Consider the following 68,126-nt stretch of genomic DNA (forward strand, 5'->3'; position numbering starts at 1 on the left):
TCACTGGCTGCTGCCTGTCTGTCAGGAAGCTGGTGTTCCACTGACAGATGGAGGTGGGCACAGAGAGCTATGTCAGTTTGTCTGATGCCATGATGGTATTGAAGGCTGAACTAAAGTCCACAAATAAGATCCTTGCATAATTCCCAGGTCTGTCCAGGTGTTGCAGGATGTAATGCTGTAAATTCCCACGTTGACTGCATCATCCACAGACCTGTTTCCTCTGTAGGCAAACTGAAGTGGATGTCCTTCAGAGGTCTAGCAAATGACTTCATGACCACAGTCCAGTGATTTTGGTGTTTTTTTGGGGGGGGGGACTGGAATGATAGTGAAAGTAACATTTGACCAAGTATGGTGACCCATACTCAGAATTAGTTCTCTGCATTTATCCCATCCAAAGTGCACACACACACACACCGTAGCAGTTGGGGGTTCAGTGCCTTGCTCAAGGGCACCTCAGTCGTGGTACTGAAGGTGGGAGAGAGCGCTGTACATTCACTCCTCCGACCTACAATCCCTGCCGGTACAAGACTAGAACCCGCAAACTTTAAGTTATAAGTCCAACTCTCTAACCATTAGGCCACAACTTCCCACATTTGAAAGAGCAGTTAAAGAAGTAGGGAACTTCAGACAGCTCCAGTGATCTGTTGAAGATCTGTGTGAAGATGGGGGCCAGTTGGTCAGCACAGACATTTAGACAAGCAGGTGAATCACCGTCTGGGCCTGAAGCTTTCTTAGACTTCTGTCTTTAGAAGACCCAGTTCACATCCTCTACACATACCTTAAGCGCAGGTTGAATGGTGGAAGAGGGAGGGAGGAGGGTTGCAGGGCGGTTGGGTAGTTAAATGTGTGAAGTGCAGATCAGAATGGTTGGGGGGTGATAGACTGGGCTTTTCAAACCAGCAGTAAAACACATTCAGATCATCAGCCAGTTGCTGCTTCTTCACAGACTGTGGGGGTGGTGTTTTGTACTTGGTGATGTTCCTCAGTCCAGACCACATTGATGCCGGATTGTTGGCTGAAAACTGGCTTTTCAGAGTAGCTTTTTTTAGCCACTCTGATCTCCTCTGTTAGTCTGTTCCTGGCCTGGTTATACAAGATTTTATCCACACTTCTGTAAGCATCCTCTTTAGCATGACGAAGCTGTTTGAGCTTCCCAGTAAGCCAAGGTTTATATTTACTGAATGATAAAAATGACCTTGTGGGGATGCACATATCTACGTTGTGTCACGGTGTGTGTGTGTGTGTGTGTGCACTTGGATGGGTGAAATGCAAAGCACAATTTCTGAGTATGGGACACCATACTTGGCCACATGTCCTGTCCTTTCCTTCAATAACACTCCAATCGGTGCAGTCGAAGCAGGTCTGATACAGGTTTAGCTGATTTCAGTTTCTGCCAGCTGTTGCAGGAACGTAAACATTAACAAGCATGAACGAGGAAAACCCAGCGGCAGGTAGAAAGGTTTACAGTTTATGAAGAGCGCCTCTGTGGGGAAGTCATGGCCTAATGGTTAGAGAGTTTGACTCCTAACCTTAAGGTTGTGGGTTCGAGTCTCGGGCCAGCAATACCTACAATACCTACAATCCCTGCCGGCAATACCTTGAGCAAGGCACCAAACCCTCAGCTGCTCCCCGGGCGCCGCAGCATAAATATGGCTGCCCACTGCTCCGGGTGTGTGTTCATGGTGTGTGTGTGTTCACTGATGTCTGTGTGCACTATGGATGGGTTAAATGCAGAGCATAAATTCTGAGTATGGGTCACCATACTTGGCTGTATGTCATGTCACTTTTTCACTAAATTAGGATAGCACATCTTCTTCAGAGATGTTATATCTGAACACAAATCTTAATTTATAAAGAAACAAAGTCCACCACCCTTTGATTTCCCTGTTAACTCAGCAGATGCAGCACATTGTCCAAAATGGCTTCAGTCTGTTACTACTGTTATTAAATAACATCTTATTAAAACCTGCAAAAACTTTTGTCAACAGAGGTAAATAAAGTTTACTTTAGTTTATTGTGTATTCAGATTATAATTTGTTATTTTTGCGAAATCATGAGGTTTACAAGACATTATTATTTCTTTAAACTTTAGACATGTGGAACATTGCCGCGTTTGTGCATCAATGTCTGTTATGTGTGCTGTAGGTAAGGGCGGTTTCCTTATTAGGGCGATTGGGCGACGCACCACCAAAGTGCAAAAGGAAGGGATTTTTTTTATGTCACAGCTGTCACTGTTTTAGACTGCTTGTTCTGCCTTTGTATATATAGTCCAATCAGCATCAAGTCACGTTCTGTGGAGTACCGCCCCTTTTTGGGCGATTTCACTCAGGCAGAGAATCGCCAGACTGTGCTCATAGACTTCCATACATAGATTTTTTTTTATTTTCGAACTGCAGGCACTGCAATGCAATCTCTATGAGTTCCGGGAGGGCTAGCACTAACGTGCTTTCGTCAACATACACAACCTTAACTTGTGCAGCGATAGAGTTTGTGGGAACAAACTCTAAAATTAAGAAATGTGAAGTCTGGACTAGTCTGTATGGGCTGAATAAAGAAAACCAGTGAAGTTTAGATGGATGATGATTAATGGAGGTAAAGACAATTACAGTGACATACAGAAGTCGCACATTATTAGACGTGCGTTATTATTAATTGGCAAAAAAAACAGTGCATGTATGTGCACTTTCCGATAGCTTTTTGCACGAGCACATTTCAGTATGGCCGCATGTCTGGCAAGAGTTATAAAATGGACACTCACTGAAGAAGCATGTTATTATAGGAGTTTGTGATGGTCAATGGTATTTATATACATATGGGCATGAAAACTCACTCTGACAGAGGAATGTTCACTGATCTAGCTGCCTTCAGATCACCATATTCGACAAATTCATAATGTTTTTATTTACTTTTTAAATTTTGTGTTTTGCTCTGTTTAATATTTCTGAATAGATCCGTATATATCTATGTAGTCATGGCCAAAAGTTTTGGCAGTGACATAAATTTTGTGTTCTGTAAAATTTGCTGCTTAAGCTGTTGTGGTGTTCATTCACATTGTTTCTAGATTATTTTTTAGAGTGATCAGATGCATTTTAAATAATTGCTAAAAGCTTCATTGGCCAAAATATGAAATTTTCACACATACACACACACACTCACACACAAATTATTATTATTTATTTATTTTTTTTCCTGACACAAAATGACCAGCTAACATAAATTGACTAATCATATCAGCAGCAAATGTGAAGTGTGATTGAGTGCTAGTTAGGTGAAATCACTATCCTACTAATTAGATTGTAAGAGCAGACTGATTGCTATAAAAGGAGGGAAGAAGCGCTTCCAATCATTGTGTTCTTGTTAGCAATGGTTACCTCCAAAGAAACATGTGCAGTCATCATTGCTTTGCATCAAAATGGCCTCACATGCAAGGAAATTGCTACAAAGAATATTGCACCTGAAAGAACCATTTACTGGATCATCAAGAACTTCAAGGACAGAGGTTCAGCTGCAGTGAAAAAGTCTTCAGGACGTCCCAGAGTGTCCAGCAAGCACCAGGACAGTCTCCTCCCGAGGAGTCAGCTACGGAATCGTGTCTCCAGCAGTGTAGAGCTTGCTCGGGAATGGCAGCAGGTTAGTCTGAGAGCATCCGCATGCACAGTGAGGCCAAGACTTCTGGACAACGGCCTGGTGTCAAGAAGGGCAGCAAAGAAGCCACTTCTCTACAAGAAAAAAACATCAAGGACAGACTGAAATTCTACAGGAAGTACAAGTTCCTTGTTTGGGACATCTTCAAAATCGATTGTTTGGAGAAGAAAAGGTGAACGCTATGTTGTGTTGTGTTGTGCCAACAGTGAAGCACCCTGAGACTATCCTTGAGTGGGGTTGCTTTTTAAGCAAGGGAGTGGGTTCTCTCATAATTTTGCCCAAAACACTGCCATGAATAAAGAATGTTATCAAAACATCCTGCAAGAGTGACTTTTTCCAAAGATCCATTGTCAGTTTGGTGACGATCCATACATTTTCCAGCATAATGGAGCACCATGTCACAAATCAAGAGTGATAAAGAAGTGGCTCGAAGATCATTACATTGAAATTTTGGATCCGTGGTCAGTTCACAAAAGGCGAGTGGACAAGCAGAAGCCCACAAATTGTGATGAACTAATAATGAAGGAATGGATCGCCATCAGTCAGGATTTGGCACAGAAGCTACTATCCGGCATGCCTGAGGGAACTGCAGAAATTATGAAGAACAAGGATCAACACTATAAATATTGACTAAAAAAAAAAATTGCCAGTAAAAGCTTTTAAAACTTAAATGCTTATCATTGTTTTTTAGTATACCATAAAAACGTGGTATAATAATCTACAAATACGGAAGCAGCAAACTTGCAAAACACAATTTATGTCTACTGCCAAAACATTTGGCCACGACTGTATACAGTACAGTAGGCGACTAGTATAGTGGTCTATTGGCGTCTCTGTGTGGTCATGTTCGGTATTGCAGCTTGACTTATTGTTATTTATATACTGTATGTATAGAAAATGATCTCTAAACAAATGTAACTTTTTTTCTAATTGTATACACAAATTGTGAATTATGAAAATTAAAAAATGTTTTAATTTATCTTGGAAAAAAGCTTGCAGAAAATATAGTTTTGTGGGAATCATCCTCAATCTTTACCTTGGTAAAACAATTATCTTTATTTAAAATGTCTCAAGTCTTCCTACTTCTCATTTTGTTATAATGAAATAAATCATACCAGGATGAATGCTTAAAGTTTTGGATGTGTTGCCCTACATAGAAAAGAGATGCGTAATGACCACAGAGGTAGTGACATCATTGCTTGATGATGTCTGGAACCGATGCATCGGCTTTTTGAACAGGTGTTCTGATGATTTCTGCTACCCTGTCAAATTTTGCTACCTCCCACTGAAACAGTAGGCAGAGGACCAGGACTGAGGAGCAGTGGTGGGCCTGGATCGTGGGGCAGTGCCAGATCTGGGCAGTGGAGCAGGGGCTGGGCTGGACTGTAGAGCAGAGGTGGGCCTTGGAGCAGTGGAGGACCTGGACTATAGAGCAGTGGCAGACTGTGGATCAGTGGAGTTTCTGGACCATGGAGCAAAGCTGGCGGAGCCGGTAGCCAAGGTGGAGCACAAGACCATCAGGTCAGAGCCGGGGAAGCAGGAAGCCAAGGTGGAGCAGAAAACCATTTCATTGGAGACGATGGCACATGGAACCACCACGGCGGATCAGGCGGGAATGGAACAGAGAGCAGAGACAGGTTATCAACGGCCTCTGTGGCTGTAACAGGACAAGAAGAAAGTTCATGAATGGCTTACTTGGCCATGATAGGGCGGACTGTGAGTTCACAGATGGTTTCCATGGCCATGACAGGGCAGACTGTGAGTTCATGGACAGCCTCCTTGGCCATAACTAGGCAGACAGAGAGTTAATAGACGGTGTCCTTGGCCATGACAGAACAGAAAGAGAGTTCATGGATGGCCTCCTTGGCCGTGACAGGACAGAAAGAAAGTTCATGGACAGCCTCCTTGGCTGTAACAGGGCAGACAGAGAGTTCATGGATGGCCGCCTTGGCCGTGACAGGACAGGCAGAGAGTTCATGGACGGCCTCCTTGGTCCGTGATAGGAAAGACAGTTCATGGACGGCCTCCTTCAGAAGTGCACACGGCCACCTCTGGAGGTTCTGCGGCGGAAGCCATCAACTCTGGGGTAAACTTGTGGACAGGAAATGCCTCTTGGGCAGACCCATGGACAGGAGGGGCCTCTGGGGCAGACTCATGGAAAGGAGAGCAGTGTGCATCCCAGACACACAAAATGGTGATCGCCATCATGGGCAGCACAGTAGACAGAGGGAGGTCTGCCGGGCCCGAGAGTGTCAAGGCTGTGAGGCTTGGGAGTGTAGAGACCACCAGCCACTCACACTGACATCAGAGGTGGGTCCATCACACTGGTAATCAATCTCGTCTGCCCTGGCCAAGCTCTGTATCCCCCCCGCCCCCCAAAAGAAATCCTTCGGCGAAACTTGTATGGCAGCCATGGCATGACGAGTCTCTGGCGTGGTGGTCATGACAGGTCAAGAATCAGGCATGGTGGCCATCTTGGCCGGGGACTTGGGCACTATAGGATTGCAGGACTCCTCATCTGCTATTCCTACAGTAAATGAGGAACCACTCAACTGAAGTGCAAAATCAATATATTGAGCCAGAGTTCAGTGAGGGGTATGAGGAGGCATTAAATTAGATTTTTTTTTTGTTTATACCAAAACAAAAAATGTCCTTGAATGGTACATCATTAAAGTCCACCAAATGGCACAAACCACAAAAATCCTCCACAGAATCCTCAATGGAGTGACTGCCTTGACAGAGATGCAAGAGGCGAACCACTGGATTCATTCTTGGTCTGATGTTCTGTAAAGTCTAGTCGAAAGAGAAGAGGATCAAAATGCAGTAGAAAAGATTTATTTAAACAAACACAAACTAAATCCAGGCATGGCAAGAAACAGGGCAAAGACTTTGCAAGAACAAGGCAATTACATGGGCACACGTAACAGCCATTAAGGACAATATCAGACAACGAAAACAAAACAAAAAAACAGTTAAACACAGGGTTATAACTTAACAAACTAACAAGGGGGAGGAGTTAAATAATCACTATGACAACTAACAACCTAGGCAAAGGAACAAGAACAAAACACAGGGAGAGGACACAGAAACAATGGGAACAGAAAATCCACTTAAACATAAAAGTCCTTGAACACATAACAGGGTAAAACAAGACATGGATCTTAAACTAGAAACAAAAACCAAGAACATGTTACATGCCACGATAAACAACACTCATTTTAGCAGTTTGTTGCATTAAATTCCTATTTCTATTATTTTCTACCTCCTTAATTAATTAATTCTTGTGCTGATGTTTTCCAAATGTTATGTATTTTTATGACATAAACCATGCTAATCAGAAAATCCTTCACAATCAATAGAAAACTTTCAATCATAATTAAACTTATAAACAATTCAAAATATGTTCCAGTGACCTTCATGAAAGAAAATAATTCCTTTTAATGCAGCACGAGCAACACTTGCAGAGCTCTTTTACGCACACAGACTATAAACAGGAGTTTCGTTGGTTCTGTGGTTTGACATTACCGCTGTCTGAAAACACACACATAAAGAATCACCACATGAAATGCATGAGAGATAACATTTAATTAAGAATGAAAGTGGGGCCATGGAATGGCATTCTGTCACTGACTGATCCACATTTTTAGATTTGTGAACAAGCAATTAAATTTGAATGCCTTAGTCCAGAAATATTCCAGTCCATGCTTTCCAGCTGACCCACATAACGTGTCAAACCAATTTCTTGGTCAATTTCAGGTGCGTGAATTGTCCTTGCTGTTTTTAAAGCATGAGTCTCTGTTCTCCAAACATTTCTTTTGAGTTTCTTCATGTTTTTATTTTCCCAAGTGAATCGCTCCACTTTAATGATGATGAGAAAAGCGTGAGGTCCAGGAGAACGTTATGCACATTTCTAATTCACTCACAATCTCCTCTTGACAGAATTCATTATGAGACCAGCTGCTCTTTCATCATCTTCAGCTTCTCTTTATTAGGATCTGGACCTGGACAATCAGTCACATCAATCCACTTCTGAGTGACTTCATCACAAACTTCAGCCTCATTTTTTTATTCTTCTGTTTTATGTAATCTTTAAACCTGTTTTCTCCCAGTATTGTGTTTCCAGATCAGCCTTTCCCAGACCTCGTTCTGCCCATCAGAAGAATCCGGATCACTCGATCATCTGGACTGGAGCTGCTGATTGCTGACTGAAAGAGGCAGAACATATGGAATATGAATGTAAAATAAGGCAAAGTCAAGGTTAAAGTTATTCCTTCGAGTTTAAGAGCAGAATAAAAGGTGGTTTCTCACCAGGAAGTGTTTCAGTTCTAGTCGCCATTTTCACTGAATCTGTTCACAGCGTAACAGAGCCCATGGAGATCTTATATTTGTTATGTATCATCATAACTAAAAAGCAACATATGTGCATAAAACACATAGTTGCGGGAAATATAATCTCTCCAGGAGTCGAGCTGCTGTTCAGAGTTGTTCAGTTTCACTTTCGGTTCCACGTGATGTTACTCTCTCCAATCACCACCTGATCCTTGTGTGATCATCCACACATCCACAGTTAGTTGATAACACAACTGCAATAAAGTAACAGCCTAGTTAACAATTATTTGTTTACCAGGCTGGACTGGGGTTAAAATTTGGCCCAGACAAATCCAGCCCATCCAGCCCACAAGCCCCCGTGATTGATATTGAAGTAAATAAATGAATAAATAAAACAGGAAAGAAACAAATAATGATAGATATTACTGAATTCACAGCAAATGCAACAAACTTAATAATGCATTTTTTGTCACACAGAAATGCACTTGACAGTAAAGCACTGATTTTGATCTAGAATGCAGGAAATTTACTGCTATTAAATTCTGTCGTTCCAATAATAATAAACTATGGAATTTGTATATAAAAAAATAAAAATAACAAAACACCATTTGTAGTGTTAATAACAACAAGTTAAATTACTATTCGGTGTGTGAAGCGCTCTTTCTCCTTTAGAGATCAAGGGTTTTCAAAGTGTGATGCACGATTCTTTGAGTAGCTCCATTTATTTACCCTTCATCAGTGAAGTCACATTCAGCTGCTTCACATCAACCCATGTTTTCTCCTCACAAACCCCAGCTTCAGTATAGTGTTTCCAGACGAGCCCCGTCAGAAGAATCCAGATCTCTGGATCACCTGGACTCGAGCTGACCACTGACAGCTCTGAAAGAATCAGAAAATATGGAGTATGAATGTAGAGTAAATCAAAGTCAAGTGTCATTGCTGAATAAAACATTCATCTGCTTCAACACAATTAAAATGTATATTAAAATTGTCAGTAAAAATATCCTTAGTGTGAATGTGTTCAGGATGGATCTGACATCTGAGCTTATATAATGAGTTTATATTTTTCAGAGGGACCAAATGACATTATCTCAAACTAAATAAACTCTTAACACTATGACAATCAAAAGCAATTAAACTGTTTCTTATAAATGTGTAAATGGACAGTTTCTTACCAGGAAGTGATTCAGATCTCGTCGCCATTTTCACTGAATCTAATCATGAAGATGGTTTCTAGGAAAACAAATACACCCAAAACATAATCTCAATAAAGCATATATTTGTAATGATTTATAATTAATAAAAAATACATATATCTGAATAAAACACAGAAGAGCAGGGAATTTAATCTCACCAGGAGTCGAGCTGCTGTTCAGCTTTACTTTCGGTTTCAAGGGCTTAAATCCTCTGCACTGCAGCGACGTCCTCATCATCATCATCATCATCATCGTCATCATCATCATCATCATCATCATCATCACATGGTTTGTAGAAGAGGCTACTTCTTTCCTGACAAACGCCATTGGTATTACTATGTTCTTGTTTTTTTTTTTTTAGCTGAGAACAAGAATGAGCAACAGTTCATTAATCAAACATTAAACGAATATAACAGAACTGAGAATAGGCTAAACTTATTTCAGTGTTTACAGCTACAGCTCACTGAACACGGCAAACACATATTATAACGCACAAAAACAGCAGACACGAGCAGAGAAACAATGCTAGATGGTTCAAAAACTTTTCATTCTCACTAAAAATAATCCAATAATGGATATTTGGCACCACCTGCCGGACACTCAGTGAACACTAGCTCTGTTCACTCCCTACATAGACAGCTTCTTTCTGTAATGTTGACTATTCAGGCATATCACTGGGTTTTGGAGCAAAATATCTGAGAAACAATATCCGAGTTCCTGCTAAAACACATTAAACATCCATCTTAACATAACATTTCATGGTATTTAAGAATAATTTTAATTTAAAATCATATAATTTGGCACAGATTTGCTTTTTATTATACCATAAGCTGCATTATATTTACACAAAATACAGAAACATTATCAATAAACCAAGTGAATGAGCTGAAATAATGAGAGTTAAGAGATGTTGAGATGTTTCACTGATCTGAACACAAGAACAGGGCTCTTCTGATTCTCCCAGACCAACCTGAAGACTGAAAATGAGTGTCGAGAAGCTCAGAAAATCCTTTCATCGTCGTGTCAAACATCACAGTGACTTTCAGCCCTAAGTTTGAGTAAAAAATCAAAAGAGATCTACAATGATCTACCATAACTACATCTTATTGCATGTGTAATATTGCATGTGCCCAAGATGTGGCCACATAAACAGGAAGAATCTGCCAGACTGAGAGTGATTGTGCTGTATGTCTGTCATTTGGATGGATTTTTAGCACTTGTAGTTTAGGTGTCTTGTGGCTTTGTGTAACGGGTAAATTAGGGCCCGCTTAGTAGGGGAAATTAATTTTACCTCGGAAGACTTAAGGAGGAAAGGATCTTGGTCCCCCACCTCAGTGCTTTGAGTCTCAAGGTACAGGTTATGTATACGTGTTACCTTACTCTGTTATATAGTATACTAAAGGGACCAGAGAGTGTGGCTTCATTTAAAGAGCAGGTCATATGGGATTTTGAAAAATCTCTCTTTTGCAGTTTATAATGTAGCTATCCTTAAATGAAAACAATCTGCAAAGTTGTTAATCAAAAAAGTGCATGATAAATAAAGATATTGTCTCTCAAAAGAGAGAGTCGGTTCTGAATCGCCGTAACGAGTCGTTATATTTTCGACTCTTTTGCCTGTTACCGGTGTACGTCACTGAGTAACACATTTGCATAATCCCCGCCTGCCCGCTAAATATGAACAGAGTCTGACCTGCCCACAAACACTTCTGCTATTAGTGTGTTTACATCCTGTTGAGAAGACGCGGTGTTCAAGGATACCACAGAAATACATAACGAGCCTTTTTGTTGTGTGCTTGTCATTTTATCAAGAAATGCTTCTCTAATCTGGGCTTTTATCTTCGTTGGCTTCTAATCTTCTTAATTTCGACTAACAAGCTCTCTGAACCACGACCTGTAAGTAGTACGATTGATACGTTAGGTGTACATTTTCAATTGAGTGCTCAAAATATAATTTTTTTTGTGCCAATATGTGATGTATACCTAGTGCAGCTTTAGGTTTCCAGGTAAAGCACGATATTACTGTCTTACTGAAGTAGTTCTAAAAATTTGCAGTGAACCTAAGAATATGTCGATTATTGTAGACTGACGTTGTTCTAATTACTTTGTTTAATAATAAAGAATATTGGGACACTTTAAAATACCATATGACCTGCTCTTTAAGTCTACAAATACTTGTATTAATTTGGTGGCCGCCTGAAGTGTAAATATGTGAGGCAATTTAACAATACCAATTCACATTCCCACCACCCCAGTACCTAACAGAGCAAGTGAGACGCCCCTACTCCAAGGTAAGTTCAACAATGATAGTACTCTTGAGATTTACTTTAACATTTAATCAGATTTAATTATCTCCTTTTAAAATGTCTTTTTTTCTTTTGCAGAGCAGGAAAAGAGGATCAGAACAATACATGAAAAATGTAAAAAACAAATAAAACAATGTTACTCAAATAAAGTTGTCACTATAATCTTTACCCGTGGTGCACCACCAACTGTTTAACCATAAAACTTGTGTTCACCTCTGGAATAACAATCAGTTCACAAATGATTCACTTCAAATAAACTCAGAAATAACTTGACTTAGTTCAAATGAACTCTGAAATGACTCTTGCGATTCGACAGGTGATTCAATTTTCACATCAAACCCAGTTCAGTTACCTAGTTCAAGTTCTCAGTTCAGTCTGTGTGCAATGAACGTTGTACCAGTCTTTAGCGATGATGAAATTGAAGAAATTACTTGCGATGACTTGAGATGACCTGAAATAAAGAAATGAACAGCTGGGACAGGAAAGTAAGGAGATGGCAGGGTAATAATTATAAAAACTAGCAAATGGCCAAAAAAAACCTGGAATTTCCTGGAACAAAATTGCGCAGCTCTGCCACAGCACGCACTGACTCAGTCTCAATAAGGAAAAAAAATAATAATAATAAAAAAAAGTTTCCCAAAAGCAAAACCGATCTTAGGCAATGGACAGTCTCTACAAAAATGCAAAAATACTCTGTGGAAAAAAAAACTAAATCCTACATCAATAAAATCACCTCTCCAACTCAGGGTATATCCTGACAAACAATCAACAAAAAACTATACTCAATCAGCAAAAAGCACAGCTCATTAATGACTCGGGCACACAGAAAAACTCTCAAAAATACATACAGTTCGAAAGATGCAAAACAACAGCGTTCAGGAAGAAACTCACGGCTCCAGCAACTAACTCTCACTCTGTTCGATGACGCAATCAGCCGAACTTCTGCACCAGCTCCGTTTCCAGTCTCAGACGACGATAGCGATAATGTTCGTTTAACTCACAAAAACTCAAATGAACTGTGTATTACTATCTTCTTTCACGTTTTCCATTGAAAAACTGCTCTCTTTTCCTCTTTCTTTCCAGACATCTTTGCACCTCCCGCTAACATACCGAAAACGGGGCAACCCATCAAAATAAAAGTCCCTTTAAAAATACCTGTTACATTTGCTTTGTCAAACTGCCCTCCTTTGACTAAATTAATCTCTGAATCAGCTATTTTTATTACTAAGAGCACCGAACACCAGGACAGCCAGCAGAGGTTGAAAGAGTACTAAAATATTTTACTCCAGTGAAAGTACTATTAAGTTAATGAAACTTTACTTAAGTACAAGTAATATCACGAGTCTAAAATCTACTCAAGTAAAAGTTAAAAGTAGCTTATTTAAAATGTACTCAGAGTAAAGGTTACTTACTTAAATTTTAACAGCAGGAGGTGGCAAAAAGGGGATATTAATCTCAAACTAGTTGTTTTAAATTAAAGGACACTGAAGCGGTCCATGACTTCAGTCTAATGTGAGCTAGAAATTCCCATAATCACTGAAGCAAATCAATTGCTTACATTTATTTTGCACTTTGTTGTTTATCATTTTGACAGAATTTGCGAATGCAGATAAAGAATTCAGTCAGTGAGTGCACACACTCCATAGTGACGAGTTAAAATGCCTCTGATTGGACATTGCATTCACAAGCTCATCAGAATGGTGTGTGATTGGTTATAATGCTCAACGCTGAGTAAAAGGAAATCTGATGCAACATGAGCAGAACTACTCTAAAATGTCACACTTTTCATTCTTTTCACATTACACTTAAATCGTGACCGCCGTAATAGCTACCCAGCAAACACAGTCAATGTGAGGACGTCGCCAGTTGGTCGTCATTCGGTCAGCCAGACTTAACTTAATTTAAACCAACATCATAACAACTTTTTAACAACACACCATTCAATCAATTTTAATTAATTTCTAATTAATAAAAAAAAAATCAAGACTTCACACTGGTTATTTCAGTAGCATGAAAATCAAAACAATAATTATTAAAAATTACACAAAGAAAGCGAGCAAAGGACACTGAAGTTTTTTTTTTAATTAAATCAAAATAAAAAGCACTCTCGTGCCTAATAGACATTCTTCATTTCCTTGAGTACTTTAAAAAAAATTGTACACCTAATGCTTTTTGGGACTTAAAATAGAATTAAATTGTCTTTGCCATAACAAGGCAGACAAAGAGTTCATGGACAGGGCCTCCTCTATCGTGAAAGGACAGACAGTTCATGGACGGCCTCCTTGGCCATGACAGGACAGACAGAGAGTTCATGGACGGGGAACTCTGGAGGTTCTCCAGATGAAGCCACCAGGCCTCTTGGGCAGACCCATGGACAGCAGTGTGTATCCCAGACACACAAAATGGTGATCGCCATCATGGGCAGCACAGTAGACAGAGGGAGGTCTGCCGGGCCCGAGAGTGTCAAGGCTGTGAGGCTTGGGAGTGTAGAGACCACCAGCCACTCACACTGACATCAGAGGTGGGTCCATCACACTGGCAATCAATCTCGTCTGCCCTGGCCAAGCTCCGTATGCACAGGAGCTTGGGTACTACGCTTGGGTACTATAACCACCCCCTCCCCTCCCCCAAAAAAATCCTTAGGGTAAACAAATACCAAATCCAAAGCACATACCTCATCAAAAACATCTGCTTCTGCGCCATCATCTCGGACATGTTTCCGCTGTGGCTCTGACAGACATCTTGCAAATGCACGAAACTGCCTCGTTGCATCTGCTAAATATAAGAGCTGAAATAAGACAGGACATTTTGCATAAGTCTGACGTTCTGCTCCTACGCATTCAGTACATTCTGTTGAATTACCAGAAGTCTGAATCCTTCATCTGACTGGTGCAACTGACCATTTGGTGTATGATGTGACCACAAATACTACACCTGCTGCTAAACCAGTGACTCGTCAGCTTACAGTGCACTCTGGTTCATCAGTATACATTCTGCCAAAACAGTGGTATGATCAGTATTTTTGCACTGTGCCATTACAAGCTCCTACTGCTCACTTGGTTACATATTCAAAGAAACCTATTTCAGAACTGGGATGTTTACCTTCAACACTATCTAAGTATGACCTCACTTGCCCTGCACACTTTTTCATTGTCGATAATGGCACTGCTTTGCTACGTATGGACTTGATTAAAGGACGATTTGATGGACAAAATGTTCTTCCACCACTAAAATTAACTTTGCTTTTTTGTTATAGTTTGTATTTTTGATTGCACTTACTTGTTATTAGAGCCTGTGTTTTTTTTATTAATCCCTTCCTGCACTTAAGTGCGATTTGTAGTTTCGATTTGAGCAATTTCTCTGCTATTGGCTGTTGGGTGTGCTTATTAGAAGGCAGCCACAGTGACTGTAGATTATTTAAACTGCTTGGTCACTGTCATAACTTGAGAGAAGGGATTAGTCAGCAGAGGAGACAGCAGTGAGTGAGTGTTTTGCTTAATTCTTTGTTACGGGATCTGTTGTTTAAATTATTACTTGCTGCTAAAAAGGAATATTTTGTTTTCTACCTCTTTCTACTCAGTTTTTTGTTGTAGTTTGTATTTTTGATTGAACTTACTTGTTATTATAATAGTAGCCGTCGGATTAGGAGGAGCCTGTGTTTTTTGTATTGCTCCCTTCCTGCACTTAAGTGCGAATTGTAGTTTCGATTTGAGCAATTGCTCTGCTATTGGCTGTTGGGTGTGCTAATTAGAAGGCGGCCACAGCTGTCTTTACTCTTGGTATCGCTAGACTGTGCTTATCTGTTTTCTGTGCGCTGACGTGGAAGCCCTCATGTTCAGCCTCCTCATATAAAGACCGACAAGGGTAATGACCGACGAGTGTGAAGACCTGCAACTTTTTCCTGTGCGACTTTAACCGAGCAACGAAACCGACAACTCACTTAAGTGCTTCTTTTTATCTTCCCTTTCAGACTCTCCTTTACTGTCCTCTCTTTTCAACCATTATCATGCTTTAACAACAACCACACACAAACAGCAATGCAATCTTGTTAACCTGCATCCTATTTGCACATCTTCTACTGCACTTCTTGCTTTTTCTGTTGGTCTCTGGAACTCCCAGTTTGCTGCCAACAAAGCAGACTTCATTTCTGCTTTTTCCATACAATCTACACTCTGCATGATGGAGACCTACATTCGTACAAAAGACTAAGCATCCCCTGCTGCTCTCTCTAATATTTTATTTTTCTCTCACACCCCACGTCAGGTTGGGCGAGGTGGGGGCACTGGTCTGCTCATTTCAAACAATTGTAAATACTCAACCCACTCTCCCCTATGCAATTATAACTCGTTTGAATCTCATGCGTTTACAATCATATCTCCTATAAAACTCCAGGTTGTGGTAATTTATCGCCATCCTGGGCAAATTCTAAGCATCTTTCTAAAAGAGCTGGATGGGCTGCTGTGCTCATTCCCAGAGGATGGCAGTCCACTTTTACTCTTTGGTGACTACAACAATCATCTGGACAAGCCTTATGCTACAGACTTCCATTCACTCCTTGCTTCATTTGATCTCAAACAACTTACCACTATAAGCACTCACAAAATCAGGCAACCAACTTTAATTTGCACACACAATTGTATTGCAGACAACATTTTGGTTAACCCTCTGAGGTCTAGGGGGTTTTGGGGGCCTTTTGTGCTTTTTCAGTTGCTTCTAAACATATACATGGCTAAAGTCTGAAAACACTGTAATCAGTACAAACTGGGCTACAATAATATGTAAATAGCATGTATGTACACAGTTGTGTTTTTGAGAAAACAGCATTTATGCTGTTTAGTGAAAAACTAAAATTTTAAAGTCACTGAAATAAGGTCATAAAACACATACACAACATTTGTTCACAAGACTGTCAAACCTGGAGCTTGTAGTCTAGAATTTCTGCTTCAAAATGATGTGAAAATCATCTTGTTTACTCACTTACAGAAAACAATATATTGATTTAAATTTTCTAAGACACTTTTTGTTGGTAAAAGTCATATGCGAGTAGGCGTCCACTATCATGAATTCACACCTGAGAAGACAAAGACCTGCATAATGAGCTGCATAATGAGCCATTCAGTCAGCTGTGTCACTGAGAGGGATGAGTTACAAGAAAGAATGTGAGGACAAAATAAATGTATATATTTTTATGTTTGTAGTTTAATTAGAATATATTTAATTATCCCACAAAATAATTTGAGATTCACTTGTGAGTACAGATTAACAGTTTATTAGGAACAATCAAAGCTGACTTTCAAATCTGAATTGTTAGCATCATTACTCCAGTCACACAATCCTTCAGAAATCCTTCTTATATTTTGATTTTCTACTCAAAAAAAAAAAATATATATTTGTTATTATTGTTGTTATTATTATTATTATTATTAATGTTGAAAAGAGCTGAGAATATTTTTTTTTTTCAGGCTATTTTGATAAATTGAAAGAACAGCATTGTTTGTAACATTTATCATATTAATCGTTTTTATTTATCATCATGTGTGTGCTAAATAAAAGTTTTAATTTCTATATATACTGACTCCAAGCTTTTGAATGGTATAGTGTATATTGTTAAACTTGGAGTAAGACTGGATGCTGAAAATTTAGCTTTGATCACAGGAATAAATTAAATTGTAAAATATATTAAAATAGAAAGCAGTTATTTTAAATAGTAAAAATATTGAACAATATTACTGCTTTAGCAAACCTGTACTGACTGGAGTTGTGTAATGTTGAAATATATAAATGAACATCACATAACTAACATTTCCATAGTCTATATTGTTTATGTGCTCTCAAATAAACTAAATGATAAACTGCATTATTAACATTATTGTGATGGTCACTGATACTAGTATTAAAGTAGAACATTTAGATGATGTAAATGAAACTTCATAATGTTTCACTTGATTATACATTTAGTCAGGAATTATAGTTTGGAAAAAGTCTAACTAGTAAAATGTGTACACGTTATGTGAAACCTAACACAAGTTATAAATAAAAAAATAAATAAAGACTTACTCATGTTTATGATCTCTGCTGGATAAAGTGCATCATTCTTTTTTCTGAGGAAATCCAAAACTCAAATCCTGAGGTAATCCTCAGCGCATCTTCTTGGGGTGAATTATGTCTTACTCCTCTCAGCACGAAGCAAACAGTAAAATAAAATAAAAAAACTTGAACAGTCTCGCTGCTTTGTTTTCTGTGTAGGAATTTACAAGCCGCGAGCTTCACGTGGAACATTAAAATATCAATACCGACTCCAGAGGGTTAAACCCCTACATATCTCTGACCATTTCTTCATTACATTTACCCTACATCTTTCTACCTGTGTGCCACCCACCTCTCTACCGGTTACTTTTAGAAGAAACCTATGCTCCCTTTCACCCTCACTTCTTTCCTCTGTAGTATCCTCTTTCTTCCCTCACCTATCCTTTTCTTGTCTCTGGATGTGAACACAGCCACTGACACTTTATGCTCTACTTTAATTTCTTGTCTAGATGACATCTGTCCTCTCTCCTCCAGGCCAGTACGGCCTGCCCCTACTAACCCCTGGTTATCCGATGTTCTCAGTGAGCATCGGACCAAATTTAGGCCAGCAGAGAGAAAATAGCGCAAATCAAAAGACCCATCAGATCTGATTATCTATCAGTCTTTTCTTTCATCTTTCTCTGCTGAAGTACACACTGCCAAATCTTCATATCTCCACAAGATCAACAGTGCTCCAGACACATGTAATCTCTTCAAAACATTAAATTCTCTCCTCTGTCCCCCTCCACCCTCCCACCACTTCTATAACAGCTGATGATTTCGCCACATTCTTCGCAGACAAAACTAGAAAAATCAGCAGTTAATTCTCAGCCCCACACACACAGGACCTCCAACCAATCACACCCACTGCTAAAACTCCCATCTTCTCCTTCTGTCCCCTCACTGAGGCAGAAGTATCGAAACTTCTCCTCTCCAGCCATCCAACAACATGCCCTCTAGACCTAATCCCCTCACACCTCCTCCAAGCAATCTCCCCTAGCCACAGCCATATCATCCTGCAGCCCAAGACTGGTTGCCCACTGAAGCTAAGCAGGGCTGAGCCTGGTCAGTACCTGGATGGGAGACCTCCCAGGCAAACTAGGTTGCTGTTGGAAGAGGTGTTAGTGATGCCAGCAGGGGGTGCTCACCCTGTGGTCTGTGTGGGTCCTAGCGCCCCAGTGTAGTGACGGGGACGCTATACTGTCAACAAGCACCGTCTTTCGGATGAGATGTTAAACCGAGGTCCTGACTCTCTGTGGTCATTCAAAATCCCATGGCACTTCTCGTAAAAGACAAAGGGTGTAACCCCGGTGTCCTGGCCAAATTGCCCCCTTGGCCTTTGTCAATCATGGCCTCCTAATAATCCCCATCCACTTGATTGGCTCTGTCTCTCTCTCCTCTCCATCTGTAGCTGGTGTGTGGTGAGCGCACTGGCGCCATTGTCCTATGGCTACCGTCGCATCATCCAAGTGGATGCTGCACACTGGTGGTGGTTGAGGAGAGACCCCCCCTCCACATGATTGTAAAGCGCTTTGGGTGTACAACAATACACAATAAAGCGCTATATAAACGCATCATTCATTCATTTATTCATTCATTCATCATTCATTCCCCTACACTTTTACCAGCACTCACACACGTGATCAACACATCTCTCCTTATAGGCACTTTCCCCACTGCATTCAAGCAGGCTCAGGCAACCCCACTGCTCAAAAAGCCTACATTAAACACTTCACTTATAGATATCTACAGACTTGTTTCTCTCCTTCCATTTATAGCAAAAAATCTTGAACAAGTTGTTTTCAACTAGGTATCATTGTTTCTTTCACAGAACAACAAACTGGACGCCAACCAGTCAGGTTTCAGGAGTGGCCATTCAACTGAGACTGCTATTGTCAGTCACTGAAGCCTTGCGGAATGCAAAAGCTGATTCTTTATCATCACTTCTTATTCTGCTGGATCTATCTGCTGCTTTTGACACTGTCAATCATCAGATCCTCCTGTCCTCCCTCTCATTGCTGGGCATCACAGGGATTCCACTTTGCTGGTTTGAATCCTATCTCACTGGTAGGTCGTTCAGGGTGGCCTGGGGAGGGGAGGTATCCAAAGCACATCAACTGCCACAGCCATATCACACTACAGCCAAAGACTGGTTGCCAAATTAAGCTAAGCAGGGTTGAGTCTGGTCAGTACCTAGATGGGAGACCTCCTGGGAAAACTAGGTTGCTATTGGAAGAAGTGTTAGTGAGGCCAGCAGGAGGTGCTCACCCTTTTGTCTGTGTGGGTCCTAACGTCCCAGTATAGTGATGGGGACACAATACTGTAAAAAGCACTGTCCTTCGGATGAGATGTTAAACCGAGGTCCTGACTCACTGTGGTCATTACAAATCCCATGGGACTTCTGGTGAAGTGTAGGGGTGTAACCCCGGCGTCCTGGCCATATTCCCTCCACTGGCCCATGTCTATCATGGCTTATCTTAATAATCCCCATCCATTTGATTGGTTCTATGACTCTCTCTCTCTCCTCTCCACCTGTAGCTGGTGTGTGGTGAGCACACTGGTGCCGTTGTTCTGCTGCAGTCACATCATCCAGGTGGATGCTGCATACTGGTGGTGGTTGAGGAGAGACACCCCAGCAATACACAATAAAGTGCTATATAAATGCATTATTCATCATTCATCATCATCATTCCACAGGTCACTGGAATTCCACAGGGATCAGTTCTTTGACCCCTCCTCTTCTCCATATGCACTACATCACTGGGTCCCATCATACAGGCACATGGCTTCTCCTGCCATTGCTATGTTGATGACACATAGCTCTATCTCTTATTTTAACCAGATGATGCAACTGTAGCTGCACAGATCGGCATGGATGAAAGAACATCACCTACAGCTCAACCTGGCTAAGACTAAGCTTCTTGTTTTCCCTGTCACTCCAACTCTCCAGTATGATTTCACCATCCAGCTAGGTTCTTCTACAGTTACCCTATCAAGTTCAGTCAGAAATCTTGGTGTAATCTTTGATGAACAGCTGACCTTCAAAGACCACACTGCAAAGACTGCTCGATCTTTCAGGTTTGCATTGCACAACATCAGAAAGATCAGGCCCTTTCTAACGGAGCATGCTGCACAACTTCTTGTCCAGGCCCTTGTAATTTCTTGACTGGACTACTGCAATGTTCTTCTGGCTGGACTTACATCAAGCACAATCAAACCTCTACAAATGATTCAGAATACAATGGCACGACTGATCTTCAACAAGCCCAAAAGTGCCCATGGTACACCTCTCTTTATCTTCTTGCACTGGCTACTGCTTGCAGCTCACATCAAGTTCAAGACATTTATGCTTGCATATAGAACAACCACAGGCTCTGCACTCGCCTACTTTCACTCACTAGTACAAATCTACATTCCCTCCAGAAGTCTGAGATCTGCTAGTGAGCTACACCTCATGGTACCATCACAGAGAGGCACAAAATCACTTTCCAGAACATTTTCCTTCACTGTTCCTGGCTGATTCCATGACAATCTTCAAGTGACAGCTGAAAACTCATCTCTTTTAACACTATTTATAAAAAAAAAAAAACGTTGTATTTCTCTGTATTTATTCCTTCCCTTTCTAGCTTGTACTTGTTTGAAACAATGCCTGAAACTTGGTATTACGAGCACTTCCTGTGTCTGTTTGCCTCTTTAAGATTAATCACTTTATGTATTCCCCCCATTGAAGTCACTTTGTATTAAAGCATCTGCAAAATGACTAAATGTAAATTTGCTTCTGTCTGTGCCCTGTCTAGTCCCCCATCACAGCATGCCACATTGGGCTGTATGAAAAATTCACACAAGGTTAACATTTCTGACTCTGTGCCTCCTGTCAGATGCAAATTACCTTGCTTACCTTTCTCTGTGAGAGATGCCATTTCCACAGAATTAGCGCTGCTCTTGGATGCCGGTGCTAATTTGAAAAAATGTGTCTCTAACTGTTGTGGTCCAAAAGAAAATGGGGAATTCTGCATGTGTGTGGATCTGCGACAGCCCAACTTGGCAGTTATAGTGGATATCTACCCCTTACCACACATGGAAGAGGTGATGATATTACTGCAGGCAGCAACATTCTTTTCAACCATTGACTTAGAATGTGCATACCACCAAGTAACTCTTCACGAAGACAGCCAGGATCTCACATTACACACAAGGGGCTCTTCAGGTTCAAAAGAGTGCCATATGGTTTGGCATCAGCTCCTTCTGCATTTCAGAAAATGATGGCCATTATTTTGGAAGGACTCCAGAATGTACCAAACTATCTAGATTACATTATTGTCTTGAGACGTACATTACAGGAGCATGATCAAGTGCTAAAGAATGTGCAGCAACGTCTCAAGGATGCTGGATTGCTGCTAAATGAATCTAAGTGCCAATTCAAAAAGCAGAGTTTAAAATTTCTGGGACTCATTGTGACTGCACAGGGTGACTGCACAGTTGGATCAGGAACATCTCTCCGCAATACTCGATGCACCTGCACCACAGGACACTGTTCAGTTGCATTCACTACTGGGACTCCTTTCATGGTATAATAAATTAATTCCCAACTTTTCTTCTGTAGTGGCACCTATGGTGCATGTCTGAAGGTTGGAAGTGGATTCTACTGGTCCAGTGAAGTGCAACACAGCTTAGCAGAGGTTAAAAAGCTACTTGTACACAGTCCTGCCCTTGTGCTATTTGACCGAGGCTGCCAGTAGTCATTTCCACTGATGCATCTGCTGAGGTGCTGTGTTCTCACAGTTATGCCCTGATGGGCAAGAATGAACTGTTGCTTTCGCATCCAGGACGCTCACACCAGCTGAACAGAAATACTCCATTGTTGAAAAGGAGGATCTAGTGCAGGGGTGTCAAACTCAGTTTCTGGAGGGCCGCAGCCCTGCATAGTTTAGTTACAACCCTGCTCCAACACACATACCATGTAGTTTTCAAATAAGCCATTTCATTTCTTCTATTGCTACTCATTCCGGTCTCAACCTCATGGCACTGACTGAGACTTGGATCAAACCTGAAGACACTGCCACTCCCGCAGCCCTCTCCACTAATTTCAATTGTTCCCACACCCCTCGTACGACTGGGAGGGGTGGAGGTACTGGTCTCCTTATATCAAAAGATTGGAAATTTGATCTTCAACCATCACCTACAGGTAATGGTTCATTTGAATCACATGCTATTACTGTAACCCACCCTGTTAAAATCCACTTTGTGGTCATTTATCGTCCCCCAGGTCAATTGGGAAACTTCTTGGAGGAGTTGGATTTGCTGCTATCAAACTATCCTGAAGATTCCGATGTTCTCCGTGAACATCGCTCTAAACTCAGGGCTGCAGAGAGGAAACCACACAACTGACTTCAACACTCTGCTCGCCTCATTTGACCTCAAGCGAGTGGCTACTACAGCAACTCACAAATCAGGCAACCAACTGGACCTCATCTACACGCGCTGTTGCTCAGTGGACAACACTTTAGTTACTCCACTGCACACCTCAGACCACTTCCTCATTACTGCTAATCTAGCACTTACTCCTGAAGCGGCACACGCTCCAACGCGGGTCACCTTTCGACGGAACCTATGCTCACTCTCTCCATCTCGCCTATCCTCTGTGGTTGCATCCTCACTTCCTTCACTCTCGCAGTTTTCAGCTCTAGACACGAACAGTGCTACGGACACTTTTTGCTCCACTCTAACCTCTTGCTTGGACAACTTTTGCCCCACTGTCGTCTAGACCAGCACGCACCACCCCATCTGCCCCCCTGGCTGTCCGATGTTCTCCGTGAACATCGCTCTAAACTCAGGGCTGCAGAGAGGAAATGGCATAAATCAAGAAACTCTACCGACCTCAGTGTGTATCAGTCTCTCCTCTCTTCCTTCTCTGCAAACGTCTTCACTGCTAAAACATTATACTACCACAACAAAATTAACAACTGTTGTGACGCTCGGACACTTTCTCTTCTCTTCTTAATCCGCCTCCACCTCCTCCTCCATCGACTCTTACAGCTGACGACTTTGCAGTTTTCTTCACAAATAAGACAAGAATCATCAGTGACCAATTCTCCACACCACACACTGAGGATAACTTCACAACGACTAATGCACACTCTCTCTCCTCCTTCTCTCCACTCTCAGAGACGGACGTTTCCAAACTTATCCTGTCCAGTCATCCTACTACTTGTCCACTTGATCCGATCCATCGCTTCATCACAACTTCTCTATACAGCTGGGTTCGTCAACCATAACTCCTTCCAGGACAGCCAGAAACCTAGGAGTTGTGATGGATCATCAGTTAAGCTTCACAGACCATATTGCTACAAAGACCCGGTCCTGCAGATTTGCCTTATACAACATTAGGAAGATTAGACCATTCCTGTCAGAGCAAGCCACCCAACTTCTTGTCCAAGCTCTTGTTCAACCCAAAATCAACCATCCTAATGCTCTCCTGGTGGGCCTTCCTGCATGTACTATCAAGCCTTTGCAACTGATCCAGGATGCAGCAGCGAGGGTTGTCTTCAATGAGTCAAAAACAGCTCACGTTACTCCTCTCCTCATCAGGTTACACTGGCTACCAGTAGCCGCTCGCATCAAATTCAAGGTACTAAAGCTTGCCTACAAGATGACCACTGGCACGGCACCAACATACCTAAACTCACTAGTTCAATCTTATGCGCCCTCCAGAAGTTTGCACTCTGCAAGTGAACGACGCCTTGTGGTTGCCATCCCAGAGAGGTTCAAAATTGCTCTCACAGACCTTTTCCTGGACTGCGCCCAGCTGGTGGAATGACCTCCCGATCTCAATTCGAACAGCTGAGTCTTTACTAATTTTCAAAAAACATCTAAAGACTCATCTTTTTCACCAGCACTTAACCAACTAATACTAGTACTTACCTTTTCTTTTCCTGTCTATCATATTCTTTAAAAAAAAAAAAAAACCCTGGCTACGTGTTCTGTACTAGACTAAGAGACTTGTCATAGCACTTGTATACCGTTGTTGTTCTCTTGTTGATCTGATTGCTTCTATTGTTCTCATTTGTTAGTCACTTTGCATAAAAGCATCTGCTAAATGATTAAATGTAAATGAAAATGTAAGCCTTAATGACTTGATTAGCTGGATCAGGTGTGTTTAATTAAGGTTGCATCTAAATTGTGCAGGGCAGTGGCCCTCTAGGACCTGAGTTTGACACCCCTGCTCTAGCGTGCGTGTGGGTGGTTGAAAAGTGGAGGACATACTTGTGGGGCCGCAGATTTACTTTACAGACTGACCATCAAGCCTTAACCATGCTGCTGACCACAAAAGGGTCTCTGTTTTGACTACACAGTTCATTACCGTGCTGGATCTGAGAACCACACAGCAGTTTGTTTGTCCCGCCTGCCCCTGCCTCTTACTTCAGATGCGACACCAGATGCTAAACCTTAATTTGTTGCTTTGGTGTCCACTGGTGTCACTGGCATATCTAAGGAGGAATTTGCTGCTACCTCTGCTCACTGCCCTGAGCTCTCTGCGCTGCGCACACAAATTGCTCGTGGCTGGCCTCCATCTTCTTCTGCACTGGATCCTGTTCTACATCCATTCTACTAACTAAGACATGAGCTCAGTGTGCAAGATGTTTTTGTGTTTAGAGGTACTCGACTGGTGGTACCTGGGAAACTGTGTGAGTCACTGTTCCACACTGCACATGTGAGTCATCAGGGAATGGTAAGGACAAAGCAATGCCTGCGGGAAATCTATTGGTAGCCCAAAATGGACACATATGTGGCAGACAAAATTTTTGCCTGTCAGCGGTGTCTTTCCTTGGTTAAGACCGCTAAAACTTTTGCTGTACCACTGCGGCCTGTTCCCTTCCCTTACAAAAAAGAAGTTTATTCAAGTGTGCTATTAGTATACTTCTTTTAAACTAAAAATAGGAAAGTATGCTTTTAGTTTACTTTTTATGTACTTCTCAGAAATATACTTAAAATGACATTTAAGTATACTTGACATATACTTACAAAAAGTCTAAATATACTTGAACTTTACTTAAGTATACTTAATAAAATAAACTTGAAGTATACTACTTTTTGGTAAGGGTTGCCTACTGCACCCTTGGAAAAACTGGCAATAAACATTGTCGGCCCTTTTGAGACTGCTGTCTGGGATTGTTGATATGCTCTTACACTCACTGACTATTACAGTATATGGCCCAAAGTAGCCTTTACTGCATCTGTTTTAACAAAACAGGTGACTCCTTTTCTTACCTCTGTCTTCAGTAGACATGGCAACCCAACAACTATTGTGAATGAAAATGGCCCTCAGTTCACTTTGTCAGAGTTTGCTGCTTTCCACAGAGTGCTTAAGAGTACAATTCAAACAGCAATTCTCCAGTCAGCACCATGGAGAACAACAGTTACTGATTTCCTGCAAATATTCCGAGCCACACCACATTCTATCATTAGTGTCCCCCCTGAATTACTTCATGTCTGGAAAATACGTACCCACCTTAATGTCCGGAGAACTTCACCATCTGCCCTTGATCCTACGCAAATACAGAAGCATGTTTTGGCAAAGCAAGATCTCAAGAAATCTTGATTTGATCGGATGCATCATGTACATCCTGCTTCTTTCAAAAAGGAGATAAAGTGTGGATAAAAAAAGGTGGTGCATGTACCAAAAGCTCATCCAAAATTCACTTCTACAGTGGAGATGAAAGATAAGGTTGGATCCTACACCTAGCTCCTGGATGATGGTAAGAAGTGGCATGCATCATGTCTCGCTTCCATGTCAGATAATGCACTGGATAATGGTCATGCCACCAAAGCTGAAAACTTGCATCCTTCTCATGGTTTCTTGTCTGGAAGCTCTGGGCCTTCTAAGGCTGGTCCGCTGGAGAAACACTAAAGTAGAAAACCAGTTTTGCTGAAAGACTATGTCTCTTAAACACAGACTTTTGCAACATATACATTTGCATGAATATTCAAGTACTGTTATACTGTTTTTACTGGTTATTTGAAATGTGAATATTCAAGCACTGTTATAATGTCATTATTGGTTATTTCAATATTACAATCATTTATTGTGCTCTTTAGTCTATGAGGTGGGAATAACACCTGTGATGTGGTTTATTTCTGTTTTATGAAAACTGTTATAGACTGAATTCAAGTAAGAGGGGAATATGCGATGAATTCCCCACTAGAGGGCACTCATGACACACAGTGAGTTGGTGTATAGAAGAGGAGAGTTTTTAGAGCGTGCATCATTGCTGTGCATGTTTGATCTGTTCCAGTGGGAAAGGAAAGGAAAGGATGTAACCAAGTATGGTGTCCCATTCTTAGAATTTGTGCTCTGCATTTAACCCATCCAAGTGCACACACAGCAGTGAGTAGTGAACACACACACACCCAGAGCAGTGGGCAGCCAATGCTGCGGCACCCAGGGAGCAGTATCCCTTCTGGAGCCTTGCTCAAAGGCCTCAACTCAGTCATGGAATTGAAGGTGGAGAGAGCGCTGGTTATTCACTCCCCCCACCTACAATCCCTGCTGGACCTGAGACTCAAACCCACAACCTTCGGGTTACAAGTCCGACTCGCTATCCAGTAGGCCACGACTACATAATTTCATCTACATGAGATATAACATACTACTTAAGGCGTAATTCTGAAGTGTGCATGATTTACACTTGACTATCCCATGAGGCCACGGGAGAGGATTTATGAATGGCAGTGATGCGATGCAACTGATGCTGGTAGGTGATGTGACAAAGACAACATGGCAAATGTAGTACATCCAGATTACATTCATACTATATAGAACATACTCTTCTTTTTCCTTTTTTTTTTCATAAGAGTATGCGATTTTGGATGCAGCCACAGTCTCCATGTCCCATGCCTCATTTCTAAATGAATCAGACGTTTTTGAACTAATTGTCTAAAGGAATGATTCAATAAATCACTTTTTAATTATAGTTATTTGTTTAATCTATGTTGTGAGGACCAAATGTCCCCACAGAGAAAAAACTTTTTGATATTGTGGGGCCATTTTTTTAGGCCCCAGAAGGAAAACAGCTTATAAATTAAAGTCCATTTAATTATTTATTATTAATTTTTTTAATAAATAAAATAAAAATGTGATTAAAAATTAGACAATTTTTTTAACATTATTATTGTAGTAAGGTAAGCCAGGACCCCCACCCCACTGAAGAAATACTTGGCCAGATCATCTCCCCCTCGAGAGAGAGAGAGAGAGAGAGAGAGAGAGAGAGAGAGAGAGAGAGAGAGAGAGAGGGAGAGCGATATAAAACAGTTGTTGAGTAAGTTCATCCTCTTCCAGTCCTCAGCCGCTCCTGTCTTCATTCTGCTCGCTCAGGATTCACTGACTCTCCAGAGGTAGCTAACAATACCTTTCCTTTTTATTTTGTTTGCTTTATTGATTTTATTTTTACTATGTACTGTAGTATGAGTCGAACTTGTTGCTCTTAGTCATACCATTGTTTAATTTGAAATTAAAACAAAATTGTTATTCTAATAAAATAAAGAAAGTTTTGTATGTATGCAACAAAAAGTGTTGTGACAGATTAAAGGAAAACAGTGCATAAATGAAAATGAATGATAATAATTAAGCTATGCATATTATTTAGCATATTTCCTTTTCCTATGTCAATATGTGAATGCATTATTCATAAATGATTACAGCAACAGAACGAATTGTTGCAGTGTTGCTGTGATTTGTGTGGGTCAGTGTAAGATGGCCATTCATGTGGAAGGACTGCTGGCCATCGTCATCTTCTACATGCTGATTTTAGTCGTGGGAATTTGGGCAGCGTGGAAGAACAAGAACTCTGGGATCTCGGAGGGAACAGACCGCAGTGAGTCCATCATGATCGGCGGCCGAGACATCGGTCTGTTTGTAGGTGGATTTACCATGACAGGTGAGTCTCTCATCTCACTCTGAGACACACTGCATTTGTGAGATGCAAATATGAATTCTGTTTTGTTGTGGAAGAATTAGTGTATTATAAACTTTTATTTAATTATCTATTTACTTATTATGCATGATGGTTGATAAGAAGGATATTAGTGTTAGTGACTTGTTTTGAAGCGAGTAATACTTCTACAAATGTAAAGCCTTTTGTCTTTTTATTGTAATCTTGTTTTTGGAAGAAAAGACTGTTGTTGTTTTTTTCTTCTGAGAAATTATTTTTCTACTTGTCTACTCAGTAGTCTAACTAGAAATAAATTTATTCCAGAAAGCCAGTCACTTGTTCTGTTTAGTTAATGGGAATATTTAAACTAAATGGATTAATCAAGGAATAAATATAGTGTGTGTCTGCTAAAGAACACACACTCACCTACAGCCATGAGTGACTTTCCTCCTCACAGTGAATTCACACACATGCATGCTTTAAATCAGGTCGAACACAGTGAGCTCTTGTGGTTCTCGTGTGTCTTCACGATTCTTTCTCTGATCGCAGCCACGTGGGTTGGAGGAGGTTACATCAACGGCACCGCAGAGTCCGTGTATCTGCCCGGATCCGGCCTGGCTTGGGCTCAGGCACCGTTTGGTTACGCGCTCAGTTTAGTAGTAGGTGAGGTGATATTACGCTAATGATCCATGGATTTGAAATCAGTGTATTACCACATTAAATAAAAATATCAAGTCATGGCTGTTACAAATACTAAAGACTGTTGTCTGTAAAATAAAAAGAGCCGATGCACAGGGTCTTTAAATACAATGTCTCATGTTCTGAGAGCTAATCTTTACTATACATACCTTCTTATCCCTTAGTATGTAGTACAGTATGTGGTCAGGCTGACAGTGTGCTCTGTTTGGTCCAGGTGGGTTGTTCTTTGCGAAGCCCATGCGCTCTCGAGGCTACGTGACGATGCTCGACCCGTTCCAGCAGCTCTATGGCGAGAGAATGGGAGGCCTGCTCTTCATACCTGCTTTACTGGGAGAGATGTTCTGGTCAGCCGCCATTTTGTCAGCCTTGGGTATGAAATACACTACATTTAACACACGTTAAGCTTCGTAGACACGTATTATAGATCAGTAGATCAGTACTGTCTAAACATAGAATAAAACGCTCGCTGTCCTCTGCACAGGTGCAACACTGAGCGTGATCGTAGACATCAACATCAACATGTCAGTGGTGATTTCAGCCTTGATTGCCATCTTCTACACACTGGTTGGGGGACTGTACTCAGTGGCGTACACAGATGTCGTCCAGCTCTTCTGCATTTTCATAGGTTTGGTGAGTCTTCTCTACAAACATGTACATGTCGGCAGAATGTCTTATTTCCACGTATTCGGGTAAGATGTCCCTGCATGCACGTGTTGTAATGCAGCTAAATAAACATTAAAACAAAGTCTTAAAACTGAAGCCCACCTGTGTTCCAGAGAAGCCAGACATTTTACTAAATAATGAAAGTGGATAGAATTTAACTGCTGAGCCCCTTTTATCTGCGTGTCTCTCTCTTACCTGATCATCGTGTCCTCTGACTCCGTAACAAACATCTGCATTTACTGTGCAACAATTCATTTATCTCATGCTTTCTGCCTCTTTCATATTTACAAAATAATAAAACAAGTGGCCTTATGTGATTGGTGGGTTTATTAGCGTATGAAAGGCATGCAACTGCTAGCTACTAATATCTCAAATCTGGCGGAAGTATGATCTGATATGTAATTTCCACCCCATCTTTAACATGTCACAGTCCTGTTTATTTCTGCCTAGCTTGTGTTGTTAAAGAGCTGACTTTGGATAATAGCAGCTGGATGTCATTGAAATGTCAGTATATATCCGTGTGATTTCCCCCGGTGTCTTTATTTAGTGGATAAGCGTGCCGTTTGCCCTGTCCCATCCCGCTGTGTCAGACATCGGTGTCACCGCAGTGAACACAGTGTTCCAGTCGCCGTGGCTGGGGGAGATCGATCCTTCTGAAGGCTGGATGTGGGCTGATAACTTCTGTCTTCTTGTGAGTCAGTGCAGAAACACACTCGCCACATACAGCAAAGCCCACACTGAAATCACTGATATTTTATTTCAATACATCGAAACATTAATGCAATTATGTGTGTGTGTGTGTGTGTGTGCAGATGCTGGGTGGGATCCCATGGCAGGTGTATTTCCAGCGGGTTCTCTCCGCCTCCTCAGCCAGCTACGCTCAAGTCCTGTCCTTCCTGGCTGCGTTCGGCTGTCTGGTCATGGCCGTGCCGTCCGTCCTGATCGGCGCAATAGGAGCCTCCACAGGTAACACGCGTGTTTGGAGACGCAGTAGAATCTTCCTGAAGATACGGCTGTGTTTCCCACACCTCTGTAGTGAGAGAGGATCTGACATCAGCTGCCAGCGACGGGGGATTTCACGCTGATGACTCCAGATGGCTGCTGTCATTCATGTTTGAGGAGTCGTGCGTTTAGCTGATTACGGACGTATCTACAGGGGCTTCATTAAAGCTGTTGATCGCAGGCTTGTGAATCAGAGTCTCAGCTAATCAGCAGATGTTTACTGTTCAGCCCAAATGAATAAAGACTGATTTACAAAACACATAATAAATCAGTTATTGCATACTTCACAGTTCAATCAGGCACATTATTTCAAGAATGTTTGTTTTCCATTACAGAAGATTATATTGCATGTATTTATATATGAAATAACATGCATTTCATGTTTTATATAATATTTCTGCTTCGCACATTACGAATGATAATCACATGATGACTACGATGTGTGTGTGTGTGTGTGTGTTGAGACTGGAATCAGACGTCGTACGGTCCGGTTCCTCCGGTGGAGAAGGACGAGTCGGACATGATTCTGCCCATCGTCCTGCAGCATCTCTGCCCTCCGTTCGTCTCTTTCTTTGGTTTGGGGGCGGTGTCAGCCGCCGTGATGTCATCTGCAGACTCCTCTATCCTCTCAGCCAGCTCCATGTTTGCACGAAATATTTACCAACTTGCTTTTCGGCAGTCGGTAAGTTCTTAATACCATCAATCCACAGTGACCGCAGTGGCTCTCATTCGTTGATGAACTCGTACTGCTTTTCTGTGTAAACCTGTGTAGACACAACATAAGCAACCTTAAAAAATCACAGACTCCTGCTATTAGAAACATTCATATTAGTTTTTTAACATTTATTATTACAAATTCTCCTCCACCACAGGAGACCTGACTCAAAATCGTTTGTCCATTTTATTTTGGATCACAGCAGAAAATAAGCTCTGTGACCTACAAAAGTTTATGATTCTTACATGTTTTGTTCATCCTGATAGTCTCAAATCAAAAAGGTTGAAGTCAAAATACAATCAGCAGAAGTAAAAAGCCAAATGTAGGCTATAAACAAACTACATTACGGTCACGTGACCTCAGCGTTCACCACCATTAAAGGGAACATAACACACATAACAGTGTCTGCCAATCTCATGTTAATCTTGAGTACCTATAGAGTAGTATTGAATCCATAGCTCAGAAGATTCTTTAGTTTTATCAGATTTATAAGACGGGTACATCTTTTCACTCCTGGAGGCGTGCCCTGTGCAGATATTCCTGTGCAGTGCTGCCAAATGAAGCAGGTTGATGTGTTGATGTGTGTGCACGCATTCTTCCGGGAGACGTGCCCAATCAAGGAATTCTGCCCTTCATGACATCATGATGGACCATCCTCGAAAAAAAAAAAAAAAACGTATTCAGATCTGGAAGGAATGTATTTGGCACAGAAATACTCCACCTGTACGTCCAACTCGTTTTTCAAAATTTTGGCCATGTTTAGCATGAGATTCCAACTCTTTAACAGTGTAAATAACTCAGAATGCATGAAACAGCATTAGACCCCCCTTTAAGCTTCAACTCTTTCAGTCTGTATTTCAAAGCATTTTCTCTGAATGTTTGAGTTACTGTATTTTGCAGAAGTGCTATTATTAGACTAGTGAGTAGTTGAGTTATCTGTTCAATGTGATGATGTTTAATGTCCCAACAACCTCTATAGTGCCATTTAGACACTTGCTAGCAACTGTGTTTTTCTCCAGAAAAAAAATCACAAGGGGGTATTACTTGTAAGATAACACATGAAAATAGTCTAAACTTGTGTTCACCACAGACCTTATTTTAGGCATTTAACAGAAAAAATTTAAAAAAAAAAAAAAAAAAAAAAAGAAAAACCTTGACTTCAGGACAATGGAACCAGAAGTGCTAGAACCTGTTTCTGGGTTTTGGCCTGCATAAATTCTTCATCTCTGCAGCACTGTCATACTGTAGTGTTTCATCAAACACTTACAAGAATGGAGTCAGATCTGGTTGTGAGTTTGTCTAAATAGTTTGTCTGTAATCGTTTATTGTTGTGTGCCCCAGATATCACCAATGGACTTTCGTTTCATTTTTTATATTTTGAAGAAAGATAAACTTTTTTTAAATTCAGAATAATGTGCACTGATGGAAAGCAGTAAAGCATGTCCATTGTGACTGGATGTGTTGAGTTATTAGATTTACTACAAATGTCATGCACCCGCTTGAAACCACTGCTTTAACGTGTGGCTCCGCAGGCGTCAGACCGAGAGATCGTGTGGGTGATGAGGATCACCATCTTTGTGTTTGGGGCCCTAGCGACCGCCATGGCCCTCCTGACGGGCTCCGTTTACGGCCTGTGGTACCTGAGCTCAGACCTGGTGTACGTCATCATCTTCCCTCAGCTCCTCTGTGTGCTGTTCATCAAGGGCACCAACACCTACGGCTCGGTGGCTGGTTACGTCTTCGGGCTGCTGCTGCGGGTCGGTGGAGGCGAGCCCTACCTCAGGCTTCCCCCGTTCATCTACTACCCCGGCTGGCAGACGCGCCAGAAAGAGCAGCGTCTCACGCAGGAGGTGGAGCGCTTTGTGGAGCAGAGGTTCCCCTATAAGACCGTCTCCATGCTGGCTTCGCTTCTGAGCAACGCTGTCTTCTCATATGTGGCCAAATACCTGTTTGAGAGCGGTACACTCTCGCCCAAGTATGACTTCCTGGACGCAGTGGTTTCCAGACACAGCAAAGAAACGATGGACAAGACCACACTCGTCACCCACGACAATATCATCCTGTCAGAACTGGCTGCTGTTCAGCCGCGGCACGGAGGCTCTGTGGCAGGAACGTTCCTGAACACAGACGTCCTGATTGACGAGGACCACATGAGCCCGGAATCCAGCGCTGAGCACCAGTAGAGAGACTGAAGACGAAATGAGCAAGCAGCACCCTGGGAGAGGATGACAGGCCAAACAGGGAAAACTGTGCAATACTAATGGAGGGGGAACGAGTAGTGCAATTACTATTGACCTGACCTGACGTGATTGATGGTATGTATGAAACGAGCTTTTTTTCTGCTTAGAATACAACTGTTATAGAGCAATACTTTTTTAAAAGCATCTGTTACTGCCTGTAATCCATATCATGTTTGAAGGCAATGGTTTGCCCAAAAACGAACATGCTGTCTTTACTTAAACAGACCGTTAAGCTCCAAAGATGATAGAAAAGTACTCCTCGTGGCACATGCTCTATACTCCAGGTTGGTCCTGCTTAATATTAGCATTAGCATTTACATTTGATCCAGTGTGTTTTTTTTTGTGTGTGTGTGTGTGTGTGTGTGTGTGTACATGCATGCTGTTCTGTAAAACTCCTGCCAGATTGGCATTTGCAGCTATTTGAGTTTGGGATACGGATGGAATCGCTGTAGGTTTAGGGTCCGGTCAACAGTGTAATTCATTACATGCAGGTACTTCAAATTTAAGTGTAATGTATATCATGTATTTACACAGCAAGTATGTTGTGTGTTGTATATTTTAATGTAAGTTGATGTATATATAAAGTGGGTTCCCCATCTCTTCTGAAGCCACATGATAGCTTTGTTTGGGGAACTTAAGTCACTATTCACTCTAACGCCATTCATATTCAGACTTGCTGCAGATATTGCAAGACCCTGCTATTACTTGTGTGATTTTTATCATCATAATGAGTTACATGATTTTAATGCAAAAGGTGGAGACAAAAAATCTGGTTGGCTCCATGGAGTATATTAAAATCGTGTAATGCACACCTAGCCGTGGATTATACCACTTATATTATGGTCACTTGCCAGCACTGACTACTTAAAGCTGTCATTGATGTTTGCAGTGCAAAACTTGACCTGAAAGGTGAAAATGATGGTTACTTTTCATGACAGAGATCCAAATCATTAGAATGATGTATTATGGTCACGTCTGAATGCCGTGCATCAGTGCTGCGTCTCTGTAGTGAAGCTGTGAGAATTAGGTGGAGGTTAGAATGTCATATACAATCTTTAGAAAAATCTTTTCAGTAGCAAAGCTCCTTCATTGATAGAATCACATTGGTAGTGTTGACGGTATGCATATACATAAAACTAATGAAAGAGTTGATTTATGTGCAGTAATCTGCCTCATGTTCTGCATGGGCCAAGCTGATTGGTGCTCTGCCTGTAATCCATCAGCCAATGAGCTTGATTTAAATAGTCTTGCTGCAGCTGCTTCGCTGTGGCCTGCCATCAGGATTTTCTCTCTAATGTGCTGAGAATATTAGCGACTGATGCATTAGCCATGTTTTATGAAGCTCGGGCCTGAACTAGGTAAACTTTAGCCAGACCAGCTCAGATGCTCACAGTAGGCGAATAGTTTGAATAAACCTGCCTGAATGTCAGCCCAGTAACACATAACCGGGTTATATAGAATTATATGTAATATATCTAGTGTTCAGCAGACACACCAATCTTAACGATGCCTATTTATCGCTTATCCTGCACAAATTGACCATAAAGATTATAAACCTCCACAGTGACAATTAATATACAGTCACATCTCCTAAACACCAATCCTGTGTGAGTGATGCGCTGCTCACCGGCTCATTTCAGGTCATTATACAGGCCATCGGTCAATGATGCCTGTTGTTGTTTGGGGATATTAATAGTGCCGCCGGGACGCTTGCAGTGGAATCCATCAGCAGTGCGGTCATATAGAGCTCAGGACAGATACTTCAGCTGCACACAGACGGTCAGTTCACTGGTGTTACAGCACTCAGGCTGGACCGGGCTCAGATACAGCTGCTCAACATGAGCAGCAGCCGAACACATGTATTCAGACTTACCAGCAATATTTTCAGATTAAATGAAATTATTTCCTGTTTGGTCCCCAATATGTATTTCTGAGAACAGACAGCAGGGAATCAAAACTGCTCGACAGAGTTCAGACACATTCTCAGAGTTAAAGGTCCTGACGACTGCTCTGGTGTCATCTGTCTGAGGCCTGTGTACACGCACCAGAGGTTCTGTAGCTTTTAGTCCTTATAGTAGTTCTTAGGACATCAATTATTGACTTTTAATGTATGTTTCTGCAGTTTCTCATTTTCTGAGAACATGGACTCATTTCTAATCAGATGCTCTCTTGAATATCTCTCCTCTATACTTGCTTACATCATTCATAGCCGATGTGGCTGTAAAAAGCCTAGTGGCTGTTTAATAAACTGGACTAACCTCTCAAACACACACAATGATTCAATGCACATAAAATGTGATGTATCTCTAATGTCTAATCAGTGTTTTCATCTGCCACAGTAATGTCTTTGAATCTTCATGTAGGACTTTTGCCATCAAATACTGATATGGCATAATCAATATAATTCATTTTATTGAAGTCAAACAAATGACGACTAGAAATTAGAATCATATTGTCCATTGGATGGTGATGTGGGATATGTTTTAAAGAGTGTTAAGTTGCCTTGATTTTCTTTGTTTGACAGCCTAAGCTGATGCCTCTGTGTCTGGAGATCTGTTGACTTGAATGTGAGTGAATATATAGATATATATATATGATCATGACGTCATACAATGTGCAGCCCTGGTAAACATGAGCTAAACAGACTGTGGAAAAGTGTCTTTCATTCAAAATAATCCAACAAATATAACCCTCAATTAAAGTGAAATCACTGAAAGAAAAAAATGAAATAAATTTTTTTTCCTGCAGTTTTTGTTCTATAATTATTTTCTTGAATTATATAATAATTATGTAATTAATTCAATCCAATGTTATATTTTAGCAAATATTGTCAATAAAAAAAAACTAAGATAAGTTTTTTAACAGCATATTTTGCTCATATTTACCAAGGGTGCCAATACTAGAGTCTGTCTGTCTGTGTGTGTGTGTGTGTATTCTTACAAGCTTTGTACTTACCATGTTTGTGTGTGTGTGTGTGTGTGTGTGTGTGTGTGTGTGTGTGTGTGTGAGAAGGAGAGAGATTTCCAGTACAGCTGTGTATGAAGGACATACTGTATTTCTGTGACCTAGAAGTGATTTGCTGTATTTATACATTTACCTGTTTATCTGTTGTTGTAAACGAATATATTTTTGTGTGGTATATCTGCTATATCTAACATAGCTGCGTCAGAAGATCAGAGATGTAATTTTGACAACCAGTTCCTGAGAAAATATTTATCTACTTATTTATTTAATAATAATGTGAAGAATATGGTATTAAAGGATGTTGTTTGGCATTACTGGCTGTGTGTGTTTTCTGAAAACAAGTTACTACATAATGCATAATACTAGATCCAAAGTTGCCAAAGATATTTTATAGTAGTATCCATAAAATGTCAATTGTTGAACATTGTTCAGTTGCATTAGACTGTTTAAAATGATTTAAGTAGTGTCTCTAACCAATGTAATTATAAAGCTGGTGCTTTAGGAGACACAGCAGGGCAACAGACTGAATTACTGATGGTTTAGAAACAGTGCTTCACAATTAAGAGCTTTATTAAAACTGTAAAGTACAAACAAAACATCTGTAACATCTGTGTTTATCCTGATGTCTTTTATTAAATAACAAGAGCAACCAAAATAAAAAATAAAAAAACAGGAAAATTTCAAACAACATTTCTGAACAAGGGAACACTGGGGCTGACAGGCACACGAAGAAACAGCTGGGGACAATAAGAGGCAAATTAACAGAAAAACTACAAACCACACCAGACAGGAAGTAACTTAAATGTCTTTACACAAGACAGGTCACATAACAGCAGCACTCCATGTCCTGCAAACATAAACTACAGATCTGCCTGGCTCATTTTCACATGACGGATGACTTCACCAGTGTCTAGTGTTGATGAAAGTGTGCTGCTGTACTATCCACAAGCTCACACTGGAGCGGACTTCAGGTGATTGAGAGGAAACTGCTTAGCTCAGCTCCACTTTTTATTACAGTGCATCCCCTCAGCTTTGTGTAGGTCTCTTAAACCAGATCAGTTAACATCATGACACAATGGGTTATTATGGGAATAGATGAGTTAAATGGTTTTCACCGTGCTGTATTGTAAGAAATCCTTTTTTTTTTTTTTTTTTACAGTTGTCTGTTTCTGCCACTCATAGCATGTAGTATTGAGACATGCCACACTGTTAAACTGGAAGCATCATCACAGTACAGAGTATAAGCTCACTATGCACTTCATATGCAACCAAGTCTCGTCCTGAGGAGCAAAAGACTTTAAAAGCAGAACGCTTTAATACACAACCACTGACCCAGAAATACTGTCTTGTTTTAAAGCCTCAAACAAAGGCAGAGGTGGAAGTGAAAGGGAGATTCTGATGAGAAATACATTTGCTGTAATGCTTCAGATGTTTGGAGATAAAAAGCCTGGGGTCCTGGAATAGGCCGTGGTGCTTGACATCAGCCTAAGTGCTCCTCTAAACCAGAGAGAAGGCCTGCAGCGTCGACATGTGATGTTGACTTAGTGCACGGACGTCCACGTGAACCAGTACTGCTGTATGTTTCAGACAGAGAGTCATACTGTTGGAGGATTGTTTTCTATGAAACTTCATCCTAACAGAACCAAAATCTTACACATTTATTTCGAGGTCCACAGCCTTTCTTTGATCTCGAGACATAAGCCACATGAATCTCATTCTTTCCCAGTGTTTTGTGACTTCAGGTGATTTCAAGCAGAAGTAGCTGGATGGAAAAATTGTTGAACACTCTCAGTCTGCAGATCTGACTCTTAAAGCCAGACGAGAACTGGTTTCTGAGCCTGGTTTCTCCCAAGAATTTGTTTCTCCATTTCTGTCACCTGATGGAGTTTGGGTTTCTTTAGCTTGATTATTTGGGGTCTGAAAGACACTTAATATTGAGTAATATCATCACTATCAGATGAGAACAAATCTGGAACTGAATTGAGCTGGATGAAATTGATTTGATTTAATGTCTCATATTTGATGAAGATTTGCTTTGATTACGCTATTTTTCTGTTTATCGCTGTGAAGCAGTTTTGAAACAATTTATTTTGTATAAAGCACAATGAATAAATAAATAAATAAAGGTGAAATGACTTGTTTTGCAGTTTTTTCTTAACAAGAGCTCTTGCAAACATGAAATGACGGGTTTCTCCCCATCATGTTAATGTAATCTTTCGCTTGGGACTATATAGACGAACACTAACACAACAGAACAGTTAGTGGAGGTGTGTGGTTCAGAGATCACCAGGACGACTGGAAGCTCGTCCACCTCACTGCCTGTCTTTAATTAAACAGGCCGCTGTCTCTGCACAACTCAGCACGGGGCAGACTGATCACCTGCTGATGTAATGGGTTTAAACATAATAACAGCACTTTTAAACATTCACTATCCTGCAATGTTTCACTGAAACAAGGTACAAAAACGATGAATAATGCGATGAATAGTCAGGGCTAAAGTGTGTCGTTACACTCAGCAGAGTCTGTTCATTATATTCACACTACAAAATGACTGCGATTAACACATGGTTACTGCTTGATAACACAGCACAAATATGTTGTCCTAGCAGTTTTTATAAAGCAAAGCAGCATCTTTCTGCAAGAATATATAGTAAGTGGCATTTAAAATACTGTTATTGACGAGTATCCATGAGTGCAGTGCAGTGACACACACACACAGATGATTTATGTCACAGCTGTTATTATATCGTGTGTAATTGGGCTCCTGTCAGTTTATACAAAATTGCCTTGACAAATATGCCTAGACCAAATTTATACTGACTTCTTGCAATTTCTCTGTTTAATTTAGCTGGTATCAGTTCCTGTTTCATTCTGTTCTAAATGAATGCTGTCCATCAAGACTTGAACTGCATTTGGTTTAGTGGCTCTGACAGAAGCAGTGTGTCTGACAAGTCATTTCTGTATAGAATTTTTGTACATAATATTAAAAAAAGCCAGTTGATTGGTCGACTTTATAGCAAAATGTAAACGCTCACAGAGAGAACAGAACATGTGACTGTGAATCACGTTTGCAGAGCTCATGAGGCTGACTGAAGTTTAGTTGTAGGTGGTGGTTGATGGATGAAGACGTTCTGCTTCATCTCCTGATCCTCACTGACACTGGCTATTTTGTTCCTGAACGAACTGAATAACTGAAATCAGTGGCATTCTGTATGTGTTTGGAACCGTACACCGGGGAAAAAACAGCGACTGACGTCTCACGTGATGCCTTGCGGGTTTTTATTATGAATGTTGGGACGTGATGGACAGGACTGCAGGCTGGTGTCTGATATTGATTGTCGTTCCCTTCATATGTCACTCTGTAAGTGAATGCCACTTACGTGTGCTGGTGTCCTCACTCACAGCTTACAAACATTCAACTAGACCAAGATTAAATACATATCTACAGAACATATACACAATTAATATATATATATATATATATATATATATATATATATATATATACACACACACACTGTATATATTCCATACATTAATGTACTTATTTGTCATTGACTGGATTAAAGTAACTGGCCTGTGGTCACGTGATTAATTGAATCATGAGGTTAAATAAAGCTCAATCTGATTGTGTTGTGCTAGTCTGAGTGTGTCAGCGGAAGAGAGAAGAGCATCTGCTCACCACCTGCAGTCACAACCATCTCCTGTCTCTCTAAAGGCCATTCATATTTTGTGACTTTAATCAACTCAATGGCACTTTATAGATGTAGAGGACCCTCAGGCGTTCCCTCATTTTACAGTGGACTATATTGCAGTGAAGCACACGGCTTACACAAGAAACCTTCAAGTGCTACCATCAAACTAACAGTTTATTCCCAATATGAATGAAGAACTGGAGGTAAGAAATAATGGATTTGGCTTGTGGTTAAAGGGGTCATATGATGTTGCTAAAAACAACATTATTTTTTGTATTTGGTGTAATGCAATGTGTTTATGTGGTTTAAGGTTCAAAAAACACATTATTTTCCACGTACTGTGCATTATTGTTTCTCCTCTATGCCCCGCCTCCTGAAAGGCATCGAACGCTCATCATTCTGAAAAGCGAAGTGTGCTCTGATTGGCCAGCTATCTAGTGCATTGTGATTGGCTGAATACCTCATGCATGTGACGGAAATGTTTACGCTCCTTAACATATTGTGATGCCTTGTCCCGGCGCAATGAGACAAAAACAATAAACCCATTACAAACGTAGCATTTGTTGCATCCAGTGGGGACATAATTACTGATTATAATGACTTATACTGTCTTTTTACGTTTATGTTGTGTTGCGTAAAAAATTCTTCATTGACAAATTCTTTAAACATGAAAACGTACTTACAGGCTGAGAATCAGAAGCACCAGACTTCTTGCAAAGTTTGAATTGCCCCACTTTATAGAAACAGCCGTTATGCACAGAAGCATTGTAAGCTACTGGTTCAGGAAACAGTCCTCATCCTTCATAAAATGCACTGCACACATCTGTATTTTTGGGTTGGACTGTTCTGGAACAGTGTTGAAATACAGCTTAACCACTCATTTCTAGTGTGTCCACTTTTGGAAGACCAAACAAAGTATTTTCACTTTCACAACGAAACAGCGTCTCCACAACATGACACCAGCAGCACCAGCGAGAATCAAAGTTACTCCTTTCTTTGCGTGAACATTTTTGCGTGATGTAGAGATGTGGGGGGTGTTTAAATGAGGTGTTTCAGGAGGGCGTGGCAGAGTCTTAACTTTGATAAAGAATATCTCTTTGGATTTGAGACTTTAGTCTTTGCAACTTTACAGATCTTCTTCATGCACCAACAGCTTGTAACACTCCAAACAGAAAGGAAAAACTGAAATCGCATCATATGACCCCTTTAATGTCATGAATATCTGTAAACACTGTTTTATTTTTTTATTATCAACTAGTACATTAAATAGCTCAATAACAAACATTTAAACTGAAGCAAATAACTGTACAAATTCTACATTCTTCAAAGACTGAGCGTGCATCTTGTAAGGGTTTTGGGTGCACAGATGTGATCATGTCAGAAACACAGTATGCAGCTCTTGACAGGACCCTGCTGACCTCATTCACACAAATTACACAGTGAAATGTTGGGGGAAGTGTGACAGCGCTCATAGCCATTCCTCATTACATGACAACCTCACTACCCTGTTTGTAGAAAAAAAAAATAAAAAAATAAAATTAGCGTTGTAAAACATGTAAAGCACCTGTAAAAAAGCAGAAAATCAAGCTAAATAAGGGAACTAACAATTTCCCACTGCCGAAGAATCTCTCCTGAAACAGCAGCAGCAAACCTTATGAACCCATGTTTCGAGCGTTTATGTGACAGTTGCTATTACCTTTACACCATCGGGCTCGTTTACGGACAAGAAAACACAGTGTGCGACTGCTCATCTATCCTGCTAACAAACTGCTGTCAAAGCACCCGCGCACAGACCTCAGCTAATGTTTTAGAGGACTGTCGTTTAAAAATGATACAGGGCACAGCGAGATTTAGCGAGGCAATATTAATGGTGGCAGCGAGCGCAGCTGGAGCCGGTGCGGAGGCGGACATAGGCCGGTGATAGATGTGCTGTCTCTGACCACTGGCAGTTATTTATTTGATTATTTTCTTCCCGGTTCAGCTCCAATATGAATCAGAGGCTGGAAAGGAGCTGACACGGGAAAAAAATCCATTGTCATTTTTTCTGACTCGGTCAAGACTTACAGCCACTAAAGTCTATCTGTATCAGCTGTGTGCATCACAGAATAGTTCTGATCAAAGCCAAGAGCCAGTTGTGCCTAAGCATGTGCATAGTCATGCTTCATATCAGTAGTTTGCTTATTTCGTTTGATCTTCCAAACACCAGTGCATGTCAGTGAAAGGGAATCTGCTTCATTACGATCAAAGCTATCCTCATGAACAGAGCAGCACTGTCCATGTCAAAAACATCCAGACTCAGTGGTAGTGGAGCCTCATTGACTTTGTTGACTGGAGGCTGATCTCAGCTTTTACTGTGATGTTAAATTAAACACTGAACTGACTGTGCATTTCACTTTAACAGAGATGCCAGCTAATGCTTTGGAAGAACTGGAGATTTTATAGCTCTGTATAACAGTTAAAGGGCTTGCCGTTACCATGCTACAGAAATACTACAAGAATTTTACAAATGTATCTACAGACCATATTTAGTTCATTTAGGTTTATTTATAGCACCTCCTAGTGGAGCTTCCTTGTGCTTTTGTTACTTAGACACAAAACGTTTAATTAATTCAGAGATCTGTGCTCACTGATAGATGCAATTCTAAACATTTGTCATGAAAACTGTGCATAGAGACCACATCAGATTAGCATTAAAACAGAATCTACATGCACATTAATGCATTTGTGTGTCTAAAAAGAGCACAGCTGTGGGTAGCAGTCAACAGAAAGAAACCAAAGCAGCCCTATAGTTGTTGAAAATCAGTGAAGAAAAATGACCACACACTTGAGCTAAACAGGACAGGATGAGTGGCTCTCATGTGGTGGGTTGTAGGACTGTTATAATCAGGGAAGGGAGAGACAAAACAAAATTGTGTAGTTAGGATAGAATGCTTCAGCAAAAATAACATTGTCAGTCCACATCACTATCTAATGATATATGCAGATTAACACACACCTCTGACTGTACGTACTGTATTCATGGACCATTCCATATTAATCTAAATAGCCCAGTCAATTCAATTCAATTCAAGTTTATTTGTATAGCGCTTTTTACGATACAAATCATTGCAAAACAACTTTACAGAAAATTAAGTTTCTACAATATTTAGTAGTAGCTTATCAGTGGTGACTGTCAGTTTATGTGCATACGGCAGAAATGTTCAGAAAAATCAATAAAAGATGTAAACAACGATAAAAACGAGACGATTAACACTATCAACAGCAATTATGCAATCAAACTTATAGCAAAATGTGGTAGTTCTGTATGTTGTCTCTGGGTTAGCATCATCTGAGGTCCTCTGAGGGGTTGGCATCATCTCTTCTCAGGTGTTCTGGATCCAGACTGGAGCTTGTGTAAATCCTAGTTACCAAGGGATGTAAATCCAGCAGAAACAGAGAAACAAAAAGAGACATAATTAGCGTAGCTGCTGTTCCAACCAAGTAAAATTAATTAGTTTAACCCAAGCTGAAGAATAATAATGCGCCATTGATCAAATATAACTGCAGTGCAAAATTATGAGATGCATTATTTGAATGCTTGGCCAGTCATTGTAATTGATTGTAAAAGCATTGCTTACGTACCTGCAATCAAATCACTGTAACATATGTATTGCTTTATTTCCCATTCAGCATATGTCATGCTAATATTTTTTTGCATATTGTTGGGCTTGTTCATTTTGGCAGGGCCAAGGAATCTCAGGATGTGGGTTTGTGTATATAATATATTGTATTATGTATTCCATTTTCCTGCTAATACATGTAAAGGCATTTACTGCTACATTAGGCTATTTGTGTTTAGGTATTTGTGCACTGTATGCATGATGCTCATCAAAACTAATCAAATGTTGGCTTCATTAAATGATAGAGAATCTATGTATAAGGAAACAGTAATTATACTGACCTACTGACACAAAGCATCATAGCTACTATGAACAGTCAACAAAATAATTATATGTTCCACAGTAATTCCAGATTCCAGACTTCTCAATCCTGGTTCTGGAATGTCCCAACCAGAACTCACTGTATTTTGTATCTATAGCATCCTTTCATACTTTACATTTTCTTTCCAAAGACTTTTTGCATGCACATGACAAACAACATTCAGTTAAATTTCTCTGATTACTTTGTTGCAAGATATATTACAAATTATTATTTCAATGACAATTTATTTATTTTATTTTGTTTTGATGCAACAGACACATACTATGATTAACCCCTTTTTGCGAAAACTTCAATAACGTTGTACAAAGACACTTATTTATTCATCCATGATCATAAGAGTTGAAGACAGGACACATGAATGTGTGTCCCATCACAGGACACACATTCATACCTACCAGCAATACAGTTGCTGAATTTGGATTTGTGTACTTGTAAACTACTCTTACTATTTTTTCCATATTGTTATATGACAGTAATAGTAAGAATAGTAAGAATAGTATGCTAGTATGCGGTTCCATATTCAATAAGTGCCTCCAATTCACCTTTGCTCCAAGCAGATGTAAACAGCAGCATTAGACTGCAGTGAGGAGAGACCAGATGATACTGGAAATCCGGGAATGGTCCAAATTGTTTTCAGGAATAACCCACAACCGGGTGGAGAGAGTGAACAGGAGCAACAACAGAGTAACTCCTACAAGACAAGAGAAGAAGAGTGAGTACCAGTTACAAGAACAGTCTGACCAACATTTAAAGCAAACACAAGGTGTCAGGTGGGCAAAAGGGGAGGAATCATTTGTGGGGATAAAAATGATTTAATGAAATTCAATGGCATACAAAAACAAGAAAAGAAGGAAATGGTGAGGCTACAGTCAGGATGGAGAGTCAGGAAGGATTCCAGCCAAATAGGTGGTAGCGCTGCAGTGAAATGCCACAGGTCTGGGCCAAGGCTGACAGAAAAAAGAGGAAAGAACTGGTAGTGTCCGAGGTGATGAAGATGAAGTATCGGTGTGATAAGTCTAAGGCTGTAGCTCAAGAAAAACAGGGGGGCTGGACAACGTAGGAAGCTGTTGTTGGCAGAAAGATCAGCATGGGAGAGATGTGGAAAGGGCTGGGTGGAGAACCACCATTTACCCAGTAGAAGTAGGATGCCATGGGTTTGCTGGAACATCACCTCCTGAGAGGTATGGGCATTACAGTAGCAAATCAGTGGAAGACCCTGAAAGACCTGTCTGAAAAGTGCAGCTTTTGGCTGTGGATAAGGAGAAAGGAGAAGTGGTGGGGTAGTAACATCCAACTTTTGACCAAAGTGCTTTACAACACTATACAAACAATGACCAACTTTAAAATACACAGCAACTATAAATACAATTAGAAAACACAAGCTGTAAACATGGGTGAATTTCCTGAGAACAGAATCATAAAACAATAGATCAAGGAATATTAAACACCAGAGAAAACAAATAGGTCTTAAGAGTGGACTTAAAAACAGACATGGTCGGGGCAGTTCTAATGTGAGATGGGAGACTATTCCATAATTTTGGGCCAACAACAGAAAAAGCACGGTCCCCTCTGGTTTTTAGTCTTGTCCTAGGCACTTGCAAAAGATCAGAATTAGTAGATCTGAGTGATCTCGACAGACTGTAAGGCTGTAACAGATCAGTTTAGTACTGTGGGGCCTGATTGTGAAGAAATTTAAAAACAAACATTGAAATTTTAAAATCGATTGTGTACTTAACTGGCAGCAAATGAAGTGAGATTAAAACAGGTGTAATAGTCTCAAATTTGCACTTTACAGTAAGAAGCCGAGCTGCTGCGTTCTGAACTAACTTCAAACAAGAAACACAGGACTGAAGAGCACCAACATACAAAGAACTGCAGTAGTCTAGCTGAATTGTTACAAATGGGTGCGTAGCTATTTCAAGCTTCTTTAAAGATAGAAATTACTTCACTTTTGAAAGAAGATGGACATGATAAAAACAGGACTTTTTTTGTATAATTAAAAATATCGGTAACACTTTAGAATACTGTTTCTCACTTACTGCATAACTAATAAGGAATTATTGAAGAACTAACAGGTGATTATTCATTAAGACTTAACTCACTACTGTTAACTACTAAGGAAGACGTGTTAACTAATCAGTATGTAATATAATTTTATGATTGTGTTAAGTAACAGTTAGCTAAACAGTAACTAATATATTCTGTCATACCTCCTGAAGAACTACTATTAATTATCTACTAGTTAAGGTTCAAGAAAAATAACTATGTAGTAACTACTACTGAACAGTTATACGCAAATAATCACTATAATAATCAGGCTGTGGCCCACAAATCAAGTACTTGAGTAAAAGTACAGATACCCCAATAAAATAATACTCCAGTAAAATTATAAGTAGGCCTATTCATTTTCAAAATTACTTGAGTAAAAGGACAAGTACAAAGTACTACTACAGTAGCAACTTTGTTACAGTCCACTTACTAGCCTATAATGGAAATAAAATATGCATTTTGTTTGCTTCTAACTTTTGATTATAAAATGTTTTTTAAATTAGTTTAAATATGGGCAGTATACATGTTAAAATGGAATAAAATATGCTGTATTACGAAATGTTCTAATCTGAAATAAAGATCGTAAACAAGTTGTGTTGGTTATTTTACATAGTTTATAATTACTTTATAGTTTTTTTTTTAGAATGTAAGTTTGATTTGAGTCAAAATGATGTAGTAATTATTATTTACTAATAGGTTCACTTTAGAATACTGTTTCAGGTTCTAAGTAATTCTAGCAGAATTATCTAATAATTATTTATTAATTACTAATGGGTTCCCAATATTTTCACTTTAGAATAGGCCTAATGTTTCAGGTTCAAAATAAGTCCTGCAGAATTATTTGATAATTGTTAATTAATTACTAATGGGTTCCCTATGTCTTCACTTTAGAATACTGTTTCAGGTTCTAAGTAATTATTGAGGAATTATCTAATAATTATTTATTAATTACTAATGGGTTCCCAATATTTTCACTTTAGAATAGGCCTAATGTTTCAGGTTTGAAATAAGTCCTGCAGAATTATTTGATAATTATTTATTAATTACTAATTGGTTACCCGTATTTTCACTTTTCCTCAGGCTTTGCCTTACAAACAGAAAATGAATTAATGGTAATGTGGGTATATGCTGATGAGGCACACATACAGTACTGTATATAAAATATAAGTCGTGGTGGGGTTCCTATTGGAAGCTGATTTCTTACAAAACACACTCACAAAAACAATTAACTACACAGGCAAAACCTCTATAAAATTTATTGCATTTATTAATATTGCATTTTCATACTACTACTACTACTGCTGCTGCTGCTGCTGCTAATAACATTTATATGAAAGGGTCACAATTCAATGTAATTTTGTATAACTGTTAATTAGTAGTTACTTCATAGTTATTTATCTTGAACCTTAACTAGTAGATAATTAATAGTAGTTCTTCAAGAGGTATGACAGAATACATTAGTTATTGATTAGCTAACTGTTACTTAACACAATCATGGAATTGTATAACATACTGATTAATTAACATATCTTCCTTAGTAGTTAACAGTAGTGAGTTAAGTGTTAATGAAAAATTACCTGTTAGTTCTTCAATAATTTCTTATTAGTTATGTAGTAAGTAAGAAACAGTATTCTAAAGTGTTACCAAATATCTACACTTTGCAGCCTTAGCAGCTCGCTGAAAGGCCGAGAGAGAGTCACATAAAATTTCATATGAAACTTGTAGTTTATCTTTTTTCCATTTATGTTATGCCCTTCTGTAAGTCTGTATAAGGGAATGAGTTATATCATTATGCCAAGGTATTGGATCATGCTTGTTTTTTTCACCTTTAATGGTGCAATAGAATTTAAAATATTGGAACAATTTTTATTAAAAATACTAAGATGTTCTATAACATCCAGATGACAGGTGAGAGAGTTCATATCCTGAGTAACACCTAGTAGTTCATACTTCGAGGACAATTTTCCATTGAGCAATCCATAAATATACGAGTCCAACGTGGCAATGATGACTGACTTGGGGTATTTCCATCAAACGACATAGAGAACATTATGGGCAGATATGCCAACATCCACAATTTTTTTATATCCAACATCGACAGACCACAAGATAAAAATTTAGCAAATTCATTAAGAAAATCCGGTAACACTTTAGAATAGGGAACACATATTCACTATTAACCAAGAGTTTTCCCTCAGTTAAATGCTAATTTGCTGCTTATTAATAGTCAGTAAGGTAGTTGTTAAATTTAGGTATGGGGTGGGATTACAGAATCTAAAATATGTGCTTTATAAGCACTAATAAACAGCCAATATGCTAGTAATAGGCATGCTAATAAGCAACTAGTTAGTAGTTGGAATTGGTCCTTAAAATAAAATGTTACTGAAAATCCTTATTTGCATTGGGTGGTCGATAAATGACAGCAAAAACCACAGGGTTCACCAGAGAAGTTGAAACAACAGAAATTCAAAACAGCTACGAGTCCTAGTTGATAGACAGCGACAGAGGTACGGGTTTTTAAACACTGTCATCAAGCCCCCAACGTGGCCAGATAACTGAGGGAAATTGAAAAAAAAACTACAGCCTTGTGGCACAAGCTCAGTGAATGGACTTAAGTCTCCAGGTTTAGTCCAAGTTTCAGTGATACATAAGGCACCCAGAGCATGCAGAGTAAAAAAAAAAAAGTAATTTAATGTCTTATTTACCAGAGAGTGTGTGTGATGATTAAAGCCACATGGAATAGCAACACCTCTCCCTGGGGTTGCGTTGATCTACGAATTGGTCGAAGATTAGAAAAATTTACTCCACCACGACGAACACACGGAGGGAGGCAGCGCAGAGAGACAAGGCCGGGGACAACAGGTGCGTGTTTCCTCCAACGCTTCCTTTTCCAAGGTAGGTCAATAAGATACCGGCACTGGTGTGCAGGGAAGTAGGTGTGGGTAAGCAAAGGAGAGGGATGAGACTCACAAGTGTCAATCCTGGCTGTTTTAAAAGCCACTCGAATGTCCATAAGTGTTTGGCGATCATACACCAACGCCATTTTACAGCTAGTGATTGAAATAGACACAGATAAAAACATAAACACTTAAAACAACAGAGGCAGAGACAGGGAGAGTGGCAGATGGCATGCCAAACACAACAAAGTACTCTTGGAAACTATGCTTCTGTCATTGATGTTCACACCAAGGCTTCCTCTTGTGCCTGCTCCACCAAGGACACCCATTTCTTTGGCACTGGCTCCCTTCAGCCCTTAAGCTCATCTTTTGGCTCTGCCATGCAACATGGATTTGTCTTTGGGCTTTCAGCTTCCAGCTCTGACTTCAGGCCACTGTTCCTGCAACTCCACCTCAGCCTATCAACCTGCCGGCTCCACCTTGGCTCCTTGTCCCCTCAGCTCCACCTGGGACTGTCAACCTCATGGCTCCCTCATCCTTCTGGCTCCACCTTGGTCAGACGACACTCTGCCTGTGCTATGGACTTCCAGACCTTTCAATGTGCTTCATCCCTCTACCCCTTTGGCTCCATCAGGCTCTGCATTCCCCCTGGCTGCATCATCAGCTCTGTCTACTCTGCCGTGGTGGTCTGCTACTCCAGCTGCTCTGCTGTGGTGGTTTCCAGCCCTGACTGCTCCACCTTGGTACCCTACTCCAATCCTGTCCACTTTTCCTTTTCCTCATCATGGTCCTGGCCCTCCAACCTTCCCCTTTTTCTGCCTCCACGCCACCACCCTCCTGAACCCTCTGGGGCCTGAGGGTGTTTTGGGGGCCTAGAGAAGTTTTGACATGCCCTGATATGTGTTTTTCTCAGTTGCTTATAAACACATAAATGGCTAAAGTCTAATAACACTGTAATCACCACAAACTGGGCTACAATAATATGTGAGCAGCATGTATGTACATGATTGTGTTTTTGAGAAAGCAACGTTTATGCGTGGTTATTGAAAAACTAAAATTTTGAAGTCACTGAAATAAGGCAATAAAACACCTATAGAACATTTGTACATAAGACTATTGAGAACAGATTTTGAAGCCTAGAGTTTTTGCTTAAAAATTTTGTGAAAATCATCTTGATTACTCGCACACAGAAAACAATATATTGATTTACATTTTTTAAGACACTTTTTGTGTAGGAAAGGTATATGCGAGAAGGCGTCAACTATCATGCATAATGTTGTGATTCACACCTGAGAAGATAAACGGCCGCATAATGTGCTGCATAATGAGCCTTTCAGCCAGGTGTGTGACTGAGAGGGAAGAGTTACAAGAAAGACTCTGAGGACAAAATATATATTTTTTAAACTACATTATTAACATTATTGTTATGGTCACTGATACTAGTACTAATTTATAGAAAAAAAGAACACAATTACCACATAGCACACATATTATGAGTGATATTTACAGCTTACTTGATACATTTACACCTCAGAGGATCCCGGGTATAACATATTCAAAATATTTACACCAGAGCAGATATTTATGAACAGAAGCTTAGTTACATTCATAAACACAAGCATGCTTTGTATGTAGGCCTATACAATATATATAGTTATAAACATATGTGGCTATATTCGTGAACAGAGAATAGCCTATCTCAGTAAAGTTTTGTCTAACCATTCTTACTGACATTAGGCTAGCAACATTATATATATATTTTTATATCGTATTGCTGTTTATGTTATATAACATAAAAAAAACATCCTGGCATGGTGAGACATTTAGATGCTGTGAATGAAACTTTATAATGTTTCACTTGATTATACATTTAGTCAGGAATTATAGTTTGAAAAAAGTCTAACTAGTAAAATGTGTAAAGGTTATGTGAAAACGAATACAAGTAGGATAATAAAAAAAAAGACTTACTCATGTTTAGGATCTCTGCTTGATCAAGCCACTGCATCAATAATCCAAAGCTAATCCAAAGCTTATTGAGGTGAATTCTTACTTATTTGTCACAGCGAGTCTTCTGTGGTGAATTCAGTCTCATTCCTCTCAGCGTGAAGCGAAAAGTAAAATTTAAAACACTCGCTGCTTTGTTTGCTCTGATGAGGGCGGTTACCCACTGCAAGCTTCACGTGGATGATTATATTCTCAATAGCGCGTTCAGCGCGGGGGCGTGGTTGCATTAGATATAATGAAGGGAGACGTGAAAGACTGGACATCAGGTTGTTTTCATATGGATTACTTCATCACAGAATATTTGTTTTCGATAATACTTGCTTTTAAAAGTAGACATGTCAAGCTTTCTATAGATATATCTCTCATGTCTCTGTGTTGAGTATTTGCTGAGTTACAGTTCATTTTAATGACGCGTTTCTAAATAAAGATCAGCGCAGACCAAGGCTGCAGACAGTGCACCTTGTTTGTTCTCTTTATTTTATAAATGCACAAAGTTTTGTTGTTATTATGTGTGGATACAAATAAAATGAGACCCTTTCGATTGATTGATGTATTGCTCTTATCTGTAAGATCAAAACTGAAAGTGTAATTTAAGTTATTTTTTATCTTATAACTATAAGATAAAAAAAAACTCATACAAACACAAATAGACCCCAGAGGGTTAAACTGAATTTATTTCATTTATTTATTTATTTCATTACATTTATTGGAGGTGTGTCTATGTCCATGGACATTTATTTTGATATTCATTTGATGAAAACAATCTCCGGCCAGTTATCTTCCCATGTTCTGGTCTTCCCATGTTCTGGTCTGGTCATGTTCTGTGCACTCACAAATCTCTCTGTTCATGTGCTAGATATTAATTCTTTTTGCACCTTTCTATTTCTAACCTTTTCTGTTTACATCTTTCACATCTTTTACCACATGCAGTGTGAACGCTCTGATCTGTTAACATGGGCGCTGAAAAAATACTCCCCAGAGACGGAGTGTGTGAACTTGCCGTTACGTATACCTGGTCTGTTCTGTTCTCACGCGCCATTTAGGCGCGCTGCATTCTGATTGGTTCAGATAGCATACTGCAGGAGGTCGGGGCCGAGTAAAATTGTGCTAAAAAGTGATTTAAAAATCACACAGGCTCAAATCGGGATTTTATGATGATTGAGATTAATCGCACACTCCTAGTCTGGAGGCTGGGGGGACCAGTGGGGGAGGAAAGACTCTGGACAGGACTGGGACATCCAATCATCTGGTTGGGGATGGCAGAAGAGAAAGAGCTTCATGGGTGGGACTAGAGATGTGTAACAGACTGGGTATGACAATGGGGCTGTAGATCCAAGTGCAAGGTTTATTAAAACAAATTTTTGTCAAAACCAGGCAAGGTCAAACACCAGCAAACAACTATATCCAGGACAAGGCAAAAGAGTAATCCAAAAACAGGCAATGCTCAGGGCAGGCAGAAAACAATCAAAAACAAGGTAAACAGTCCAAGGTCCAGAACACAGGCAAGGCAAGGCAAAACAAGGCTAGGTAAAAACAAACCAGGAAAACATGGAAATACAAACAGTGATTCAAAGGCTGCAGGACCCACCTACATCAGGGCCTTTTTACAAATTGCACATTTATTTCCAGTCCTTCCAGTTTATATTATAGTGCAGAAATGTAAGCATGTTCACATTCTCAGTGCTCAGTTTTGACCGATGAGGAGATGGCCACTTGCTCTAAACACCCTTTCCGAGGGCACACTAGTTGCAGGGATACAGAGATAATTTCTTGCCACTTTTGAAAGTGTTGGCATTTCTTTCACATGTGCCTTCCACCAAGCCAGTGGGTCAGCATCAGCACTGATTACAGGAAGGGACAAATATAGTTTTACCTCTGAGTCAAGTTTTCTGGATTGATGGCATTGCATGTCCTGAAGCTTGTGTCCTTTTCTTCTTTGCACTGGTGATTTGCTGTAACAACCCAGGCAGGCTTTTCTCATTCCTTTTGGTGGTAGTGGATTAGGTGCTCTGTGTGGTTGCTGCTGGAGGATCGTCTATGCCTGGATGTGATACAAGTGTCATTGCTTCATCACTGCATGCCTTGACTGTGCTATCTAGATTCTCAACAAAACTTCCTTTGAACCTGGGATCCACAAACCTGGATATATTCTTGATAGATTCTTTATTTCCTCTGTATATATTTCAGCTTCCAAAATACTCTCCAGCCTTTGTTGAAGAGTTCACAGAAATGTTATTGTAGCACGTGACCTACAATAAACCACTTTCTAATACCTTGGACCAGATCAGAAGACTTTGTTTGCTCTTGAGCCACCGTTGCAGCAAGACAAGGGAAATAATCACAAAAGACAGGATTATAAGTATAATAAGTATTTATATAATATATAAGTATTTTCTTTTATATTTCTTTGTATTAATTTGTTAGCGTTGGGAAAAGACAAGAAAAAAAACTAAATGACAGTTTCCAAACAACAAAAACAAAATTCACAAAAGAACCCCCATTTTAATTAACTTGTTGAAATAAAGCAGTTTTTACTCAGATAATAACTCTTGGTGTGTTCTTTAGTTCTGTAATTATTTATATTTAAATTATGTTAATTAAATTTAAAATGAATTATTCAACTCTATAGTTATTCTTATAGTTCTTTTCTTAGTCCTGGTACTCCTTATTTACTCAGTTTCATTTATATCTCGGTTTGGTTTATAACTATCTTTAAACAACCGTGTTCCTTTTCCACATAAACGGTACAACCAGTTACCACTTAAAACCCAAATTACAGTTATATGACTCAACCTTTGTATTCCCTTTTTCAGAACAATTTCTCAGTTCAGTGTCCTTCGTACTCCTGTTTCAGTGTTCAGTTAAAGAACCCAGATACGCAAACTCCAAGATGAAACAAAAAAAACAGTTCCTGTTCACAGTTTTTATAGTATCCGGGGGGGGGGGGGTGAGTACATGTGGTCCTACCACTTCGATGAAACATGAAATGTCGTCCAAGCTCAAGAAAAACCAGGTTGGCCAGCCAGTTTCCACCAATGTTGAATACTCCTTATTAATGGCAGAAACAGTTCGAACTCAATCTCCAAGAAACTCCTCATTTAATATCAGAGAGCGATATGGAAGGACAGGGATGAAACACAGTAGAGAAAAGAGTGGAGGAAAGGGGAAAAAAACGGGACAAAAAAAAAAACAACCTTGCAAAGGCAAGACTGAAAAATCACAATTAATTACAATGAATTCCCATTTAACAACATTACCATTTCAGATGATCACTTTCAACATAATAAATGTTTTAAAATGCATCAATACACATTTCCCAACACTTCTTTAAAAAAAAATATAACTATATTAATGAAGAATAATGTCTTAGAATAACGTATGTGCACTCGTTTGTGTTTTTGTTTTCTGCAATCTGAGATTCAGAATTGATTGGAGTTGTCTCAGCCATTTGGGGAATTCATTCAAGGACTCTGGAGATAGTTCTGGTTCTGGTCTTAGCTTCACAGAGACATCTGGTGCAGTACAATGTGATTCAGGCTCATCCTCACATGTTTCCATTCCTACAGACTCATCCAAATTTTCTTCCAAAGGTTTCCATTCAGGTAAGTATTCCCTTGCAGACTCTTCTTCAGGATTATCCCCTACAGGTTCCTGAGCCGGTAAGTTCTCCCCAGTAGGATCAAGGACAAGTAAGTCAGTTGCATCTTCTTGAACACAAGGTAAGTGAGGAGAGAGAGAGATTTGGATTTTCAGAAGACCGTACCACCTGATGCTTTTCACAGATCGCCTTTATTGTGTCTGCCATGAGAACGGATGACTCGGCTCCTGGTCCCATGAGATGGTGTAGTGTGAACTGTTTAATCCTTTCTCTCTCCTTTTGTGAAACCAGGTCATCTAGAGCAGTGCTTCCCAAACCTGTCCTGGAGGCCCCCCTGCCCTGCACTTTTTGTATGTCTCCCTTATCTAACACACCTGTTTCCACTCATCGGCTCATTAGTAGAGACTGCAAGAACTAAACTGGGTGTGTCTGATTAGGGAGACATATAAAATGTGCAGGGCAGGGGGGCCTCCAGGACAGGTTTGGGAAGCACTGATCTAGAGGCTCACCATGCGGTCGTCGGGAAAGCCCGTCAGCATCTTGATTTTGGCTACCTGCTCTTTACTGCAGCTTAAAGTTGAAAATTGACCAGCTGGACAGCCAGCGGTAACTAGTGGCATCAAGCTTTGCTGAAGTCAGAATATACGTCAAGGGATTGCTATCCGTTATGACAGGAAATTCTGCACCATAGTGGGAAGTCACTAAATTTGGAGATAACTGCCCATTTTAACGCCAAAAACTCTAGTTTGTGTGCGGTGCATTTACTGTCACCCTAGGTCAATCCTCTGCTGGCAAAGGCTATGACAAAGGCTATGACTCCTGCTCCTGGTATAAAGCTGCACTGAGCCCGGTGGTACTGGCATTGGTGTGAAGCACATAGGGAAGCTTGGGGTTAGCAAAGTCTCTACCCCGTCTTGTGAGACTATATGACCCAGATACCTCACTGAGGTCTGAAAGAACAGACATTTCTCAGGCGACAATTTCAGCCCATACTCCTTCAGTCGGTTGAGAACTTGCAGCAACCGGTGTTTTACACTTATCGGATACTTCCATCTCAATTCGGTAGAATTTGGATTTCAAATCGAGCAGCGAGAAACACTTGGAGCCGGTTAGTGTTGAAAAGACCCCCTCTAGGTTTGGTAAAGCGTATGCATCCTTAATTGTTTGTGAGTTGAGCTTTCGAAAGTCAATGCACAGCCGCACTGTTCCATACTTCTTACGGACTACAACTATGGGTGATGCAAACGGAGACTCAGACTCACGGATGACACCGATCCCTAGTAGTTCTTGGAGGTGCTTTCTCACAGCATCAGTGTCTTGGGGATGGATGGGTCAGGCTCTGTGTTTGAATGGTGTTTTGTCACTCAACTTTATCTGATGTTTGACTTTTCAGTATGGCCATAGTCAAGGTCATGCAGTGAGAAAACCTCAGACATGGAGTTCAATAATTTTGATATCTTCTGGCAAGGGGGAGTCACCAAATTCGGAGGTAAGTGTTTCTTTCTCAGCTTTGACATCTAAACTCTGATCCTGCTGGTTCATGACCTTCTGAACTGCATGAATCTCCACCAGAACTACTTTAGGAGGGATTTTTATGTCTGTTTGCGTTCCATTTTTTGGCAAAACTGACAGTTTGGAGGAACGTTTTATGGGGTAAGGTGTGCAAACAGTTTGCAATCAGCAGGCCACTTGGTAAAGTGACCGAAGCAGGCCCGAGAATCACCCACTTATCTGTGTGGGGGCCATGTAGGTGGACAAAGCTATCTAAGACCACTGTGCTTCCTGCAGGCACAACTTCAAGGGAGTTTCCCCTCAACTTCACATAACCCAGAGTCTCACTACTGGTTTGTCTCCACCTAGCTTCCAAAACTTTAAGTACTGCCTGGTAACCATGGAAGCTTGACTGAAAGTTATCCTTATTTTTTTATCACACTTGCTGTAAAGCACATCTAAAGAATTGGTCCCAACTAGGATTTGGGAAAGACTTGTTAAATCTTGCACCACCAGGGCCGGGTTGGGGACTTCAACTTCAGTTCCTATGAATTCCTTGGAGAATTTCAGGGTTAACTCAAATTACCCCAGATACGGCGCAGCCTGTCCGTTAGCTCCTTCTACCTCCAGCAAGTTTTCCAAAGGCTTCAAGGGTAAGTATGACAATTTGATTCACAAAATGACTGAGGAATTGTGGTCACCTGCGACCTTGTGTCTAAAAGGCAATCTACTTCTCTCTCTTCAATGGTGACCTTGGCTGTGCATTTCATCCCAACTAGCCCCTTTGGCAAGCATTTCAAAGGTGGTACACCATGGCTGTGCCTATCAGATATCCGTTTGTAACATTCAGTGGCGACAATCTGAATGTCTGGTCTCCATATGCCCCAATACAGAGTCCCTTTTCAGTTTAAAGGCAGGGCAGGCCTTCCATGCATAGAGTCCCATTGGCTTTGTTGCTCTCTTAACTTAAACCACTTCTCCTCAATTTTGGATGGATTCGCAGCGTTCTCGCAATTGATGGCCAGGTCCCCATCTTCTCCGCACCGGAAACAGTACCAGGGTCGTGGTCTGTTAACTCTCAACTGGCCCATCCTGGGACTCATATCTGTTTCTGTTTCAAAGGGGAAAAAGGGGGGGGAAATATAACAACCTTGCAAAGACAAGGTAGAAAAATCACAATTACTTACATTGAAATCCCATTTAACAACATTAACATTTCAGATGATCACTTTCAACATAATAAATGTTTTAAAATGCATCAATACACAATTCTCAAAACATTTCTTTTTTTAACAAATTTCTTTAACAGAAATATAACTATATTACTGAAGAATAACATCTTAGAATGACGTATGTGCACTCAATTAGCTTATAGCTCGTAGCACATGAGACCACATGGTTAGCAAAACTCCACTTGAGCTACATTACACTCATTAAGCTCATAAAGTTAGGAGATGCACAAACTCTTTTAAACAGCAAATCAACAGTCTATTTATCACTTCACTCACATTTCTTAACATATTTCATAAAAATTATACAACACAGTATCATTTAAGAACTCTTAACTCCACCAAAAGACTAAAATATGCAAAAAACATAACTAAACATGGTAGCTTATGAGCTCACTTACCAAGAATAAAGTGATAACGATTAGCAATAACCTCCAATGAATCAAGGAAAATCTGTTTTATGCAGTTTCCATCAGATGAATCAGCTTATCCTCTTGTTTAACCCTTGGAGTCAATACAAACGCGATTAGAATGGTTTAAACAACTCTTTCCTGCTAGCGATGTTTAAACTATGAATTTCAATTATTAATCTAGTATTACTCACTTACTTTCTTAACTTTAGAACTGCATCTGACACACATCACTGCTCCAGCAGCCATTTCACTTCACCCTGTGACGAGACACTATTCACCTCTATTTAGCGCTAGAGATGAGCAACCCACTAAGGGCGGAGCTATTCCTAATTGTTCAATTTAATTTATTTTCTAGTTTGTGACATTTACTTAATTTCCTCATCAATATTTGATCTCTAAAACATTAAAATAATATAACAAAATATTATATGTGCATTATAATAATTCTTTTTCTCTCTCTTTTACAGGTTTTATATGGGCTTTAGTAACCTTGGTTACATTATCAGTGATTTCCTCAGAGTTTGACTGTTTTGCTATTGCAGGGGATTTTAATATTCACATAGATAATGCAGAAAACAAAATTACAAAAGAAATGATAACTGTTTTAAACACTTTTGACCTGATTCAGCATGTGCATGGACCCACACACAAAGGTGGACACACTCTAGATTTAATCATCAGTAGAGGTCTAAACATTTCATCCATTGTTATTAAGGACGTAGCACTATCTGATCACTTGTGTATTTTCTTTGATATATTGATCTCTGCTACCACTGAATCTAGATCTGTCTCTGTCAGAAAGAGATGCATTAATGAGAACACGTGTGCTATTTATGGAGGCTATATCTTTAACACCAAGCATTTCTGCAGACTCTGTTGATATTCTCCTTGATTCCTTTAACTCAAAAGTTAAGAATGTTATTAATGATATTGCTCCTGTAAAAGTCAGTAAGAAAAAAAGCAGACAGAAATCATCTTGGAGAAAATCAACAGAAGTACAGAGTATGAAAAGACAATGCAGAAAAGCCGAGCAGATGTGGAGGTAGACGAACCTTGAAATGCACTATAGCATCTATAAAGACAGCCTTCATGCTTTTAATGTGAAACTAGCCACAGCTAGACAGAATTTCTTCTCAAACCTTATAAAAAGTAACTTAAACAACACTCGTACTCTTTTTGCTACTGTTGAGAGACTGACAAACCCCCCAAGTCAGATTCCCAGTGAAATGCTCTCAGACAGCAAATGCAATGAGTTTGCTTCCTTCTTTTCTGAGAAGATCATCAATATCAGGAAGGAGATTAGCACATCCTCAAGTTATGCAGAGGTCAGACAGATTCGGCCGCAACTTCAAAAAGATACTATGTCTATTTTTGAAGCAATTGATAGCAAAATTTTGGAAGAAATAGTGCAGCACCTAAAATCATCTACCTGCTATCTTGACACACTTCCCACATCTTTTTTCAAAAGTGTGTTTAACTGTTTAGAACGCCTCACTTCTTTCTGGGACTTTTCCAAACTCCCTGAAAACTGCAGTTGTTAAGCCCCTCCTGAAAAATAGCAATCTTGATAACACCATTTTGAGCAATTATAGACCAATATCAATCTGGTTTCCGACTGCATCACAGCACAGAGACAGCACTCATTAAGATAATAAATGATCTTCGCTTAAATTCTGACTCTGGCAAAATATCAGTGCTGGTATTACTAGATCTCAGTGCTGCGTTTGACACTGTTGATCATAACATACTACTAGAGAGACTGGAAAACTGGGTCGGGATTTCTGGGATGGTACTCAAATGGTTCAGGTTATACTTAGAAGGGAGAGGTTATTATGAGAGTATAGGAGAGCTTAAAGGGTTAGTTCACCCAAAAATGAAAATTATGTCATTAATGACTCACCCTCATGTCGTTCCAAACCCGAAAGACCTCCGTTCATCTTCGGAACACAGTTTAAGATATTTTAGATTTAGTCCGAGAGCTTTCTGTCCCTCCATTGAAAATGTATGTACGGTATACTGTCCACGTCCAGAAAGGTAATAAAAACATCTTCAAAGTAGTCCATGTGACATCAGAGGGTGACATGAATTACTCCGGGATATTGGTTTATTTGAACTCAGAGGGAGTGTCAGCCACGTTAAAAAAGTTAACAGCTTAAGTCATTTGTGGATTAATGCTTATTGTTGACGCGAACCGTTTCAAATGATTCAGTTCGATCTGGTGAACTGGTTCAAGAAGATCCGGTTACATCGAGTGATTCGTTCGCGAACCGGATATCACTAAACTGCAGTGTTGTGAACGTGCTCACAACAGACCTGGGAGAGAAGACAATGCTGAATAAAGTCGTAGTTTTTGCTATTTTTGGACCAAAATGTTTTTTCGATGCTTCAAAAAAATTCTAACGGACCCTCTGATGTCACATGGACTACTTTGAAGATGTTTTTATTACCTTTCTGGACGTGGACAGTATACCGTACATACATTCTCAATGGAGGGACAGAAAGCTCTCGGACTAAATCTAAAATATCTTAAACTGTATTCCGAAGATGAACGGAGGTCTTACGGGTTTGGAACGACATGAGGGTGAGTCATTAATGACATAATTTTAATATTTGGGTGAACTATCCCTTTAAGTCTAAGTGGACGTCCATGACATGCGGAGTCCCACAAAGCTCAATTCTTGCACCGCTCTTGTTTAGCCTGTATATGCTCCCACTAAGTCAAATAATGAGAAAGAACCAAATTGCCTATCACACTATGCTGATGATACCCAGATTTACCTAGCCTTATCTCCAAATGACTACAGCCCCATTGACTCCCTCTGCCAATGTATTGATGAAATTAACAGTTGGATGTGCCAGAACTTTCTTCAGTCAAACAAGGAGAAGACTGAAGTCATTGCATTTGGAAACAAAGATGAAGTTTTCAAGGTGAATGCATTCCTTGACTCTAGGGGTCAAGCAACTAAAAATCAAGTCAGGAATCTTGGTGTGATTCTGGAGACAGACCTTAGTTTCAGTAGTCATGTCAAAGCAGTAACTAAATCAGCATACTATCATCTAAAAAACATTGCAAGAATTAGATGTTTTGTTTCCAGTCAAGACTTGGAGAAACTAGTTCATGCCTATATCACCAGCAGGGTGGACTACTGTAATGGTCTCCTCACCAGCCTCCCCAAAAGACCATTAGACAGCTGCAGCTCATCCAGAACACTGCTGCCAGGATTCAGACTAGAACCACAAAATTTGAGCATATCACACCAGTCCTCAGGTCCTTACACTGGCTTCCAGTTACATTTAGGATTGATTTTAAACTACTTTTACTCATTTATAAATCACTCAATGACCTAGGACCAAAATACATAGCAGATATGTTCACTGAATATAAACCTAACAGACCACTCAGATCATTAGGATCGAGTCAGTTAGAAATACCAAGGGTTCACACAAAACAAGGGGAGTCCGCCTTTAGTTACTATGCCGCCCACAGTTGGAGCCAGCTTCCAGAAGAGATCAGATGTGCTAAAACATTAGTCACATTTAAATCTAGACTCAAAACTCATCTGTTTAGCTGTGCATTTATTGAATGAGCACTGTGCAATGTCTGAACTGATTGCACTGTATTTTATGTATTCACTGTATTTTATGTAAAATTATTTTATATTTTTAACTGTCTTAAATTCATTTTAAATTAAAAAAAATTAATTTCCTTGTTTTATTTTTGTGATAATTTTTTTATTTTTTAACTATTTCACTTTATTTTATGTAAAGCACTTTGAATTACCATTGTGTACGAAATGTGCTATTTAAATAAACTTTCCTTGCCTTGCCTATGTGAAAGGCCGCGATAGGCCATGCTATGTGAAAGACTATGGTAGACCATACTATTCAAAAGCCCGCAGTAGACCATACTAAATGAAAGGCTGTGATAGGTCATGCTATGCGAAAGCCCATGATAGGCCATGCTAAATGAAAGGCCGTGAAAGGCCATGCTAAACTAAAGGCCGTGATAGGCCAAGCTAAACGAAATGCTGTGATAGGTCATGCTATGCGAAAGGCAATGCTACGAAAGGCTGCGAAAAGCCAATAATGAGAATAAACAATAAAAGCCATGATATGAAATTACTTGAAGGGCCACTAAGGCCAGATTACCTAAAGCAATAATCAGTCTTACTTAATGGCTTCGAATGGCCATGCTACATGAAGGGTCACGATATGCCAGTTTTGTGAATAAATGATGAAAAGCTATGAAAGGCCAATTATGTGAGGGGCCATGATATGCCTGGTTATATAAACAATAATATTCAGTTTTACCTGATGGCCACAATAGGCCATGCTATGCAAAGGACACAATGAGCCAATTATGTGAATAAAGCAATGAAAGACTATGATTGGCCAATTATGAGAATGGAAGTATTTGTGAAGTCTGAAGCCAAAGATTTAGTAGAAAAATGAATGAAACCACCACCAGTAGCTAGTGTAGAGAAACACAATACTTTATAATGGAAGAAAGCATAAATATTAATATTTATAAACAGACTGTTCACCATTGGGCCAATTAACACAGTTATTTAGAGGGTTATGATGGGCCGAGATTCATGAATAATAATAGTCAGACTTACCAGATGACCATAATGAGCAGAGATATGTGAAGGGCCATGTTAGGCCTTTTTATGAGAATGCTGTGACAGGTTTTGTAATGTGAAGGCCACAATAGGCAGAGTTTCATAAACAAAAATAGTGAGACTAGTTTGATTCCCACAATGAGCTGGTAATCAAAGTTAATCAAGTTATGTGAAGTGCCATGATAGGCTGTATAATGCAAAGGCCTAGATAGGCTATATGATATGAAGGCCACGATAAGCCAAGTAAGACCACAGCCAATAGATTTGAGGAAACAGAATGAAACCACCATCAGAAGACGCAAAGATAAACAAGCCTTGTGATTATAGCTTAAAGATGCCTAATGAACATTAAGCCAGATCTTACCTAGATCTCAAGTGGGAGAATGACCATGTGTGCATCACCTTGACAGAGACTGCATTAGTAGTAATAACCTGTGTAAAGATGAGGTGAGAGCCACGGTTCTCTGCAGTCATAGGATTCTAAATGACTGCACTGTGATGGAATGACCATAAGATTAGTAAAGTGATAGAATGTAGAAGTTAAGTTTTAACAGAAAGGATCAGAAAAGCATAAACACCTTTCTCAACCTCAAAAATAAAATTTAAGGATATTTATGTTAACTTCAATGTTTAATGTAACTTCAATGTTAAGACCTAAGCAAGAAAATGTGTGTTTTCATTCATACTCTTTCAGAGGACATTTGTGCAGAAATGGACAGCAACTGTCAGTGAGGAGCACTTTGCAGAAACTGGCTACACAATAAGACTCAAAGTCATAAAACTTAGGCCTACCCCATTCCAGGACGAGGTATCCAGAGAGTGTTGTAGCAGAATAAACACAGATAAAACATAATAACTGAAGGAACATAAAGACACAAACATGAGATTAAGACAACAGATAGCTTAACGGTGTGCTAGGCACAGGATATTTTTTTTACAAAAAGGTGCAAGTATCTGTCTTTATCAGAGTAAAATATTACATAGGCCTATAATAATAATAAAAATAAATGCTAATGATGTCACATAACAAAATAGTTATTTCAAACACGAGAGCATAAAACAATATGAATACTTATCATGTAAGGCTGATGTAGTGATGAAGATGGAATACTGAAGGAGACTAGCAGCTGTATTTTTGATAGCGGGCCTGGAGTCTTAATAAAAAGTTTATGTGAGCATTCAGGCGAAAATATAGTTAGATGATTGAGATGCGAGCATCACCGGGGCAACAGTTCGGTGAGCAGTGAGCACTCAGAATGACAGCGGACATAAACTCAAAAGCTCCTCCAATGTTTCGCATCCTCCACCGTGAAATCACAAACACCTCTATATCAACTGCAAACATTCACCACGACAATGATTCATTGCATGATACCAACAGTACAGCATGCATGTTGAAAGGAATGTCAAACTCGAAATTGTTCGCAGAAAACAAACTTCAGACTATATGCAAGTAACCCCAGGAAAAGTCGGGCAATAAGTCAGGTGACAACTTGCCTGACTGAGCAGGAACGTCGGCGACATCAACTGTGAAAATGAAACACAGTTCAGTGCTTATATACTCCAGGTGTCAAGCAGTGATTGGTCAGACCTGTTAGTATGAATGAATAACGTGGCATTGGAGTCTTCCCGAAAGAATTTCCACTGACCCTTTCATATCTGGCAGACATCTACCACTCCAGGAGAGACACTCACTTTGATGGTACTGATAGACACGAGTCCCTGATTAAATTGTGTTTTGTCACTGAAAACCTGACTGACAACTCAAGAACCACTGCTATACCATGTGTTCAAGGTGAATGTATCCTACTACTGAGGTTGCTGTCAGTGCAGATGAACAGTTATATCTAATGAATTTTGGAGTGGTTAAAGGGCTGCCTACTGAAATGGATCTGAGGTGGGACATGTCTATTATGTGAGTTGTTGAAAACGTCTGATACTCATCATGCGTCTACTGCAGTGCTTTTGATCAATTTTGGCCAATTACAAGCAGTCTGACAATACGTGTAGTGAAAATGATGAAGTCCTGACCAATGGAACTGAAACATATGTTACTGAGAATGAGGTATTATGTTATTTGTGATGGTGTTAAACGGCTTGTGCCTAAATGTTGTTGTCCCCTTTATTCTACAACTCTCACACACCATACCATGGGCACACAAGAAAAAATACCTCAGAATCTGTTCCCAGTTCTATTGTACCTCCATGTACACTGACATGCATAATTTTTTTTTGTTTGTTTCATTTTTTCATTTGGAGAAGAGGGGAAGGGGGTCCCAGTAACTCGTTTGGGGGAGGCAAGGCTCGTGAATACTCAACCCTCCAACCACCCTCACTACACTTCTTACCTAGAGCATTGGACGCTAGGATGTAACAGTCTAGTCCACATGGCTTTTTGCCATGGTAACACAAAACACAACATACAGAAATGACAGATCATCACATGACCAGGACACCTGTACCAAAGCCATGTGCTCACAACAGAGACACAAGACATGGAGCATGAGTGTCAGAGTCTTTACACCCAAACCAAACCAGGCCAAAGTGTAAGGATCCAGATAAAGCCACAAGAAATACAGACAAGCAAACGTCAAGCAAGCCAAAGCTGAAGTCAAGTCAAGTCAAGTCACCTTTATTTATATAGCGCTTTAAACAAAAAAGATTGCGTCAAAGCAACTGAAGAACATTAATTAGGAAAACAGTATGTCAATAATGCAAAATGACAGTTAAAGGCAGTTCATCATTGAATTCAGTGATGTCATCATGCAGCTCAGTTCAGTTTAAATAGTATCTGTGCAATAATTTGCAATCAAGTCAACGATATCGCTGTAAATGAAGTGTCCCCAACTAAGCAAGACAGAGGCGACAGCGGCAAGGAACCAAAACTCCATCAGTGACAGAATGGAGAAAAAACCTTGGGAGAAACCAGGCTCAGTCGGGGGGGCCAGTTCTCCTCTGACCAGACGAAACCACCAGTTCAATTCCAGGCTGCAGCAAAGTCAGATTGTGCAGAAGAATCATCTGTTTCCTGTGGTCTTGTCCCGGTGGTCGTCTGAGACAAGGTCTTTACAGGGGATCTGTCTCTGGGGCTCTAGTCCTGGTCTCCGCTGTCTTTCAGGAATGTAGAGGTCCTTTCTAGGTGCTGATCCACCATCTGGGCTGGATACGTACTGGATCCGGGTGACTGCAGTGACCCTCTTATCTGGATACAGACTGGATCTGGTGGCTACGGTGACCTCGGAATAAGAGAGAAACAGACTAATATTAGCGTAGATGCCATTCTTCTAATGATGTAGCAAGTACATCGGGTGTTATGGGAAGTGTTTTCCGGTTCCGGTTTACCTAATTAATGCAGCCTAAAAATCCTTTAACGGATTTGAATATTAGAAGCGTATTAGTATGTTATGTGTAAGCCAGGTTAAAGAGATGGGTCTTTAATCTAGATTTAAACTGCAAGAGTGTGTCTGCCTCCCGAACAATGTTAGGTAGGTTATTCCAGAGTTTAGGCGCCAAATAGGAGAAGGATCTGCCGCCCGCAGTTGACTTGTTGACTTGTTGACATGGCAGTTGAAGCCATGCGCTCTCACAAGAACAACACTACAAGCAGAGAGGAGAACACACAGCCAGAGAACAAACCTAAAGCTGTACACTTAAAGAAAGATGGGAACAAGACAGACACAGAACATGGTGTCAGGATCCTACTACCAAAGATACCTGACCAAGCTGGCCAGATCCTGACAAAAATCATTAATGCTACAGATGTGTTTTAGGTTACAACTTAGAATTGATTCACAATAACATTTCAATGGATGGACGGATATGGTCTACCAAAAAAAAAAGAAAAAGGAAGATGGGGAATTATTTGAGTGCTGGATCCTTAGTAACAAGTAATTTGCTAAGCCATTTAAAAAAATGACATATAGATTGCTAGATTTTAGAATGGAATAACTAATTGACTTTTCTATTAATTATTTCTAAGCAGGAGAGAGATGACGTGCTACAGAAAGCCTTTATATAGAGATATTGTGGGCGTGTTTTATGCACTTAATAGCCACTAGGTCTCTAGACTAGTTCATTGCTGTATGTTCATGTGTCTTTTTGAAGCAACCTTTGCTTACCCTAAACTAGTTGAAAAACACTCAAACTCTATATCCAACTGCTTTATTTTGTATCTTTTTGTAATTATTTATTAGCTTTAGTATTAACTTTTTCAAAAGAGTTAATTACACTGATCAGCCACAAAATGAAAACGACTGAAAAGCCTTATTCAGACGGTAATTGTTTCTCATGTGGACGTCTGTAAAATTAAATTTACATGGCACCTCAGTGATAAAACATGTGGATTCGTATGGTGATTTATTCACAGTGGAGGAGTGAGTTCTGTGATCCTCTGAACCTGGGAACACGCTGCTCATTTGGCCAGGCACATAGCTGTCTGCTGTTAATAAAATGGCATATGCTTGAAATAATAAGAATAAATTTATATTTGATGCAATAATGTCATTAAATTGTGGAGATAAGCAGAAATATGTTAATGAAACCTCTAATTTATGTAAGGTAAACATAAAGCTGCTTAGTTTATGTATTTTTTGTATATAATTGTATATAATGTGATCCTGTGGCTCAGTGGTAGAGCATTGCATTAGCAGTGTAAAAGGTTGTGGGTTTGATTCCCAGGGAACACATGTTAGGTCAAAAAATGTGTTAGCCTGCATGCACTGTAAGTTGCTTTGGATAAAAGCGTCTGCTGAATGAATGGAATGAATAATACATATTTTAAAATTATATACCTGTCATACCTGTCATAATAATGACCCATTTCAAATGTTTACATGCTTTTCTTCTCTTTCTTCTTGTTGTTCTTAACAGCTCCCACTCACTGTGATGAAGCAGTTTCGAAGAATTGTTCTTGTAAAAACTTTCCAGCATTTCAGTATTTTATTAGTGATAAATATGCATGCAAATTACAGAAAACTGCAACAGTTACCGTACGGTAATACATTAATACATTAGCTCATCCATGAACATGTTTCTGCCGGAGCCCCGTCGGATTGCATCGGCTGTGGGGATGAAGACCACAAACTCCCATGATTCCACACTCAGAACTACGCCTTTGTTTGTTTGTTTGTTTGTTTTGAAGATGTGCCCTCTAGCGGCGTAAATGACATACTGTGCCTTTAAACGGTGGATTTTAAATCAATTTCTTGTAAACTCAGAGATGTGGATTCAGACAGAAATTAAATTACCACACAACCTTGGTATTTGTCAAAAAACAGGAGGTAATTCAGCCGGTATTGTGTTACTATATACCATGCTGCATTATGATTTGTGACTTGTGCTTCTTCACGCACACATCACTGTACCTTGTATGAATTATTGGGTTGGTCCCCTTTGTTT

At 40.0% G+C, this 68,126-nt stretch overlaps 1 protein-coding gene and 1 long non-coding RNA gene across 4 annotated transcripts; one reads left to right on the forward strand and one right to left on the reverse strand.

Moving 5' to 3' along the window:
• Positions 1-6,464: 6,464 nt before the first annotated feature.
• LOC109090535 lies at positions 6,465-12,190 on the reverse strand. Of its 3 annotated transcripts, none has more exons than XR_006160760.1 (6): positions 11,871-12,190; positions 9,329-9,531; positions 9,150-9,207; positions 8,704-8,853; positions 7,954-8,228; positions 6,465-7,850 (listed from the first exon to the last, which is right to left on the reverse strand). It is a non-coding gene; the product is annotated as an uncharacterized LOC109090535 (long non-coding RNA). The 3 variants fall into 3 exon arrangements; XR_006160759.1 differs by having other exon boundaries at positions 11,826-12,190; XR_006160758.1 differs by lacking the exon at positions 11,871-12,190 and having other exon boundaries at positions 9,329-10,716.
• Positions 12,191-27,860: 15,670 nt separating this feature from the next.
• On the forward strand, positions 27,861-36,571 carry LOC109074059 (high affinity choline transporter 1). Its single transcript, XM_042763255.1, has 9 exons — positions 27,861-27,931; positions 28,238-28,473; positions 29,017-29,130; positions 29,381-29,536; positions 29,648-29,796; positions 30,377-30,520; positions 30,642-30,795; positions 31,296-31,513; positions 33,079-36,571. Exons 2-9 carry the CDS (start codon positions 28,290-28,292, stop codon positions 33,727-33,729), a joined length of 1,770 nt encoding a protein of 589 aa, XP_042619189.1. The 5' UTR covers positions 27,861-27,931; positions 28,238-28,289; the 3' UTR covers positions 33,730-36,571.
• Positions 36,572-68,126: the final 31,555 nt, after the last annotated feature.

This window comes from Cyprinus carpio, chromosome A9, assembly GCF_018340385.1.
Source record: "Cyprinus carpio isolate SPL01 chromosome A9, ASM1834038v1, whole genome shotgun sequence".
Classification (NCBI taxonomy): domain Eukaryota; kingdom Metazoa; phylum Chordata; class Actinopteri; order Cypriniformes; family Cyprinidae; genus Cyprinus; species Cyprinus carpio.

Coding starts and splice junctions, on each gene's coding strand:
- LOC109074059 (XM_042763255.1), top strand. CDS start 28,290: ATGGCCATTCATGTGGAAGGACTGCTGGCCATCGTCATCTTCTACATG. Junction 29,797..30,376: donor TCTGCATTTTCATAGGTTTG/GTGAGTCTTCTC, acceptor GTCTTTATTTAG/TGGATAAGCGTGCCGTTTGC. Junction 30,796..31,295: donor CGCAATAGGAGCCTCCACAG/GTAACACGCGTG, acceptor GTGTGTGTTGAG/ACTGGAATCAGACGTCGTAC.